The following is a 71,045-nucleotide window of genomic DNA, read 5'->3' as shown; positions in this document are numbered from 1 at the left end:
CAGGTATCATAGCCTAGCCTGTCCTCACAAGTATCTTAAGTGATTACTCGAGACCATCTCACTCATACCCTTTTGTCCCAGACTTTCTTGTGTTCATTCTCACATCTGGTGTTTGTTTTTTTTTTTTAACATCTTTATTGGAGTATAATTGCTTTACAATGTTGTGTTAGTTTCTGCTGTATAACAAAGTGAATCAGCTAAACGTATACATATATCTCCATATCCCCTCCCTCTTGCATCTCCCTCCCACCCTCCCTATCCCACCCCTCTTGGTGGTCACAAAGCACCGCGTTGATCTCCCGGTGCTATGCAGATGCTTCCCGCTAGCTAGCTATTTTTACATTTGGTGGTGTATATATGTCCATGCCACTCTCTCACTTCGTCCCAGCTTACCCTTCCCACTCCCCATGTCCTCAATTTCATTCTCTACATCTGTGTCTTTATTCCTGTCCTGCCCCTAGGTTCATTAGAACCTTTTTTTTTTTTTTTTTTTAGATTCCATATATGTGTGTTAGCATACGGTATTTGTGTTCCTCTTTCTGACTTACTTCACTCTGTATGACAGACTCTAGGTCCATCCACCTCACTACAAATAACTCAATTTCATTTCTTTTTATGGCTGAGTAATATTCCATTGTATATATGTGCCACATCTTCTTTATCCATTCGTCTGCCTGGTTTTGAATATTTTGCAGCATGCTTGCATTAGAAATTTTGACTCAGGTCCTCTTAGATTTAAAAGTCCTCTGTCTGGACTTTCCCACTGTGACATATTTTTTACTTATTTTTAAAAATTTTTGAAAACAATTTTCAAATTTACATAAAAGTTGCAAGTAGTTACAAGAGCTTTCTTTTTCTTGAACCAATTGAGACATAAACCAAGTTGAAGACATGATGCCCATCACTTCTGCCACCCTCCCACCCTTGCCAAATACACCACTGTGTATTTCATACAAACAAGGACATTCTCCTACTTAATCATGATCATCAATAGCCACCCAAATCAGGAAATGAATATTGGTACATGATTACCATCTGCTGCTTTTAGTTGTCATGTCTCTTTTTCTTCAACTCGGAATAATTCCTCAGCATTTTCTTGACTTTCATGACTTTTGACAGTTACTTTGTAGCATACTTCTCTATTTGGGTTTGCCTGATGCTTCCTCATGATTAAATTCAAGTTTTGTGCATCTTTGATAGAAATATCAGGGAAGTGGTGCTCTTTTCTTCTTGTTGTACCTTATTAGGTGGTATGTGACATTTAGACTATTTTCCTATTAACTTATGTTATTCACTTTGATCATTTATTAAGGTAGTGTCTGCCAGGCTCCTCTGGTATAGTTACTGTTTTCTCCTTTGTGATTAATAAATGTTGGGGGAGATTGTACTTTGAAACTGTGTCAATATCCTGTTCCTCATCAAACTTTCAATTTATTTATTGTATCAGTGTAGCCTCAGAGTTTCTCATTTTTTAGTAGGTTATATAATCTGTTATTTTCATTGTTTATCTTCATTCTCAAATTGTCACAGATTTGGCCTTTGGGAGCCCCTTAAAGTGGCTTCTGTGGCCTTTTGACATGTCCCTACCATTCTTTGGGTACTTCCTTGCTTTCTGGCACAAGATATTCTAGTATCATCTCCTATGCTCCCCGTCTTAGCCCTGGGATCAGCCAGTTCTTCAAGGAGCCATTTCTCCAAGGTTCTTTTTAAGGGTAGTACATGATATTTAAAAGCCATGTTCTGGCTAAAATCTACGTGTGCTTGTCACTATTGGGGTGTTGCTATTCTCAGGCTCTTTGAGTGAACAGATCAAGGAACTAGATGAATGTAAATTCACACACACAGATTTACATCTCCATTTTATATTAATATCAAAAACCATGACTAGACACTGTTCCCTCAAGTTTCAATCCAACACCACAAGGTTCCTTCTCGTTTCTTGTCTTCCACGTTTGGAACTCTCATCTCCTAAATGACAAACCTGGATCTGATTTTTCTTAAAATAATTATGTATTTGATAAATCCCTAAAGAGTTCTAGAATGTGTTACAATGGCATGAGGATTATTTTGAGCTGAAGACATTTGGGAATTGACAAACACAGGACGATGCTTTCTCTGAACTCCCCTTATCTGTGAATATACTGAAGACATTTAATTTTTTCATAGGAAGATAGGAATTTGTGTATTGTGTGAAAATATTCAAAACCCGTTTCTTGCTGGTCTTTGACAGGGATTCAGTTGGGGAAGAATGGCGGGTATAGGTGAGAACTTTCTTCTCCCTTTCTGTGTATCTGTGTTTCTGGACTATGGTGTGTGAATGAGTTGTTCTTCAGTTAAACCAAAGGCAATTGGTGAATAGATCCATAAAAGCAACTTCGGCTCTGTGAAAAACATAAAAGTCTTAAGAAAATAGATCTTCTATTGAGATTTTTTTTTTTTTTTTTTTTTTTTTTTTTTGCGGTACGCGGGCCTCTCACTGTTGTGGCCTCTCCCGTTGTGGACGCGCAGGCTCAGCAGCCGTGGCTCACGGGCCTAGCCGCTCCGCGGCATGTGGTATCTTCCCGGACCGAGGCACGAACCCATGTCCCCTGCATCGGCAGGCAGATTCTCAATCACTGCGCCACCAGGGAAGCCCTATTGAGATCTTATATTGCCTTTCTTCCTGGGAAATATTGAGCGGAAGATCTTTAGAAGAAGAAAATACTTTTAAAGAAACAAAACAATGTTTTAACTCAGGGTGATCTTAGAGATCATCTTTCTTCACTCTTTCATTTCTCAGAAAACAATACTAAGGCCCAGAGAGATCACATGACTTGGCCACAGTCACTGCACAGTACAGCGACAGAAGTCCGCTGACCCAGCTGGTGGAGGGGGACAGACTGTCTAGCACCCACACTTTTCCTTACACACGTGTGTACTGAGTGTGGGATACCCTCTCCTGCTCATAGAAAATAACCATAGCCCTGCTGAGGTCTGCTTTGATAGCTGCTTTATGAGAGATAAAATGACTTACAAAGAAAAAAATAAAAAGTTGAGTTTGGGGCAGAACCAGGGAAGCAGAGAGGGATTAAGGATTAGCCTTTCTGGGGAAATGAAACCCATATTCAGGGAATGGGAACTCAGGCCGGATCAGATCGCAATGAGGGAAGGCATCAGGACTGTTTAATTCAAAGCTCAGAGCAGGTCAGCCAGCAGGTCAAGAGGCTGAACTTAGTGACCCCATAAAAGACTCCACTTAAGTAGATGTGAGACTTTTCCCCTAAACTCGATAAAGCTGACTCTTTTCACTTGATATTCCGTAATCAACTTCCCGATCCACGTGGTTTGAATCTTTAAAATCCCCCGCCTGTGGGTAAAGAAGCACCATTGTGCTGGTTGTAACCGTCCAGATGATTACCACCAGGAGGAAAGCAGAAGACGGATGATGTGTGACCCAAGAAATTTCTAAGCAAATGACTTTTCTCAAGACCTTGCTTCCTTGGTGGAACCAGCATGTGATGCCTCTTAAAGAAAGGGAGGGGTACTGTTTGGAGTAGCTGTTTTCCTGGGGGGCCTCTTCCTCCTAAACAGGCTCCCCTGCCTCCTGTCCCTTTACTCCAGCTGCTCCAATGGAAGTGCCCCTGATTGTACCCCAGTATGAGTCTCCAGGCCCCTAACTCCACAGGTGGGGGGAGCAGCAAAGCTACCGCTGTCTTCTCCCACCACAGGGTGCAGCAGGAAGATCTAGAAGGGGGAAATCCAAGGCTAGAAGAAGAAGGGGATTATTTCACAATGAGAAATTGCAACCCTTTGGGTGTCCATCCCGAGGGTGGGTTCCCTGACCCACAGCACACCAGCCAGCCCAGTTTAGTGAGAATGCTGCCCTGGAAGTTGAGGACCTGACACTGGTTTCTGCTTCTGCTGCCAAGACGCAGATCTCTGACCTTGGGTCCACTCGGGCCCTCAGTCTCCTCGGGTGTATAATGGGACGCCTGGAGGAAGGTCCCTTGCTTTGCTTGTGTCCGGTCCCTCCTTGAGTTCAAGGGAACTGTATCTTTTACAAATTGAAGTGTTTTGCATGGCATTCAAGATACTTCTCCCCTGAAAACAAATATCGTATACTAACGCATATACGTGGAACCTAGAAAAATGGTACAGATGAACCGGTTTGCAGGGCAGAAATAGAGACACAGATGTAGAGAACAAACGCATGGACACCAAGGGTGGAAAGCTGAGCGGGGGGAGATGAATTGGGAGATTGGGATTGACATGTATACACTAATATGTATAAAATGGATAACTAATAAGAACCTGCTGTATAAAAAAATTAAATTAAATTTTTAAGAAAGGATATTAAACTTTGATTTTATCATGAAAAAAAAAAAAAGATACTCCTCCCCGGTCTAAATTTTATTTCTGTGCCATCCCCTGCCTCCTCCCAGCCACATGGAGAAACTTGGTAGTTTCTAAACACACAGTACTCCTCCATGTGTCTAACATCACTTTCTGGCCTTTTTTCTGTCTGAATTACTTTTCCCCTCCCCCTAATGGGGAAAACAAAACAAAACAAAACTCTGTATCCTTAAAAGTCTTCCCTAAGGTAACCTCTGCTCTGAAACCTTCCCTGATTCCCCCTCACTCCACCCCTTTCCTCTTGTTGCTTCCAAATAACTCCATCCTCATCTCTACTGGAACTCTTCTCAGGGTCGGGTTTATGTTACAACTCTAGAGGCTGCTTCTGTTGGAGAGAATTCTCAGCACTTGGATCTTAAACATAGTCCTTGATTTAGTCGCTTAGCTCTTCTCAGGAGAAGAAAAGGTATGTAGCTCTGGTGGAGGCTGCGGTTTTGAGGTTCCCACATCCCTCGGGTGCCCTGCCCTCCTCTCTTTTCAGCTGTTTTCTTTCACACAGGAGTCCTGGTCAACAATTAACGCCACAGTTATAAGCCACCAGAAGAGCTGGCACAAGCGGGCTATCCCTTATGTGAGGGATGAGGGCACTGGGGCTTGCTCTATAAGGGAAGCAGGGGGTGCAGGGACTCTCCTAAAATGGTTGAAACCAAGAGACCACTGACCAACCCAGGCTAAAGGGTAATTAGGTAATTAGGTCTTCTCCAATCAGGAACCCCAGACACCCAAGTCTCTGTCTTTCCTCAGACACCCTGGGCAATATCTGGCCTCCATTTAAGAAGACCCAGGGCTGGTAATCGGGGTGGGAAAGGACATATGGAGAAGGCGCTCTGTCCTTGGGGCTGAGGAACCCTGTGATAGTGTGGGAAGGCTGGGAGGTGGAGGTGGGAGACTGGGGCCTGTCTCTGTGTGTTCTGGAGTCCAGACTTGACTGCACCTGGCGGGCTCACACACAGGTCAGAGCCACCCTCTGGGAAAGGGCAGCCTGTGCTCAGATGTTGGAGCCCCTTTCTTTCCCAGTGTGTGCTGTTGGGTGTATGTGGGTGAGATGGACAGAAGGGGAAATGGAAAGTGTTATAAAATGGGGATAATCAACAGGAACCTGCACAGCCTTGAAAGCTTTTTGCCCTTTTGTAGTTGATTTGTCATGTGAGGTGAAGTGTTGTGGTGTGGGTCTTGCCGAAATCTTGGCTTCTCTGTGCACCGATGCTGAACAGAAATACGGAGACAGAGATTTTGGAGGAAGAGAGAGACGGCTTTATTTTTCTGCCAGGCAGAAGGGAAGACACAGCAGGCTAGCGCCTCAAGACCAGTGCCCCCCCCTCCTTCGGGAATCAGAGAGGATTTTATATGTGGGGCCCCGCAGGGTATATGATAAGGATCAAAATAGTGAAGGTCCTGAATTCTTCTTCTTCCTGCATTATCTCAAAACAGTCACAGCTGGCATCAGGCAGCCTGGTAATTGGGTCCTTTTGTCTCTGGGTTATTGGCCTGTGACTTTTTGTTCTGAAATGCAAATGCTACAAGGGGTGATTTGCTACAAGGGAGTGCAGGATGCAATCCACATAGTGTTAAAGAGTAATAGGTTAGCTTTGTGAAGTACAAATCTAGTTACAGACACTACAGATTAGTAACAGTTAAAAAACAAACAAACAAACAAACTAGGAGTGATTAACTCTTTCAGGCCAGTTTATGTTTCTTCTCTAGGCTGCTCCCTTTATTTTCCTTGTTCTCAGGAGAGGGAAAACTTCATTTCTATTTTTGCTGCAAACTGATTCCCCACTGCTAGATCATTCCCTCCATATCAAAGGAGGAAGGGAAACAGGCGTCGTTCTTGTCTGGCTGAGGACAAAACTTTAGTTTTGCTCCACTTGACAAACACCAGCTGTCCGGCCCAGGGGCCTATCTATCTCCTATTTTAAATTGCCCCCCCACAAGAGACGTGAACCCCAAGAAATCTTTGTTGGGAGGATGAGGGATGACGGCCTGTCCTCTGTAGCTTCTTCAGGCTGGCAAGGGGCTCGTAGACCCAACCTAGTTGGGGTCATGGAGCTCTCACCTTGTCTTATTAAGGGCCCCAGGGTGGGTGACTTCTACTGTTGTTTTGGCAGGATCTGTTCTGAGAAATGGCTGGAATCTTTGCATTATCATTATCTTGATGTGAACCTATTGTAATCTGGTAGAGACAGAATTTAACAAGTAGTTTAAAAAAACAGAGGCCACGGGTTCGTGCCCCGGTCTGGGAAGATCCCACATGCCGCAGAGCGGCTAGGCCCGTGAGCCATGGCTGCTGAGCCTGCGCATCCGGAGCCTGTGCTCTGCAAGGGGAGAGGCCACAACAGTGAGAGGCCCGCCTACCGCAAAAAAAAAAAAAAAAAAAAAAACAGAGGCCAAAGATTAGTAAAAGAATTATTGTAGCTGGGAGCACAAGCATGATTAAGAGCCATGTTACGTTTGGTAGTAGTTGATCCTGGTCCAGACAGAGTCAGTGCTTGGGTTACCCTGTCTAAAGGAATCGAGCCATTTGGTCATATATATAATTTTATGTCCTCTTCTATTAGCCCAGTGTGATTGATGTAGGTGTAACAGACTCTTAGAAGTATTTGGAGGAGTGACAACCTAAACGTTAATAGACAAAACAGATCTCATTTCTTTTTAGGAGAATAAGCCTGAAACCCAGTCTAGGCCTGGCGCTTTGGGGAAACTTGTAGCCAGGTAGCTGGTTATTTAGTTTCATCAAAGTAGGTTTTAACCTTTGATGTGTATTAGCATATAAATAACAGGAGCTGTTGGTCACTACATATGTGTTTTCTCTTTTTGTTAACATATGATCTAAAGCAATGTTATCATCTAAAAGTGTAATAGTTACAAGAGGAGACTTTAAGAAGTAAGGTTGCAGGTACCAGTTGCCAGCAGACATTGTTTTGAGAATGGCTGGTGGCATCCCAAATCTAACACAGCTCAGAAAACTCAAGTTCTTAGCAATAAAAGGACTTGCCTAAAATCACACCATAGTGTCATTGTTAATGATGTCAGTGTTTCTCTAGGTATGAGAAGATGCAAGAATTGGGGCTCATAAAATCTTCTGAAAGTATTTAACTATTTGAAGGCCTGTCCTGTCAGTTTTTCCCAGAGCACAGAGTGCACCATTTAAGATCTCCACCCTGAACTCCTTGTAGGGGGTGTTGAAAGTCAACAGCTACAGCAGCTCATGGTTTAATCCTTGTAGAAGTTGATGGCAAGTGTCAGTTTTCAGTCAGCAGGGCCCCTTTATGGTCATAATTTCAACCATGGTTTGGGGCATTTCATGACCATTTTGTCCCACAGAGCTAGGAATGCTCATTGCCAGGTCTGGTGAAGATTTTGCTGATAAGCCGCTCCATGTACTATTACTGGACTAGGCCTTTACTAGTATCCAGAAGTCTCTGGACCACCTGTCTTCCTAATCTTGTATGGTCCAGGACAGTATTCTCTCTTGTTGCTGCTTCTCACACCTGGAGTTAGACTATTGCAATCATTGATCTCATATGGAACTATATATCATCATTTTATCAGAGGTTCAGTCACACATTTGGTAATGTAAGAAACAATAATTTTTTTTGAAATAGGCAAAATACAAATAGCATAGCTGGCAGTATTAATAAAATCATAAGTAAGAATTAAGCCAAGAACTTCCATTAGGTGTAGCCCAGTATATCCCAGGTCATCTGACTTAGTCTGTTCTGTACCAGTCCCTATTTTTCAGGGAAACTATATATTGGCATTGTCCATAAGGTGCTCAGCCCAGTTTCCAAGTGTTACTAGACTGATTATCTTTAGTATGATTTAATTGTTCCCAGCATAGAGGAACCTTTAACTTTAAATTACCATAGCCTGGTGTTAATTACACAAATCCATCCCATAATTGTGGGAGGTTTTATTCCTTGGCTGAAATTTTGCTTGTTGCTCTGATTGAACTTTGAGTAATAGAGGAAAATTCATATTTATGGTCAGTGTCAGAGCAGGTATTATTAATTGGTCAGATGAGGGGATCTCATCTAGTAATACCAATAGTGGCCTGAACATGACTATAATTTTCCTTTTAAGATAAATTTCCTAAGAGTCAACCAATTAGAGCCTTGGACTGGAGAAATCCACTCAGGTAACCCAGAAGTACTAGACATAGGTAATTGGCCACAAACCCAACGATTGGACTGATTTTTAAAACTAGCATAGGATCATGCCTATGATAGAAAAACATCTGATTCATATGCAAAGGCCCAAGAAGTCAAGAAAACATTCTAAAGGAGAATATGAGTCAGGTCCAGGATCTTGGGTAAGCTATTTCTGATGTTGTCTTTTTCTCATCTTGGTGTGAGTGTAGTTTCCCTTCTGTTTGAGCACTGTTTTAAGGTGATTTTGAGGTCAGCTGTCCTCTCTATAGGCCAGTCCAGTGCAGGGGCCCTTTGTGAGTGGAAATTAATCCAAGAGTTAATTCTCATTAATTTTACTGTGTATGAGCCAGTTAAGAATACCTGGTAAGGGTCCTTCCATCCAGTTTGGAGATAGTCCTTTAAATTATGTCTTTTCCAGTATGTATAATCCCCTGGTTGTAGGTCGTGGGGCATCTGATCTTCATCCAAAGACAGATTACTGAGATACGCTTTAGAAACAAACTTAGAGTGGCCTTTAATAATTCAATTAAACTTTTTAGCAATATAACATAATAGCAAGGAACTATCTGGGAAGTGAGTCTTGGTAAACACAGACCTTAATTAACAAAACTAGAATTTAATATTTAGTAAAACATATATTTTTTTCTTTATTGTGAGGGCATTAACCCTGCAGCCAGGGAAGGCTTTATCCCACCAAATAAAATATGAGGTTTGTCAGGGAACTGGAAAAAGCCAAGCAGCTGTCTTGGATTTCCCATAACCCTGTTTGATTGATGGCTATTGTTTACCCATTTTAAATTCCCTGATTTAGGAGTAGACTGTTGTTATGTTTTAAGGACATCAAGATGGCAAAAGTCTGACAATGAGGGGTTAATTTTTGTAGAAGCAGAATGAACTTTATCTATATGTGCCATAATCTTTATAGATCATTGTGAATACTTACTTTACCAAAGTAACAAAAGATTTTAAAAGCAAATGAAAATCACTTAAAGGCAAGGAAATATACATAGTCTGTTATTAAAGCAGCATTCCAAGAAAACTTTGTTCTCTTAACAGAGAGAACCAAATTTCAATCTGGTCTCAATAAACTTGGCCTGATAATTTATATAGGCTTTTTGCTTGCTGAAACTTTTTTAAGGAGTCTCAGACTGAACTTTTAAAAGACCTCTCAGGAAAGTCACACCAAGGGCTTGTCACAGATTTCACTTACCAAATCTAGGTGAATTCCTCCCTTTTCAAGTTCCTGAAAATACCTTGAGATTTCTGTACCTTTTAGTGAGGTAGCCTTCCTAATTTATCTGTTAAAGCTTCTGGGGACCCAAGAGTTTCCAGTCTCTGGAGGAAGCAGATAGAGAGAAAAGTTAAATGTTTTAATTTTACCCATAGGTAAAAATTACCAAATTGTTGTAAACTGTAAGTAGCTTGAGGAGGAGAGCTTTTTTTTTTTTTTAATAAATTTCTTTATTTATTGGCTGTGTTGGGTCTTCATCGTTGCGTGCAGACTTTCTCTAGTTGCAACGAGCAGGGGCTAGTCTTCATTGTGGTGCACGGGCTTCTCACTGTGGTGGCTTCTCTTGTTTCGGAGCACAGGCTCAAAGCACATGGGCTTCAGTAGTTGTGGCACGTGGGCTCAGTAGTTGTGGCTCTACAGCGCAGGCTCAGTAGTTGTGGTGCACAGGCTTAGTTGTGAGATCTCCCCAGACCAGGGCTCGAACCCATGTCCCCTGCCTTGCAGGCAGATTCTTAACCACTGCATCACCAGGGAAGTCCTGAGAAGAGCTTCTTTATATCGAGTTTAGCATTATGGTTTGAAAGTCAGAAACTTGTATTTATCTAAAAGTCCTTTTTATAAAACTTCTTGAAGAGGAAGCATTTTTGCAAAGGCATCAGAGTGAAACCATGTCTATAATGACAAAAGACTTAAGGAAGTTTAAAATCTGATTACAATGTAATTAACAAGGTAACTTGGTTACTGTTGTAACACATGACACTTAAGATAATAACTAGAATTATGACTGATAACATTTTACCAGGACATATCAGAATTTTTTTGAAACTCCATACTATTTCTAGAATATCTATATCAGTAACAATCACCATATAATATAACCTAAGAAGATTTATTACACGTTTGACAATACTTTTTTTTTTTTGACAATACTTTTAACATATGAAATGAACCTAATTAGTGTAATATCTCTCTTTGGGATATTTCAGTTATACAACAGAAACTAACACAACGTTGTAAAGCAATTATACTCCAGTAAAGATGTTAAATAAATCAAAAAAAATGTCAGGAGAGTTTTTTGTTTTTGTGGGGTTTTTTTGTTTGTCTTTCTGATTCCTTAGGCTTTTTAAAATTAATTAATTAATTTATTTATTTGGCTGCATTGGGTCTTTGTTGATGCGCACAGGCTTTCTCTAGTTGTGGCGAGTGGGGGCTACTCTTCATTGTGGTGCACAGGCTTCTCATCACGGTGGCTTCTCTTGTTGAGGAGCACGGGCTCTAGGCACACAGGCTTCAGTAGCTGTGGCTTGCGGGCTCAGTAGTTGTGGCTCGTGGGCTCTAGAGCTCAGGCTCAGTAGTTGTGGCGCACGGGCTTAGTTGCTCCGCGGCATGTGGGATCTTTCCGGACCAACCCAGGTCCCCTGCGTTGGCAGGCAGATTCTTAACCACAGCGCCACCAGGGAAGTCCCTGATTCCTTAAGCTTTTGATTATGGAGCCACCTAGAGCCGGATTATAATAAAAGGGGCATAAAGTCCTGAACATAAGGGAACCTCGTCCATTTTCCCCATCCTGTGGCAATAAAGATCTACTTGTAGGAGACCCATTTCAGGCCATTTTTTTTTTTTGTCTTTGGATCATAGCTATAGGTCGACCAGTCTTTTAAAATTTTCCCTAAGGGTTCCCAGGTGGGGGAAAAATTATTTTCTATAGAAAATAATAATAAGAAGAATTATAAGCAAGCAGATTTAGAAAACAAACAAGAAATGGATAGGAGTTTTGGTCCAACATCTTGGATAGAAGCAGTCCACTATCTGTGATCCACAGGTCTTAGGCTAGCTCTCTGCTTCTGAAGATCAGCAGTTTCTGAAGGATCTCTGAGAATCCTCAGTTTGAGATCTTGTATTGAAATAGCCTTCCAATTACCTGGAATTCTGAATTGCGTCTTCAGTTGTAAACTATGAACCCAATGATTGATTTCTTGGAGTTTTACTGCTGTATTTGTTGTTAACAGTATTTTGATAAGGTCCCTTCCAATGAGGTTCAAGAACAGTTTTTCTCTGATGTCTCTTCCAATAGATAAAATCCCCTGGTTGACAATAATGAAGAAATTGTTTAGAAAGACGTTGTGGGGGGATGGCCTTAACCTGTTGGTGATGGGGCTGGGTATAGCACATGAGTCCCTCTCAGTATTTTATCTTGTCTATGTGTGGTCGGGACGAGTCTAGAATTGGAGGTGAAATTCCAAATGCACGTGCCTTCCAGTTATCAATTCATAGGGGGATAACCTATGTATTCCTGAGAGAGTGGCCTGTAGAGCCATAGGATAGTGGGTGGGAGCAGCTGTGACAAGAGAGCTCAAGCGTTTCTGAAAATATTGCTAATTTTTTTTTTTGGCTGCATCACGCCACTTGCAGGGTCTCAGTTCCCCAATCAGGGATTGAACAAGCTCCACCTCAGTGAAAGCGCTGAATCCTAACCCCTGGACCGCCAGGGAATTCCCAATATTGCTGATTTTATTTATTTATTTTAAAACAATTTTTATTGGAGTAGAGCTGATTTACAGTGTTGTGTTAGTGTCAGGTGTGCAGCAAAGTGAGTCAGTTATACATATATCCACTCTTTTTTAGATTCTTTTCCCATATAGGCCATTACAGAATATTGAGTAGGGTTCCCTATGTTATACGGTAGGTCCTTGTTAGTTATCTATTTTATATAGAGTAGTGTGTATATGTCATTCCAATCTTCCAATTTATCTGTCCCCCACCTTACTCCCTGATAACCTTTCTAAGTCTGTAAGTCTGTTACTGTTTTGTAAATAAGTTCCTTTTTTCTTTTTTTTTGGCTGCATCGTGTCTTGTTGCGACATGGGGGATCTTTCATTGCGCCACGCGGGCTTCACTCTAGTTGGGGGGCGCAGGCTGCAGAGAGCATGGGCTCTGTAGTTTGATGCACGCAGGCTCTCTAGTTGAGCCACATGGGTAGCCTGAGGGCTTAGTTGCCCCATGGCATGTGGGATCTTAGTTCCCTGGCCAGGGATCAAACCCGCATTCCCTGCATTGGGAGGCGGATTCTTAACCACTGGACCACCAGGGAAGTCCCTGTATGTACCCTTTTTTAGATTCCACATATAAGTGATATCATATGATATTTGTCTTTTGCTATCTGACTTATTTCACTCAGTATGACAATCTCTAGGTCCATCCAACAATATTGCTAATTTTAATTTAAGGATGCTATTAGTCCTTTCAGCATTTCCAGAGGATTGTGAGTGGAAAGGACAGCTTTCCTTTGTTTTTTTGAGGGTTTTTTTTTTTTTGCTGTTATTTGTTTGTTTGCTTTAATTGCCTGCAGTTTTTGAGTAAGAAGTAATGCTATAGAGAGTTCTTTTATAATGGCTACCATAAAGCTTGTGCCTCAATCACTTGATATAAAAGTTGGGATGCCCCAGGTGGAAGACACAAATCAGCAGCTTTTTAGTGACTGTAAAGGCTGTAGCTCTTTGGCAAAGAAATGCTACAACTCATCCTGAAAATTGATATACAATAACTAAAACATATTTAAATTCCATGGAGGGTGGAAGCTAGGTAAGTGTCTAAAGGTATCCAAGAGGCTCTTGAGGCTTTGGTTCATGGCCATGTCCCACCTTTACAATTTTTCCAGAATTGTGTTGTTGACACATAATAGGTGACCCTGTTAGGGCTCAGGGCAGGCCGGTGCGAAATAGGCCGAAGTGGCATATTGATTATTTTGAATTAAATTTACTTAAGAAACAGCCAGTGCAAAAAGGACGCTCTGATCCTCCCCCTTTGTCTCCCTGAAAGCAGTAAATAAATTTCCCATGTGAAAGGTACCCTCTCTGTACTAGGAGGTAGAAAGAGACACCTTTATCATCAGAGATTGGGAAATCAGGGCCAAGAAGGCTGTATAGACTAAACTTGTTATTTCTTTACTAATTTACTACCCCAACCCCAAACTCTGTTTAGATTCTTCGCCGATTAAGCACCCAAGACTAAGCTTCTTTGCTCTGTCAATTCCTCAGCAATTTATTGTTTCTGTGTCTAAAAAGCATAAAAGCTACCTGCCTTGGACACTTCTTAGGTCCCACTTCTATGAGACCTCTGTATACACGAATTAAATTTGTTTTTTCCCCCTCCTGTTAAGGATGTCCCCATCCCTGACATCCCTAACAGTTGGCATAGTTAGCATGATGCTGCCTGGACCCCTCTTTCCCCCAAGGCTGCTGCAGCTGAGAGATTCTGGGACATCTGGTAGGCTAGCAGAAGGTGAGCTTTCTTACCACATCAGCCTCCTGGATATCTGCTGGCAGGATTCAGTGGAAGGGAAAGTTGTGAGAGTCCCTTTTCTCTCTTTCTAAATTTAAATTAGAAGGAAAAAATGTTTTCAGAATTAGTTTCCTGGACTTAGTGACTCTGGTATGGCTCCTTTTCCTCTCAGAGATGGTCACTGTATTTCTTTGTCTTTGTCATTTGTCATAAGGAGGGAAACCCATGGGGCAGAACACAGGCGTAGACCCTATAAACCTGCTGTTCAAGCTGGCCTCACAGACTGGTGAGTTAATGGTTCTCACCAGAATGGCATCTGTTTGGGCAAACTTTGCTGTGGGTCCTCTATGTAAAGACTAGATGAGGTTTTTCCTTTTGTCTTGTTCTATATCCTGATAGCTTGGCTTTGTAACCAACGAGAATATTCACTTTGGTCTCCGCTATCCAGAGGGTGCACTTACCCAGGTGCAACTTGGTGGCCAGTCTAATAACCAGCTAGCTCTCAGGGGAATTTGTCAGAAGGAGTCTCAGTTCCTAAGGGGCCTTTGTCATCTCAATTTTTGTTGCTTTTTCAGTGTTCAAAAAATTCCATTCCAGTAGCACCTACCTGGTGTCACAGATTAGCGGGTCTGTAACTGGAGGCATCCCACGTTCTCCTGGGAAACTGGAGACACCATTTTCACTACACCATTCTTACCGCCTATAGCAATGAAGGCTTTTACTTTCATAGACTAACGCTAGGTGTGAACTTTCTGGATCTTGTGAAGGCTGCATACTCTTTTTTGAGATGACTCATGTCTTTGGTAAGCCATGGAAAGACTTATTGGTTTGAGTCGCTATTTGAGATGAATATAAGATCCTACTCCCTGATGGCCAGGTGATGGATGCTTTGAATTGGCTATATTTAAGAGAAAACATTTTTAGCAAACTCTTATTCAAAAACAAAATTTAAAAAGTAGATGAAGCAAACAAACAAAAAAAATGTATACAGGCACATCTTGAAGATATGATGGCTTTGGTTCCAGATTACTGCAATAAAGTGAACATCACAATAAACCCAGTCACATGATTTTTTTTTGTTTCCCAGTGCACATAAGAGTTATGTTTACACTATACTGTAGTCTACTAAGTGTGTGAAGCATTATTTCTAAAAACATGTATATACATTAATAAAAATACTTTATTGCTAAAAGATGCTAACCATCATTTGAGCCTTTAGCAAGTCATAATCTTCTTGCTGGTGGAGGGTCTTGCCTTGATGTTGATAGCTGATTAGGGTGGTGGTTGCTGAAGGCTGGGATGGCTGTGGCAGTTTGTTAAAATAAGACAACAGTGAAGTTTGCTGCATCAGTTAACTCGTCCTTTTACGAACAATTTCTCTAGCATGCAGTGCTGTTTGATAGCACTTTACCCACAGTAGAACTTCTTTCAAAATTGGAGTCAATCCTCTCAAACTGCTACTTTCTCAACTAAGTTTATGTCATAGTCTAAATCCTTTGTTGTCATTTTAATAATCTTCACAGTACCCTCACCAGGAGTAGATTCCATCTCAAGAAACCACTTCCTTTGCTCACCCATCAGAAGTAACCCCTCATTTGTTCAAGTTTTCTCATGAGACTGCAACAATTAAGTTACATCTTCAGGCTCTGCTTCTAATTCTGGTTCTGCTCTCAGGTGGCCTCAGCCGGCAGCAGCTTGAAGCAAGATCTCAGTTCCCTCACCAGAGATGGAAGCCAGGCCACAGCAGTGAGAGCACTGAATCCTAACCATTAGACCATGAGGGTCAGTGGCTAGTGACAAGGCCCTGGCTTGTCTGCTTTGTAGAAATGAATTTCAACAAAGAGACATAAAGTAGTGAAACAAGTAAAGTGTTTATTAGAAGGGGAAAAATAAATTACTTGTGAATAGACACACAGGGGCGGGCTCAGAGAGAGAGTCGTGCCCTAGTGGTAGCTTGAATCACTTATATGGGGCATTTCTTCCGGGTTCCCTCTGGCCAATCATCTTGCTTTGCCTGGCTCTGAGTCTGTATTTGTTATAACTCAGAGTCTCCCCTGTGTGTGCACGCATCTCTTAGCCAAGGTGGATTCCAGCGAAGAGGACTGTGGGAAGGTTGACACCGCCTATTATGGGGTGGTGTCCTTTTCCTTTTTGGCCCCTGAGGAGCCTGTCTGCACATGTGTAGTTGAGAAGGTCTCCTTGACCTCGAGAATGAGAAATATGTGGTCTCTTTATCTCTTATCTGGGCAGGACTCAGCTTCTCCTTGTTCCTGCCATTATCTTTATCTGTCCACAGGGGACATATTTCAGCTGCTTAGCCTGGGCCCCATCTATCTCCTGACTCAGTTCTTTTGCTATTTCCACCACATCTGCAGTGACTTCCTCCACTGAAGTCTTGATTCCCTTAAAGTCATCCATGAAGATTGAAATCAACTTCCAAACTCCTATTAATTTGATATTTTGACCTCTTTCCATGAATCATAAATGTTCTTAATGGTGGCTCATTTCCAGAAGGTTTTCAATTTTCTTTGCCCAGATCCATCAGAGGGATCACTATCTATGGCAGTTATAGCCTCACAAAATGTATTTCTTGAATAATGAGACTTGAAATTAAAAATTACTCCTTGATCCATAGGCTGCGGAATGGATGTTGTGTTAGCAGGCATGAAAACAACATGAGTCCCATTGTACATCTCCATCAGAGCTCTTGGGTGACCAGGTACATTTCAAAGACCAGTAATATTTTGAAAGGAATCTCCTTTTCTGAGAAGTTGATCTCAACAGTGGACTTAAAATATTTAGTAAACCATGTTGTAAGCCGATGTGTTTACAACAGGGTTTGTTGCTCCATTTATAGAGCACAGGCAGAGTAGATTTAGCATAATTCTTAAGGGCCCTAGGATTTTCAGAATGGGAATGAGCACTGGCTTCAACTTAAAGTCACCAGCTGCATTAACCTCTTAACAAGAGTCAGCCTGTCCTTTGAAGCTTTGAAGCCAAGTATTGACTTCTCCTCTCTAGCTAAGAAAGTCACCAAGCAGCTGTCTTGAGAGCATCAGGGATTATTTAAGTGAAGAGTACAACCAGAATTTTTTCATTCTTCTTTTTCAAAAATCAGGGGCTAAATTTTTTTTTTTTTTTTTTTTTTTTTTGCGGTACACAGGCCTCTCACTGTTGTGGCCTCTCCCGTTGCGGAGCACAGGCTCCAGACGCGCAGGCTCAGCGGCCATGGCTCACGGGCCCAGCCACTCCGCTGGCATGTGGGATCTTCCCGGACCGGGGCACGAACCCGTGTCCCCTTCATCGGCAGGTGGACTCTCAACCACTGCACCACCAGGGAAGCCTCCAGGGGCTAAATTTTGATATTGTATAAGGACCTTGTTGAATCCTTCCAGAGATTTATTCTTTGAGGGTTTAGATAAAATCATAATCTTGGTTAAAGCAGCTTCTTTTTTTTTTTTTTTTTTTTCCGTGGTACGCGGGCCTCTCACTGTTGTGGCCTCTCCCATTGCGGAGCACAGGCTCCGGATGCGCAGGCTCAGCGGCCATGGCTCACGGGCCCAGCCGCTCCGCAGCATATGGGATCCTCCCAGACCGGGGCACGAACCCACGTCCCCTGCATCGGCAGGCGGACTCTCAACCACTGCGCCACCAGGGAAGCCCTAAAGCAGCTTCTTTGGCATAATGATCTGCTAGAGCAATCCTTTACCCTCCATATCATCTCCTGTAATGTGGGCCTCAATCTTTAGAATAACCACCCTCTAAGAAGTAGGAATGCATCTAAAATTTCCTTAACTTGTTGTCCATTTTGATGCTTGTTTCTAAAGCATCCCCAAATCATATACTACTCCAAAAGCATACCTGCTGTCTGTATGTTTACTCGCTGGTCACTGGCTAGTTGACAAGCTCTATTTTGAAGAGTTTAGGTGAGTGATAGTATATCCTGCTTGATAACCTCCAGTTTCAGTTTTGAGGTATGATTCATCAACAAATAAAATTAGGTCAGGGCTCTCAATAGGAGTCTATAATAAATCTGAGTGAGATACAGAAAGTTCCCTACCAACGTAAGATGATCATGAGGCTCCCCCCTCTTCTGGTAGCAGGAGGAGAATGGCAGGATTCAGGGTGCTTCCGTGGTGAACAGTATGTGAGATGGAGAGAGTAATAGAATCTTAAACAAGGAGTGAGTGGACTGGCTGGAAAGTGTTGTGTGTTCTCAGTCAGTAGTAATGTCTTACTGCATGAGGAACCATGAATCAAACAGGGCGCGTAGAGCTAGTTTAGCAGGAGCATCAACTTTTGCCCTAAGGCAAGAAGGCCAAGGGTAAGGCTATAGCAAGGATGGGTTTTTGATTGTTTCCATGAAGTTGAATTAAAACCCCAAGGTTGGGAATTCCCTGGCAGTTCAGTGGTTAGGACTTGATGCTTTCACTGCGGGGGGGGGAGCGGGGGGGGGAGCGGGGGGGGCCGGGGGGGGCCCAGGTGTGAGCTTGGGGAACTGGGATCCCCCAAGCCACACGGCACAGTCCAAAGAAACAAACAAACAAACAAAAACAACCCCAAGGGTTTGTCCAGATTGCCATGCACAAACAGGCAAAAATGACTTCTTATAGTTTGGGATGCTCTGGGGTAGGCTATTGAAGAAACTTATTTGGGTTACAGAAAACTTATTCATAGTTGAACTGTGACTCTGAAATCTTCTTGTTGGACCAACTCCCTGGAATTCTTCTGGCACTGGAAAGGTGCCAAATGAATGACTGGTTTCGTGCAGCCATGCCCGACACCTTGGTGGGACTCACCTGATGAATACAAACTATCCTATCAGGTACCTCTAGGGCAGGCCCTGTAACTTATTTCTGTATTCCCACTGTTGAATGAATAAATGAACAAATTCTAAATTTGTTACTGTGGGTACCTCTGAGATCTGCAGAGTTAATATGAAGGTTGTTTTAAACTGAAGATATTTGAAACCCAGCAGATGCAGAAAGAAGCTTTTTTGGAGCTTCCCTCATCTGAATAAAGGCAGAGTCTTCTGAGAGTAAAGCTGCTATAAATCCCCTTAGGGGAGTTTTGCAGCCAGGACGAAGACACACTACTCACACTTGAAAAGACAAACATTATCACAAATTATTTTACATCCCATTTATTCCCCCCAAAGCTCATTTATCTTTCCTTTAAAAAAAACCCATTTATTTCCTTAAGAGTCCCTATTTGCTCCCCTCCCCCCCATTAAGTTGATGTATAAACCTTTATCCCTAGCTGTTCAGGGAACTACTTCTTTTGTGCTCCTCCATATGCAGATGAATAAACCTGGTCAATTCTTCTGTTAATCTGTCTTTTGTCAGTTAATTCACAGGCCTCCAGAGCAGAACATAAATGGGTAGAGGAAAAGTTTTCCTTCCAACACCACTCAAGATGGTATGAGTATGATCCAAAGACTAAGAAGCGGGCTTCCCTGGTGGCGCAGTGGTTGAGAGTCCGCCTGCCGATGCAGGGGACATGGTGTTCGTGCCCCGGTCTGGGAGGATCCCACATGCCGCGGAGCGGCTGGGCCTGTGAGCCATGGCCGCTGAGCCTGCGCGTCCGGAGCCTGTGCTCCGCAATGGGAGAGGCCACAACAGTGAGAGGCCCTAGTACCGCAAAAAAAAAAAAAAAAAAAAAGACTAAGAAACAAAGAAAACCTGGGTGGTAGGTAAACTACAAAAACATGAGACTAAAAGCTCATGCCTCACCACGTCCTCCTTGACCCCACTTCCACTTCCCAATTTATACACACTAGAAAATAATGCTGATTTTACCAAAAATTTCTTGGATTTCATGTGGCGAAACAATTTAAAAATTTCCCCTTAAAGAATTCTGTTCTTCCCGTCAAGTTCCCCTTCCTCTCTCTTCCCCCCCTCCCTTTCACTCCCCAGGGCTTTGAAACTGCCTGCTATTTTCAGCTCTGGATTTTAGCAAAACAGAAGTTTTGCCAGGCAGTTACTTGGCTCCGCCTCCTGTGGAAAGCAAATCCAAGATCACCCAGTATTGTTTAAACAGACTCCTTGTGGGAGGTCTTAACCCCCCCACCCCCACGTGAACCATAATTGGCTTTCTACGCACTGTTCTAAACCCTCTGCATCTTACCTTATTTTGTCTGAATGGCAAATCTAAAAGGAACATGTTATTATCATCCCCATTTTAGAGATGAGGAAACTTGCCCAGGGCTTAAGGTGCTAAACCAGAATTTGGACTAAGATGGTGTAAACCTAGAGCATGGAGAGATATTTTGATAATTCTCACTCCAAAGGGATTAAAATTGTCCTCCATTTTATCTGGCGGAATCAATTTGCTGTACACCTAAAACTAACACAGTACTGCAAATCAACTATACTTTAAAAATAAATAAAGGGCTTCCCTGGTGGCGCAGTGTTTGAGAGTCCGCCTGCCGATGCAGGGGACACGGGTTCGTGCCCCGGTCCGGGAAGATCCCACATGCCGCGGAGCATCTGGGCCCGTGAGCCATGGCCGATGGGCCTGCTCGTCCGCAGCCTGTGCTCCGCAACGGGAGAGGCGGAGGCAGTGAGAGGCCCGCGTACCGCAAAAAAAAAAAAAAAAATTAAAATTAAATAAATAAAAATAAAATTGTCTTCCAGCAAATACACATCTCTTTCGAGACTGAAATTTTACTGCGAAGAAATATGATGTTCTCTATTTCTTCTCTAAAGGGGATTTTGCAGTTTGGCTCATCCCTAATTCCTCGCCTCCACTCTGGCCTATGGGATGAGAGGTCACTATAGATAGGAATGGCCACACACCCTCCTTCAATAGCCCAGGAGTGTTGAAGTGGCCACAACTGGGTGAGGTGACGCCGAACGAAGCTGCTTTCTACTCCTCCGTGTTCAGGTACTCTCCCCCTTCTTCTCCAGATCCGGGAAGCCTTCCAGCTGGGGGCAGCTGGCCACTTCTCCCTGCTCCCCCAGCAGAGGAGCTGGTGGGAGATGTGGAATTCTGGCCAAAGCAACTCCAGGACTCCCAGGGCAAGAGAGGACCTCCCTTTCCCTCCCCTTCCCGTGATCCCATGTTATGTGCATTTTGCTAACCTCCAAGGGCTATTTGGTGGAAATGGCTTGCAAGGAGATAACGAGGACTTGGCTGAGGTTCGAGCATCAGTGCTCTAGTGGCTTTCTCTGCTTCTTATAGAAAGAAAGGTTCTTATAGGCAAAGGCTCACACTCCCCAGCAGCCCTCCCCAGGCCAAAAGGGTGGCCTGGGCAATTCCCCACCCTTTCCTCACATGACCTTGTTTTCCTGTGGACCGAGACCAAGATGCTCCTCCTACCCGTCTCTTCCTGGAAGCCAAGCCTCCTTTTAATCTGTATAAAGTCCACACCCCTGGGATAGAGTGATTGCAGAAACTGCCTTTTCTCTCTCAGAGACCAAGCTAGAGACCCAGGTAAGCAGCCCAAGAGGCACACAGGAGCTGTTTCTGCCTGAGGGTTGGAGAGGGGGGAGCCAGGGTGGGTGAGGCTAGCCTGAGAATCGGGCCAGGCAGATGTGGGCAGGGGGCAGAGCTGGGGTCAGGAATGGAGCACGTAGGCTGCAGAGAGCCCATGGGGCTGGAGAAGGAGCAGCCCCCAGGTTGGGGGAGGAGAGCATCTCTCTTTGGAACACAATGGCATCCTTTTATGGTGCCAGTGTAAAACACTGGGGCTGAGTTTCCCTTGTGTTGTAGGACAACAGGGCTCTCTGTCCACCGTGATCCTGGATGAATACTCGGTGGTTATCTCAGGGATACAATTTGGCTTATTCAAAATTTGGATCATTTATTTAATGGTTTATTCAAAAGCATCTTCTAATGAGCCGTGTGAGCGCTGGGTACGGAGGTGTTTTATGTTTCAAAGGTATTTTGTATCAAAAATATTTCTGTATTCAAAGACAGGGCTGCTAGGATTTTAGGTCATTTCTGGGGTCACCACCCAGAGGGGAGGACAGCCTCTCTGTAGGGAGTGGGAATCAAATGTTTGTGGAGAAGAGTATATGTGATTGTCTCGTTACTTGGAAAAGCTCGCAGGAAGAGGGACATCTTTCTGGTTGACCTGGAGACTGTAAGCCAGGGAGGCTACAGGTGGGAGCTGGGGTTCTCTTTCTAAGGCAGTGTTATTCCTCCTCTCCCCCTTTTCCCAGGCAGGCTCCTCCAGGGCAGTGAGACCACCATGGCTCGGAAGTCCCCGGTCCTGCTGCCATGGCTGGTCCTGGTGCTGCTGGTGCTGGGGTTGGTCCAGCCTTCCCTGGGCAAGGAATCGCCGGCCATGAGGTTCCAGCGGCAGCACATGGACTCCGGCAGCTCCCCAAGCAACAACTCCAACTACTGCAACCAAATGATGATGCGCCGAAAAATGACCCAGGGACGGTGCAAGCCGGTGAACACCTTTGTGCACGAGTCCCTGGAAGATGTCAAGGCCGTCTGCTCCCAGAAAAACATCCCCTGCAAGAATGGGCGGCCCAACTGCTATGAGAGCAACTCCACCATGCACATCACAGACTGCCGCCAGACAGGCAGCTCCAAGTACCCCAACTGTGCCTACAAGACCAGCCAGAAGGAGAAACACATCATCGTGGCCTGTGAGGGGGACCCGTACGTGCCAGTCCACTTTGACGGTTCTGTGTAGGTCTCTACCTGAAGCCAGAGATGCCCCACCTTATCGCCTCTCCCCCTCTCGCTTCCTTGCCCTGCAGGCAAGAACTCAGTTAGGGCTCTTATCTACCCACCTCCTCCATGTGCTTGTGTGCGCGCACACACACACACACACACGCACACACACACACACATAAACACATGCTTCCCTGGCTTGAGGGCAATAACTCAAGTTAATTAGGGCTCTTATCCAACATACACACACACACACACACACACACACAAACACATGCTTCCCTGGCTTGAGGGCAATAACTCAAGTTAATTAGGGCTCTTATCCAACACACACACACACACACACACACACACACACACAAGCACATTCTTCCCTGGCTTGAGGGCAAAAACTCAATTAGGGCTCTTATCCAACACACACACACACACACACACACACACACACACACACACGTGTGCTCCCCTGGCCTGAGGCTGGCCTCTGCGTGGCTTGGGGGGTGAAGAGTGGGTTGTGAGATGGGGCCTATGTTGACCACTTCACTGCTTCTTTCAATAAAACACAGTTGCAACCACTTGAATTCCTGATGCTGTTTGTGTGCTCGCTCTCCTGACAGGGGTGAGACCCGTGAGTCTGGTTAGCTTTGGTGAGTGGCGAATGGAATCCTTAGATGTCACCTCTTTTGACTTTTGATTTTCACTGACCTGAGATAATTCCTCTCTTTGTAGGTTCCTTGATGCCCAATATAGTTTTAAAGTGTGGGCTATTTTAGATAAAAAGGAGCTACGGTCTGGGACAGTGTCATGCTGGGCGAGGTGACAGAGGGCGAAGCCCAGGTACAAAAATCTCTGGCACAGAAGGAAGGACAGCGTGATCCTGGGAAGACCCTGCTCGGCCTCAGGTGGGGAGGAGAAATGTATGAAATTATGACCCTACATTTCCATTTTCCTTTTTTTGAGGGAGCTATTGCTAAATCAGAAAGCTGGTCCTCTCTTCCTTACAAAGTTGGAACCCTCCATTCAGGAGCTAGGAAGGACATCAGCAATCATCAAGTGGGGGGAGGATAAGTAGATTTCAGCTTGTGGACCAACTCTAATTGGAAGTGCCTGCCTAGAATGCTGTAGAAAAATATCTAAACAGTGAAGTGATGGAACAGTGGCCTCTACCGAAGGCTCGAGAGAGGTGAGGGTGTGTGTGCCACCCACTGGCCATCCCGGACCTAATGTAACCCCCGCCTTTTACAGAGGGGCAACCTGAATCTCAGAAAGGTTAAGTGACCTGCTTATGGCAGCTGCTAGTTAGTGTCTGACTGAGACTAGACCTTGGGTCTCCTGGCTTCCCTGTCGTTGCTCTCTCTGCTATTGGAGTCTCCTCAAGAAGGCAATTCCCCAGTCTCCCTCCTTCACTGAGTGCTGTGGAGTCACGGCTTTCTCTACCTGAGCTTGCTGGGGGCTCTCACAGGTTCCCAGGGCACTTGGCCTATGAGTCTGCTCACTTCTTGGCAACCCTCTCTTACATCCATTGAAAAGCCTAAACATGGCTTCTGTCATCACTTAATCATTTCATATGACCCCCTGTTTACACCTGCATCAAGCTCTAGACAAGGTCATAGAACTAGAGAAAGGTCCTACTGCCAACCAGTTTGACCAGTTCTGTCATTGTCTTTGCGTACTACATTTATAAATGTTGGAAGTGATTTTGTGTTTTTTAGGTAAAGTGAATGCTTAGCTCTGGGGCCTCTGTAAGAGGAAGAAGGCCTGTGGGTCAGAGGGGTGGCCAGCTATTTTGGTGGTAGTGGGGATCTCACTCCTTACAAACAGTGAGGATGGAGGAGGGGAAAAAAGGGAAACTTTAAGTTTCTAGTTCTGTTTTCTTTAGATAGCATTTTTCTTAACTTCATCTCACTCTTGTTTCCAAACCCAAAGCTCCTCATTTTCCCTCCTGCTAGTGCTAAGAGAACACTTTAGTACATCTCTTTTGAACACTCACTTGGAGCTTTGCTGCAGCTATTCTGCACAATCACCAGCTCTGACTACTGGTTCCATGCACCTTCCTGGCCATGGGACCACTGTGAGTCTCCACCCGGGGAATAAAGTGATAGGTGCTAGCGGATGGTCCGGGTGCAGACCTGCACAGCCAGGGAAACGGGGGTGAGGTGGGGCGGAAAGTGCTCTGAATAGGAGGACTCTGGGAGGGGGAAGATCAAGTCTTGTCCTAGAGCCACCAGGCAGAGTCAAGGAGAGAAACACCAGTGGTCGGGAGACAAATCAGAGGTCTCTGTTCTGTGGGGCGACTATTGCTATCCCAAAAATAAAGGAGTATTAACCTCTTCTAGGAGACTGACCCAGGCAGATTAATCTTAAAATTGAGGTGCTAACATGTGAAGATGGGTACCTGCTTAAAGACAGAAATGACCATATCCAGTGATTCTTCTAAGAAGGATAATGTTAATTTTCAGAAGAGTCTTCAAACCAAACAAGCTTCAGGAATTCTGCATTCTCAGTGGACAGGTAAATGCATCCCGGCGTCCACCTTACTCCTGCAATTTTACCTGTACTGACAAAATCATAGTGTCTTCTGCCGCTTCTGACATGTTGATTTTCTCCTGTCTCTCTGGGAAATTCCCCTTCAATTCCAGCAGCCAATAGTCTTCCAGCCTGAAACAGATCGGTCACCCATACCTTCAATGAACAGAGTAAAGGGCCATCACGTCAGGTTCTTTCTTTCCAAGTGCTGCCTCACCAGTATTTGCACTTTGCGCTTTCTGTCTAACTGGAAAGTGAAAGGCTGCTCCCAATCGCCACTCTTGCCTCCTGAGACTGATTCAGCCCTCACAGAGCAAGCGGGAGCGCTAAAGGGCTTTGAATCTACCTGCCCGTGGCAGAAGGCGCCTCAATATTGGTTTGGGAAGTTGATCACGAATGTGGGGCAGTCCTCCATGTGCATGATTCATGATGCATGATGGAGGTCCTGCATAGAAGTTTCAGAATGAAAGTGTACCTCCTGAAGACTAAACCGTGGCATACCTGGAAGCATCTCAAAACTGTCTCCCAGGAGCCACTTTCTAGGGCACTAATCTCAAACACCTCTGCAAATCATTCAGTAAATTCCCATGTATTTTGTAGGTTTCTCTGTGGCTTGCAGCAAGTGTAGGTGGGATGGTTTCATCTCAGCTTTCTCCCTCCGCGCTTATCTCCCTTCCGACTCCCTTATTGTCTTCTTACTTAACAATGGAGAAGGAGTTGTTCATCTGAATGGACAGAGTCTCACTAGGCCTGTTTTACTAGCCAGTGTGGTGACTGTACTTTAAAGCTCATCACTACTGTATGTCATCCTCTGGTTTCTTCTTGCTACAAGTCTGAGCAGGGCCTGTATTCAGGGTCAGTTTCCTTCCTTTTCCACCTTCCCTCAGTCTGCAGCTGGGTGGATAATTGGGCCAGGGCACCTAATGTAGTCCTTGCTCTAAAATCAGCTCCCTGTGCTGTGCCCCTAAGGCACTCTGTAGCCCTCTCTGGACCACAGTTGTCTAATCTGTAAAACCCAGGGCTTGGGTTTTGTCATCTTAAAGTCCCCTTACAGGGCTTCCCTGGTGGCGCAGTGGTTGAGAGTCCGCCTGTCAATGCAGGGGACACGGGTTTGTGCCCCGGTCCGGGAAGATCCCACATGCCGTGGAGCGGCTAGGCCTGTGAGCCATGGCCGCTGAGCCTGCGTGTCTGGAGCCTGTGCTTCGCAACGGGAGAGGGCACAACAGGGAGAGGCCCGTGTACCGCAAAAGAAAAAAGAAAAAAAAAAAGTCCCCTTACGCTTAGGGCCTTCTACTCCCTATCTATTTTTTTTTTTTGGCAGTTAGTTCCCCGACCAGGGATTGAACCCGTGCCCCCTGCAGTGGAAGCAGAGAGTCTTAACCACTGGACCACCAGGGAAGCACTTAGGACCTTCTAGATGAACATCCATGTCTAGCAGTGAGTGCTGAGCCCTGGCATGCAGTTTCTGGCTCTTCGCGGGTAGGCATCTCTAGAAGAGTCACATCATTGAGATCTGGTTTGGTTCAGAGCTCTTCTCGGTACAAAGCCATGTTCAGAGGTCTAGGTCATCCCAGTGGACTTTAAACATGCTTCTAGCACAGAGTTTCCTCTCAGGCAACTTTAGGCAGCCTCTGAGAGTCAAGGCTGGCAGCTAGCCTCTGCTAGGCCTTGTTAGGCTTCCTGGGACCTGAGAGCCCATGGAAGTTTTTAGCTTGGCTCAGATCCGCAGACGGGAGAGAGTAATGTGGAGTCGAGATCAAGGCAACAACAAGAGAATGTGGGAGTGGGACCAGGAATTTCCTGAGCTTCTTGGAAACATTCCTCATAGAGGCTGAGAGCTGGCCCTGCTTCAGGCCAACATGTTTGGCAGCTTCTCTTCGCCACCTCCCTCAAGCTCCCCCTTCCTCTCCCATAAATACTGGCAGACAATTATTTAACGGAAGGGCTCTGGGATAAGGAGAGCTTGGGCTGTTGTAACATAGAGACAAAATCTGTTTGCATGGGACCATGAGTGTGTGTGCACACGCTGAATATGAATGTGATCATGTTTGTAGATCTGTGGAATTAAGGAACATCAGGGCAGGGAAGGTCTTTTGTAATCTGGCTCTAAAACTTTCACCTTAAAAGCAAAGAGGGACTTCCCTGGTGGTCCCGTGGGTAAGACTTTATGCTTCCAATGCAGGGGGCCGGGGTTTGATCCCTGGTGAGGGAACTAGATCCCACATGCCGCAACTAAAAGCCTTCATGCTGCAACTAAGACCCGGTGGAGCCAAAATAAATAATAAAATAAATAAATAAATATTTAAAAAAAAAGAGAAACTGAGGCATGAAGCCAAGTATGGAATGATGAAAACCAGGTCTGCTGACTCCCAGAGTGTGTGCTTTTATGCCTTGCTTCCACATTTTCTTTCTTTTTCTGTCTTTATTTTTTCTTTTTAAAAAAATATCATATGGGAAAATTGATCTTTTTGGTATACAATTCTATGAATTTTTAACTCGTATAAATGAATTGCACACTACCAGGACACAGAACAGTTCCATCACCCCCCAAATCCCCTTGTGCTATCTCTTTATAGTCATACACTCCCCTCACCCCAACACCTGCCAACCACTGATCTATTCTCTGTCACTATAGTTTTGTCTTTTCAAAATATCATACAAATAGGATTGCACAGTATGTAACCTTCCAAGACTGGCTTCTTTTACTCACTATAATGCCTATGAAATTTATCCAAGTTGTGTGGATCAGTGGTTCGTTCCTTTTTATTGTTGAGTAGCCTTTTATTGCGTGGATGTTCCATGGCTTATTTATCCATTCACCTGTTGAAGGACGTTTGCATTGTTTCCATTCCGGGTGATTATGAAGATAGCTGCTTTAAACATCTGTGTACATATTTTTGTGTGAATTGGTGGAAGAATAGACACACTGATCAACGGAGCTGCATAGAGAGCCCAGAACATACCCACACAAATACTGTCAAATGATTTTTGACAGAAGTGCAAAGCGATTCTAGGAAGAAAGGATAATCTTTTCAACAAATTGTGATTGAACATCCACATGCAAACACAAACACAAACAAAAGCCCCCTAACTTCAAAACCCTAAACCTTCCTCCCTCTGCCCTCTCTTTTCCAGAGAGGAAGCTCTGTATTGGTGGAGAGACCTATGATATGCTTCTCAGTCCTGGAATTACCAACAGGATCTGTTCTCAGTCAGACCCTGGGTAGGTGGGAGCCTTGAGGCTGGGACAGAACAGGCAATGAAGAAGGCACAGGAGATTAGAAGGAGTCAGACAGAGGGATTATAAATATGGTGTCAGGAAGTAAGTATGGATGAGACTTAGAGGTAAAAAGGGATGAGAAAACAAGACCAGAAGGGTTGGCATAGTTGGTTCTGTTGACTACCTGGAAGGTTATAACTAATCAGGTCACTTAGGAGTAGGAGGAAAATCTGTTTTTCTTTTTGCTTTTTTTCTCACAGGAAATGTAGCTCTGCATTCCCAGCATTCCACCTTCTTTTCTTGGGCTTTTGGGAATGGTGTGGGCCCCCTCTATGGCAAGCCTTGCTATTTTACTTAAGCTCAGTAGTGTGATGCCCAGTACTTACTGCTTTTACAGCCTCCATGTACTCTTGCAAGTCCTTCAGTCAACCAAGACAATGGGAGATATAAAAAAAATCAGTTCTTTCCTCAGTACCTTTCTTTACAAGCTGCTGTCTGTGAAATCCCCACAACCACTGGTAGGCACCAAATAACAGTTGTCATAAGAGCAGGGAACAGCTCTTATCCTTATTGTTTCCTCTCCTCGGAAAAGTTGCCAAACTACAATTAAAGACCTAAATGTAGGATGCCTCACACCATCGCTTAGGGCCTTGCAGCTCTTATGAAACTTCTCTTTATAATCACTGTTATAAGCTGAATTGTGTTCTCCCAAAACTTATATGTTCAAACTTTAACTTCTCAGAAATGTAAGATGTAAGTCAGAATGTATTTGAAGCTAAGGCCTTTAAAGAAGTGATTAAGTTAAAATGAGGCCTTAGGTGGGCCCTAATCCAGTCCGACTGGTGTCCTTATAAGAAGAGGAAATTTGAACACAGAGAGACACCAGGGGTGCCATCACTGTCCCAGGGGGAAAGACAGGAAGTTGGGAGCTGGCTAGAAAGAGGACTATTTGAGAATGTCTTTTTTTTTTTTTTTTTTTGCGGTACGCGGGCCTCTCACTGTTGTGACCTCTCCCCTTGCGGAGCACAGGCTCCGGACGCGCAGACTCAGCGGCCATGGCTCACGGACCCAGCCGCTCCACGGCATGTGGGATCTTCCCGGACCAGGGCACGAACCCGTGTCCCCTGCATCGGCAGGCGGACTCTCAACCACTGCGCCACCAGGGAAGCCCGAGGATGTCTTTTTTAGAGAGCTAAAAATACTTTCCTTGAAGCTTGTAATCATCCAAAGGGGAGATGGAACTACTTGTATGAGGTACCAGGAATTTCATTAAGCCCCTTTTATATGTATGTTTAAATCTATATTAGGTCATTCAGGTCTTGAAACCACCCTGAGAACTAACACTAATCACTCTTTGTTAAACATTCCAGTTTTCTTGGTTGTTTTTCCCACTCAGCTGAAAGCTACTAGTGACCCGGTCTTTTTCATTTTTCTGTGGCTGGTGATTTGCAAGGTGCCAAAGTAGAGTTTGGTAGATTCTATAAATGAAAGTGAGTAGGTAAAATATCTTATCTTAGTAAATGAGGCAACTGATTATCTGCAAAGATAGGTAATTTGCACAAGTGGTAAATGACCGTGCTGAAAAATTTTTTAAACTTTTAATTTGGAAATAATTTCAGATATACAGAACAGTTGCAAAAATGATGCAAAGAATTCCTGTATATCATTTGTCAATATTCTCTAAACATTAACATTTTTCCTATTTGCTTTATTAGTCACATATTTATGTACAGATACATAAATTTTTTTCTGAATGTGTGAGAGTAAGTTATGGACATGTTGCCCCTTTTCCTAAATACTTCACTATGCATTTCCTAAAAACAAGAACATTCTTTTTACAAGGACTTAAAATAAGTATACTTATCAAAATCAGGAAATTTGCATTGAAACTATACAGTTATCTAATCCACAGACTGTATTCAACTTTCATCAACTGCCTCACTCTAGAGCCCGAGAGCCACAATTACTGAGCCCTTGTGCCACAACTACTGAAGCCTGTGTGCCCTAGAGCCCATGCTCTGCAACAAGAGAATCCACCACAATGAGAAGCCCACGCACCGCAACGAAGAGCAGTAGGGGCTTGCTGCAACTAGAGAAAGCTCACACGCAGCAACAAAGACCCAACGCAGCCAAAACTAACTAACTAAATAAATAAATAAACAAATAAATAAATAAAAGACTTAAAAAGGGAAAAAGAAACCCACTAGTGTCTGGGACTTCCCTGGTGATGCAGTGGTTAAGAATCTGCCTGCCAATGCAGGGGAACCATGTTCAAGCCCTGGTCTGGTAAGATCCCACATGCCAAAGAGTAACTAAGCCCACAAGCCACAAGTACTGAGCCTGCGTGCCACAACTACTGAAGCCTGCACACCTAGAAGCCGTGCTCTGCAACAAAAGAAGCCACCAGAATGAGAAACCCGCCCACTGCAACGAAGAGTAGCCCCCGCTCGCCACAAGAGAGAGCCTGTGCGCAGGAACGAAGACCCAACACAGCCATAAATAAATAATTAATTAAAATAAAAAGAAACCCACTAGTGTCAGGCATTGTACTAGGAACCAAGGATCTAAAGATGCAAATAGCATCTTTTTTTTTTTTTGCCTACATGACAATGTTGTGCTATTTCATACTCATCAGGTTGCCAAAAATGCAGGAGCATGATACTCTCATGTTTTGCCAGAGACAGGACATTGAGATGCAAAAACTCACATACCATAGTTTCTTGCAAAATTATACAATCAATGCTTCAGTTAGTCTATCTGTGTAACAAATTACCCCCAAACTTGGTGGCACCAAACGATAATTTATTATGCTCCCAGTGGGTCAGGAGTTCAGATAGGACACAGTGGGGACAGCTTGTCTCTGTTCCAATGTCTGAGGCTACAGCTGGAAGACTCAGAGGTTGGGAGCTGGAATCATCTGAAGGCTCATTCACACACATGTTGAATGGTTGATGTTGGCTGATACCTTAGCTGGGCCTGTTGGCTGGAATATCTATACAAGGCCTCTCCACATGCCACGTGGCACCATCTTCCTCACAGCATGATGATTGGGTCCAAGTGTGGGTGTCCTACAACAGAGAGGGAAAGCCAGGCAGAAGCTGTATCACCTTTTATGACCTGGCTTTGGAAGTCATACAGTGTGACTTTCACCCCATTCTATTCATTAGAAGGGAGTTTCTAAGACTAACCCATACTCAAGGAAAGGGAACATAGACCCTTCTGATAGGGAAGAGTCAATATCACACTATAAGAAGACAATGTAGAATGGGATATGTTAATATGGACATCTCTGAAAAATACAATCTGCTACAATCAGTTTGTGAACAAAGAAGAACAAAGAACATCACTCATTACCCAGTTATACAAGGACTGAGTTGCAACCCACTGCAGTGGAACACTGACAGGGCACCCTGCAGGGAGCTGAGGATGATAAACAGGATGAGGTACTTTGTGCTTTGGAAAAACAGGTTCCTAGATAGTTAGGTGTGTATCTCAGGAATAATTTCAAAGACCCCTGATTCTTGCACCTTCCCAAACATAAAAGGTTCTAGTCCTCAGTAAGATCAGGAATACAACTTAAACTCGCAATTCTTATGCTGAGTGTCTTTCTTTAAGTTGACAAGTTTCTTTGTACAGAGAAATGTACAAAGATATCATTGCAATGCTGCTTGTTAGGGTGGAAATTTGGGAACATCCCAAATATTCAACAATAGACGACTGGTAAATAAATGATGGTTTATTAATACAAAGGAACAAACAATACACCAGTAAAAATAAAAGAACAACAAAGATACATTTTAATATCGATGAGTCTTAAAAACATTGTTAAGTGAACAAAAAAAGCAAGTTGCAGAATGATTTGTACTATATGGTAGTATTTATATAAATTTCTTTTTAAATTGCACATGGAAACCCTATGTTTTGTTTATGAAGATATTATACATGAAGTATAAGTATAAAAATAGGACTGGAAACACTTTAAATTTATAATTTCATTTGAGAAAAGTTAAGAGGAATGGGAATGGAGAGAGGAATAAAATGGACGCCAATGTTTTTATGTATATATATATATTTTAGATAGTAAGTAAATGAAAAACAATATTTATTTATTTTGAGTGCTATGTATTGGTTTGTATTTATCTACATTGTCTAATTTTTTTAAAATATTTATTTATTTATTTGGTTGCGCCAGGTCTTAGTTGTAGTAGGTGGTCTCCTTAGTTGTGTTCCCAGGGTTCCTTAGTTGCACCTCCAGGGCTCCTTAGTTGCAGCTCACCAGCTCCTTAGTTGCAGCATGCAAACTCTTAGTTGCGGCATGTACGTGGGATTTAGTTCCCTGACCAGGGATTGAACCCAGGCCGCCTGCATTGGAAGAGCAAAGTCCTAGCCACTGCGCCACCAGGGAAGTCCTTACATTGTTTAATTTTTGAAAAGTAATTCATCACGTTAAAAATGAAATTAGCCCATGAGAGAAGGCAAGGGAAGGACTTTATAAAATCCATCAAGGGACTTCCCTGGCAGTCCAGTGGTTAAGACTCTGTGTTTCCAATGCAGGGGGTTAAGTGTTTGATCAGGAAACTAAGATCCCACATGCTGTGTGGTGTGGTCAAAATAAGTAAATAAATAAAATAAAATCCATCAAGAAGTGTGAAGAGGGACTTCCCTGGTGGTGCAGTGGTTAAGAATCTGGCTGCCAACGCAGGGACATGGGTTTGAGCCCTGGTCCGGGAAGATCCCACATACTGCAGAACAACTAAGCCAGTGTGCCACAACTACTGAGCCTGGGCTCTATAGCCTGTGAACCACAACTACTGAAGCCCACTCGCCTAGAGCCCGTTCTCCGCAACAAGAGAAGCCACTGAAATGAGAAGCCGGCACACTGCAATGAAGAGTAGCCCCCATCACTGCAACTAAAAAAAAAAAAAAAAAAAAATGTGTGAAGAGCTCCAGAAGAATTCCCCTTCTCATGAGCGTATGCTTCCCCCTTTCTGTGAGGCTGTTTGGCCTTGCTTTTGCCACCCCATATGTGGGCTTTCCTCTGTAGGCTTGCCTCATACATGGACATCACGTTTTCTGTTTCTATTAGCCCTGTCTAGATAGTATGGCATCTTCAGAAAAAAACAAAAAAGCCAAACAGAAAAGAAATATAAGAATAATAAAAGAGAGAAAAAGGAAAAAAAAAAAAGAAAAACACAAACCGTTATAAATTAAAAAGGTGACTTAAAGAATATTCACAGTATTGAATTTATCAATGAAACAGTTCTCGATTGTATACTTTTTTACCCCAATGGAGCTAGTTAAAGCATCCATCTAAGGCAGTAAGTAAAGCAGTAAGAGGGGCATAATATTTTACTGGCTCCACATCCTCTAGTCAATATAAATTTTTTTAAAAAGTACAGTGTCCTCTGACCTGATACTCAAATTCTATTTCCACACCCTGTGAGTAAGAGATATGTATTGAATTGTCTACTTATCTCATTTTCCCTGGGAACTTTGGCATCTCTAAGCCAGGGCTAATCCTCCTGGCACCAGGCTTGGCCCCAGGATGCCATTATAAACATGGACCCTGACGCTCCTCAGGGCTTCCTGTGTCTTTTGAGTCTCATATCTTTGTAGCCCTCCCATATGTACATATGTAACTAAAATTGTTTTTTTCCTGTTGATCTATCTTTTTCTTACGGGGGTGTCTCAGCCAAAAACCTAGAAGGGTTTATGAAAAATTATTTTTCCTCCCCTACACATAGGACCTAAATTCTTAATCCCAGTCCTTCGATCTCTAAATCAGATGCCTCTTCCAAAGCCCCAATGTTTCTGTGATATTTCACTATTTGAGTAGGGCAAGAATGTTTTTAGTGTCCCAGTACTTTTTTTTTTTAACCCCCTTGATCTATGCTTTCTCTTTGTCCATTCCAATAGATAATGGGAGAATTGACTCTAAGGCTACAGTGGATTATTATCCCTACTACTATTTATATTTAAAACTATCTGATTAATTATAGAGGCAAATAGTTAAGATCTAGGATGCTTCAGTTACCAGCGTTAGAATCTGTGAAAATACCATCAACACTGAGTATCAGTGCCACCTCCAAACAACCATAGACAATGGTTTCAAGGGAAATATGTAAAGCCATGAGCAGAGTTTGAAGGGATGGAGAACTTTCTTGCTCCAAAGTCCCAGAGACGCAGGGGTGAGGGAGTGTCAGAGGCCCCAGGTTGCCAAATGACTTCAAAGGTTGCCTAGGGGCAAAATCGTTCTCCTTGGAATGCTGGCAAATGCAGGCCTAGATAGCTCCAGGCTGGCAATGATGTGAAAGGGATCACACTTCCAAACACACTTATACACACACTCGTTAGAATGCAGCAGAACATGGTTTTATTTCTGTGAACACAATACAACAAAAGTTGGCCGAAGTTCTAAGGCTGAAAATATGGAGGCCTGGACCCTTCTTTGCCCTCTCCCCTACTATCTTCCTTCAAAACCTAGAGCTCCAAAGCAGAAAAGAATCCTACATATTTTTTGTCCCAACTCTGGTCTATCCTCATCCCTCTAATTTTTCCAATACCCTCCTTTTTCCTTCTATGGGAACCAGGAAAATCAACAAAAGAAAAGAAAAATCAGAAGAGGTCGTAAGAGAATTTGTGCCAGGTGAGAGGGAAAATGATGGAAACTTTAAACAATCTTGTCTAAGTGTACAGGAACCAAATGATAGGGAGGGTCGCTCTTCTGAGGGGGGTCACAGGCGACAATGAAGAGCTTGTATTGGGTGTCATCTCGGTAGCGGCAATCAGGATACTTCCCCGCAGTGAAATTGCACTGAGTCAGGTTAACAGGCTTTGGACTCTGGTGGCAGTTGTGCAGCCCATTCTTACAGACGATGTGGGGCAAATCACAGACAGCAGCCACGTCCTGGAAGGAGTTGTGCAGAAAGGTGTTTTGAGGCTTACAGTGCCGGGTATAATTATTGACACCCTTCATTGCCTTGTTGCACTGGAGAAGCCTTGGCTGTATATGCTGAATTTCAAACCATTGAGCCTTGGTGAGATGCTTAGGCAAAGCACAAAGTGGACACACTGACCACCATAGTCCCAGCAGCAATAGGAGGAGAGGAAAGCATCCCTGAAGACCTGGCCCCAACATTTCTGTGTCAGGAGAGAGAAAATAACGGTAGTAGTAAAAACAGTAAGAGCAAAATTATCACTCATAACCATTTAGATTTTTATTCTGCCTTTTAAGATTTCATAGCTCTTTTTTGTTTGTTTGCTTTTAACCATCTTCTTTCTCACTTGAGTCTCACAATTCTAAAGAAACTAAAGCCCAGTGAGGAGGAATTTGAGGTAAGACGATCTTTTCTCTGACTGGTAGATCTCGTTCTTCTCTTTGTCCTGCACTCATGCGTTTGATGGTCCCCATGTCAAAAACCTTGTCTCTTCCCTCCTGAAATATTTACCCTCCGTCTATTTGACCTGGATCTCCCAGCCATCTTCACTGGCCACTCTCCCCAGCCCTGGGGGCTTCTGCTCTTACCAGGTCTCCCCGCTGGGGCTCCCGCTGAGAACAGCAGCAGTAGTTAGTCCCAGGCTCAGAGGCTTTTGTCTGTTGTTCTTCTCCCAGGTGTGCAAGGCTGCCTGCGTGTGGAAGGGGAAGGGTTCTGAACTCTAGGAAAGAGAAGACTAGGGCTTGGAAGATGAACTTCCTGTTGACAGTGTGGATGAGACTCTTAGACTTTCAAACTTGCTGTTTAATTAGTATCAATAACACTGTAAATGCAGGGAGAGTAAGCTTACTTAAAGAAACAGTGAGACTCAAGACACAGTTTTGAGGAACTGATCACTTCCTGATATGAGTTGGTGCTTCCTTCCTGATTTGAAGCTTCAGTTTTTTGAAGTTTTACGGTTTCATTTCCTTAGGAGAAAATATACATGAAAATCTGATATAATAACTGCCATGTACTTGGTATGTGAGCTTCAACCATAGACTTGAATGAATTATTCCTCTATGTGTATGTTTATTGGGCCAGATACTGGGCTACTCTGATTTGGGAGCTTGTGATCTAATGAAAGAGACAGTCAGGTAAATGGACCAATGCACAATATATTAACAAATATAAATAGCACTTAACAGCTGTGATCAAGGAAACTACAGGTAACTGTGTGGATACAGCAGAGAGGAGGTATTTTTGGAGGGCACAACACCGGCACTGAGTTTTTTTTTTTTTTTTTTTTTTTTTTTGCGGTACGTGGGCCTCTCACTGCTGTGGCCTCTCCCGCTGCGGAGCACAGGCTCCGGACGCACAGGCTCAGCGGCCACGGCTCACGGGCCCAGCCGCTCCGCGGCATGTGGGATCTTCTCAGACCAGGGCACGAACCTGTGTCCCCTGCATCGGCAGGCGGACTCTCAACCACTGTGCCACCAGGGAAGCCCCCGGCACTGAGTTTTGAAGATTAATTAGAAATTAGGTGAAGAAGATGGTAAGGGCAGCCCAAAGAGGAAACTGTGTGAAGAGACCCATACATATGAAGGAGAAAGGCACATTTAGGGTATTTGCCTCTTAAATCTGTTCTTGCTTTTCCATTGGTGCTGCAATATCCTTATTCAGAACCTTATTGTCTCATAGAGGACTCACATAAAGGTTTCCTACATGGACTCCCTGCCTCTAGTCTCTTTTCCTTCCAATCCATTCTACATATTAATACTTCCAGATTAGTATTTCTTGAGCATAAATATAACAGAGAAACACTCTTGCCCAGTACTTTTAATGGCTCCAATAATCTTTAGGATAAAAATGATTTCTGTTTAGAGCAAAATTGCAAGATACAAGGTTAATATACAAAAATTGCTTTCTTATATACCAGCAATGAACAATTGGAATTTGAAATTTAAAAAAAAACAACTAACATTTATATTAACACCAAAGAAAAATGAAATACTTAGGTATAAATCTAATAAAATATGTACGAGATCAATATTAGGAAAATTATAAAACTCTGATGAAATAAATCAAAAGAAGATCCAAATAAACGGAGAGATATTCCAGGTTCATGCTGAAGGAAATCAGAATATGTAACCCCCAAAAATGGCTCTTTGACATAAAAATTATTTTGCACTGAAGGCAATTAAGAATCATGAAGTGCAGAAAAAGCTGCCCCCTTTTTGTCCAGAGCCAGAAAATAAATTCTCTTTTTACTGGTGATAGACCTTCAACCTCCCAGAGAGGACACCAGAGGAATCTGCAAAAGAATCTTGAAACTAACCCTTATCTTTCTAGTTACTTCTCCACCACTTACTAACCATAGACCAAACCCCTTTGTCTTGCCAATTCTTTACAAATATCTTGTTTCTTGGGCTAAAAGGTATAAAAGCTTCCTGCTCTTTTCACTTACTTGGATTTTTCATTCTCTTGTGAATGCTCCCATGTATATGTAAATATTTAATAAAATTTGTATGATTTTCTCCTATTGATCTGTCTTTGTCAGTTGAATTTTCAGACCCAGCCAGAGACCCTAAGAGTGTTGAGGAAAACTTTCTTCCCATACAATGACATTATGCACTTGTCAAAACGTATACAACATGAAGAACGAATCCTAGTGTAAATTGTGGACTTTATTAATACTGGTTCATCAAATATAACAAAAGTACCACAGTAAAATAAGATGTTAATAATAAGAAAATTGTGAACAGTGTGGTTAGGAGAGGAGGGAGGGAAGAGAGGCATATGGGAACTCTTTGTACTTTCTACTCAATTTTTCTGTAAATCTAAAATTGCTCTGAACAAATAAGTCCATCACTTGAAGAAAAAAAATTTTAAGATGTCTGCTCACAACATTGTAAAGCAACAATACTCCAATAAAAATTAATAAAAAAAGAGTAAAAAAAAAGTCTGTTTGCCTAGTGCTCATATATCTTATTCCACATCCTATGTATTAGCACAGTCCTCCTTCTCTCTGCAGTTGCACAACTTGATTGTGCACCAAACCCACTACAAAGCAAGACAATACCGAGTTACCCATGTCCTTAAGTAGGGGTCTCCTAACCCTGGCCTCACATCAGAATTGCCTATGAAAAGTTTTAAAATGCCAAGATCCTAGGCCTACTGAATCAGAATCTTGGGGATGGACATCTTTGCATATCTATATTTGATTAACTCCACAGTGATTCTGTTACCCATTCTTTGTAGAGAACCATTTCTCTTGACTGACATTGATTTTCACCCAATGTCCAAGTTCTTAAGACTGGTCTTAAGCTTGATTCCTGAGATAAAGTCCTCCTGAGTCCTACTTCCTCCTCAAGGGATATACATAACAACATATCTTTGAATTCTTCTACAGGAACTAAGGCCCCCACCCAGGTGGAGGATGGTAACTTCAAGCTGAGCACGAGTTCTGGAGCACCACCCGGTTGCCTCACCACCAACCAATCAGAAGAAAGTCCCACACCCTGCAGCCCTCAGCCTAAATTTTGCCTTTAAAAACTCCTCCCTGAAAACCATCAGAGATTTCAAGTCTTTTGAGCATGAGTCACCCCTTTCTCCTTGCTTGGCCCTGCAATAAACCTTTCTCTGCTCCAAACTTTGATGTTTCAGGTTGTTTGACATTACAGTGTATCAGGCACAACAACTTGGGTTTGACAACATGCTGGGCTAAAGAAAGTGAGTATTTCCTGTAGGATAGGCACCTAGTATGCATGGCAGATCCCCAAATTTGGAAAGCATGATGAGGATCACAAACGTTGCAGATAGAGTTTATCTTTTAGGTTTATTTTGTTTGCAAGCAACACAAATTTGAGCTAATTTGAGAGGGAAATTTTTAAGTGGTAGTGAAACTGCACAACCCAGGTTGGGACTTGAACCCACTGTTTTTTGTTGTTGTTGTTGTTGTTTTTAATTTATTTATTTTGGCTGCCCTGGGTCTTAGTTGTGGCATGTAGGATCTTTGTCGTGGCATGCGGACTCTTAGTTGCAGCATGCATGGAGGATCTAGGTCCTCTACCAGGGATTGAATCCGGGCCCCCTGCACTGGGAACACAGATGGGGTCTTTCCCACTGGACCACAAGGGAAGTCCCATGAACCCACTGTCTTTTAATTGAGATCACACACTTGGTCTCAGGACTTAATGAAGCTCAGGTTCTTTATGACTCAAGGCAGAAAGAATTCAGTGAGAAAAAAAGAGATAGGTAAGAAGTGGATTTATTTAGAGAGATACACATTCCATAGACAGAACGTGGTCTGTCTCAAAAGGCGGGAACAGCCTTGGGAGAAACACACTCCACAGACAGAGTGTGGGCCATCTCAGAAGAGGGCAAGAGGCCCCAAAATATGGGGTGGTTAGTTTTTATGGGTTGGGAAATTTCACAGGCTAATGAGTGGGAGGATTATGCCAACCATTTTGGAGAAGAGGTGGAGATTTCTAGGAACTGGGCCACCACCCACTTTTTTTTTTTTTTGCTGTACGCGGGCCTCTCACTGTTGTGGTCTCTCCCGTTGCAGAGCACAGGCTCCGGACACGCAGGCTCAGTGGCCATGGCTCAGTGGCCATGGCTCACAGGTTTAGCTCTCCGCGGCATGTGGGATCTTCCTGGACCGGGGCACAAACCCGTGTCCCCTGCATCGGCAGGCAGACTCTCAACCACTGCGCCACCAGGGAAGCCCCCACCACCCACTTTTTGACCTTTTATGGTTAGCCTTGGAACTGTCATGGCACCTGTAGGTGTGTCATTTAGATGCTAATGTATTACAGTGAGTGTATAATGAGGCTCAAGGTCCACTGGAAGTCAAATCTTCCACTCTCTTGGATCTAGTTGGTTCTAACCAGTTTATGTCATATCCTCAAGGACTATGTCATTCTTTTACAGGTTGTGCCCTGTCCGCTTCCCTCCTGTTTCAGTAGTAGTGGGAATAGGGTGGGGATTTATTGGAAGAATCTGGGAGAGATTACAATATGAAAAAATATAGCAGAAGGATCAGTCTTTGGAAATAGCTGGAACCCAAGAAGCTTGGGTGAGCTGCAGAGCAGTGCCAAATGGGCATGAATCCACTTCAAATTTTTAAAAAATCCTTGTATCACTACTTGAGATTTAGCCTCTGAGGACAGTGTAGAGAATGAAAAAAATACCTTTTCCTTTTTTCCTTCTCAGTTCTCAGCTAGGGCCTCTATAACAAAAGACAGATTAACAAGAGAAAAACAAACAGAAGTTTATTAGTATGAACATACCACATATACATGGGAGAAGCTCAGGGATGAGTAACTCAAGGAGGTGGCTAGAACTTGGGTTTACTTTCCATCTTCAGCTAAAACAAAGAAGGAAGAGTGTGGAAGAGGCAAATTATGGGAAGGTGACCAGGAAAAGTACAGTAAACAAGGGTAGGGTTTGTTATGCAGATTTAAGTCTGTGGCTTCTCCATTGATGAGAGTTTCTTGTGATTTAGAGTCATCTATTTCTTCCTGTACAGAGAGGGAAACGCCCTTACAAATGGAGATTTCCTTGGTAATTGTAAATTTCCCTTACATAAGGGTAATTTATGCTCTGTTTTCAAAGTTTCTCCTTTATCTACTGTTTCTCAAAATAATCCTATGTTCAAGAGGTACATTCTGGTCTCCTATAAGAGAGAGTCCAGTTAGCCTACCTTGGGTCTCATTACTATTGTTTGGCTCAGTAGAGGAGATTGGGAACCTTACAGGACAGCCCCACCAATGTGCACACAAAAAGGGGAAAGATAGTTCCTTAAGGGAAATGAATATGCATCTTTCCAAACAAGGGAAGTGGATGTGAGAAAGTCTAAGCAAAAACACAAGGCTATTATTCTATGTAGACCTGAAACAAATAGACTGCCAGATGTTTCTCCAGCAAAGATAGGTTTATTCAGGATCAGCAGAGAATTGTAATTTGGGGTCTGCAACCATGGCAAGCCATGTGCAAGTCCCTGCACAGCACGGGAAAGAGACTGCTTTAACAGAGAGAAGAAGAAAGTTGGGAGGGCTATAGTAAACAAAGAGTGCATGGCTTTTCATTGGCTGAGTCCTTGCCAGGAAAGAAGACAACTCTTTCTTCTTCCAGCTGGGCTCAGCTATTGTCACAGGGTGTGAGAGCTCCTCCTTCTGGTCTTCCAACTCTATTTAATTAAGGTTTCTGTTTATTAATTTTTTATAACGAATTGTGCTTAAATTCATTTTCCTCCTATACTGTTTTGAACCATCATCTTATAACCTTTTAATAAAAGCAATTTTTAAAAAATTTTAATTAATTTATTTTCGGTTGCATTGGGTCTTCGTTGCTGCGTGCAGCTTTCTCTAGTTGCAGCAAGCAGGGGCTACTCTTTGTTGTGGTGCACAGGTTTCTCATTGTGGTGGCTTCTCTTGGTGCGGAGCATGAGCTCTAGGTGCGTGGGCTTCAGTAGTTGTGGCACATGGGCTCAGTAGTTGTAGCTCGCGGGCTCTAGAGGGCAGGCTCAGTAGTTGTGGCATATGAGTTTAGTTGCTCCACGGCATGTGGGATCTTCCCGGAGCAGGGCTTGAACCTGTGTCCCCTGAATTGGCAGGCAGATTCTTAACCACTGCGCCACCAGGGAAGTCCCTTAAAGCAAATCTTAAAGAGTTTTTAAAATGAGGTATTTGTGAAAACTTACTGTAGGAGAGCTGAAGAGATAACCCTAAAATACGACTCTAGGAGACCAGAATATGCCAGTACATTTTGAAGCAGCATTTATCAAGTGAGAAAAACAATCAGTATTTTCCACATGTAAAATGATTGTTGATGAAGAACTATTACCCCAAAACTGAGTTTGTCTCAATGGATGTGGAGCCAAAAGATACAACCAAGCCAAAGATCAGGAGAAGGAAGGGTTTATTATTACTTGCAGCAGGTAAGGAGAACACTGGGAATCTTTCCCAAAGCAGTCTCCCTGGAACAGCAAAACTGGGGAAGTTTTAAGCTAAGGGTATATGCATATTCATGAAGGGGTTTGAGCAGAGGAGAATTCAGCATAGAACTGGGGAAAGGTTGACAGAGTCCAAGCTTTAGCTGACTGAAGTCAGGAAGGTCAACAGCATCATTCTGTCCTCCACCTGGGTGGGGACCTTAGTTCCTACAGAACTCAAAGACTTTATCAGATTGTAATGTATGTCCCTTGAGGAGGAACTAAGATTCTGTTTTATTGCTGAACTACTGTTTCTTGACTGCTTTTCCTTTGTTCCTGCATTCCCTTACTTCCCTGACGATCTTGTGGCCAGGCTTAGACCACAAAATGGCTTAGGCTAAAATGGCTTCTCTTATGTCAAGAAAACCCTTCCTGGTTCTCTTTCTCCAGGGACCCCCTACCCTACCTGCTTACAGAACTGCTGTTTAACACTAATCTCTTGTGAGTTTGGTTGGTATAGGTCATCATCTCCCAGGTATCTGCTCATTCCCAAGTACACTGAAAAATGGCAAAGCTGAGGAGCTATGCTTGGAGCACGATGACCAATCTAGATTCACTGGCTACTCGTTGAGGCCCGAGCTCCAGGAAGGTGTTGTTGGGGAAGAATTTTTTTCCTTTTTTCCCTTCTAGGATATTTGGCTCGTCTCATAATTCAATGATATAAGACAAACTGACAGGAGAAAACAAACAAAAGTTTAATAACACGTATAATACATGGAGGAGACCCAGGTAAACTGAGTAACTTGCCAAAATGGCTGAGGCCATCACCGTAAATATCATCTTCGGCTAAAGACAAAAGAAGATGTTGGGGAGGGAAATCTATGGGAGAGGACCAGGAAAACACAGGAAACAAGGATAACGTTGTTTTGCAGACTTATCATTGTCTTGTCCACCACTAAGAGTTTCTAGAGAATGAGTCCCACCCCCACCCCCGCTTCCTGGTACAGCAGGAAGACACCTACAAATGGAGATTTCTCTTTTACCTGTAAATGTCTCTTACAAAAGAGTGACTTCTATTTGGTTTTCAGAGCTCCTCTCATATCTGCTGATTCTTAAAAAATAACCAGGCTAAAATAATCCTTATGCCAAAGAGACATATTTTAGGGTGGAAAATTCTGCTCCCTTATAGTGTGCAGCTTAATTTAGAGTGTCATCTAATTTAAAATGTTTATACCCTGGTCTTTTTTCTAATTGTTGCAAGGCTTGAGTCATTCAGTGATGCAGGAGGCTGAAGAACACAGGGTCCTTTAATGTTCAGTATTATTCCTTCGCATACCTGCCCCAGGCAAAATTATACGAAGCGAACATTTCTCTTACTCTGTACCTCTATCTCTCATTTAGCAAACAGAATTTCTATGGACCTTACTTACTTGTGTCTTCAACATTTCCTTCTCCAATCTACTTCCTCTTTCCTCCAACAAAATGCAAGTCTTAAGCCCCACTCTTTTTTTTTTTTTTTTTTAATTTTTGGCTGCGTTGGGTCTTCGTTGCTGTGCTCAAGCTTTCTCTAGTTGTGGCGGCGAGCGGGGGCTACTCTTCGTTGCAGTGCGCGGGCTTCTCATTGCGGTGGCTTCTCTTGTTGCGGAGCACGGGCTCTAGGTGCGTGGGCTTCAGTAGTTGCAGCTCCCGGGCTCAGTAGTTGTGGCGTGCAGACCCTAGAGGGCACGAGCTTCAGTAGTTGTGGCTCATGGGCTTAGTGGCTCTGAGGCATGTGAGATCTTCCTGGACCAGGAATCGAACCCGTGTGCCCTGCATTGGCAGGCAGATTCTTAACCACTGTGCCCAGGGAAGTCCCTAAGCCCCACTCTTGAATAGAGTTTCATTTTAAAGTCCTCTAGCCCTACCCTATATCTCTGCCAAGTGAAAATGGTTTTTATCAGATAAACTCATTTGTGCTCATATCTTCTACTTAATGTATTATTCATCAGGAAACATATACTACTACCGTAACTCATCTAAAATGCAATAGCCTCCTTACAGACATTCTTAAAGAAATCCAGGGAGAGGAGACAATTGATGGGCACTCATCATGTTTGTTTTGTCAAAGTCAAAATTAAAATACCAAGTCAAAGGATGAGAAAGGAAGAAAATCAGTGTTGACTGAACACCTGCTATGTGCCAGGAACATGCTACATATTTTGTATCTAATCAGCTCTGGCCACACCCACCAATCTGAGTGGGTATGGGAACTCAGCATGTCCCCACCATCAATGCCTAGGTCACAAATTTTCCCCAGCTTAACACATAAACAGTTATACTTTCATCATACACACAAGTCTATTACACACATTAGACACACACATACAATACACTTTAAACCTACATACAGCACAAATCACATTCAAGCATAAGCTATATAACTCACAGCTATAACACCTGTGCTAATCACACGACACATAAATAAATTTCACACATTGGAATGATAAAATTTATTTAGGGATGGGAAGATCATTCCACTTGCAAAGTTATAATAAGAGTCAATATCAGGAAAATTCCTGGGTTAGTCAAAAAGAGATTCCATATGAGCTGAACCTTTTCAAAAATGTAGAATAAATCAGGTAAGTAAGGACAGAAGGGTATACCAGGCAGAGAAACAACATAGGCAAAGTTACGATAGTAAGAAACCACGTGAAACATAACTCTCAATAGTTGGAAAACATTGGCAAATAAATGCAAGGGCTCTTGATGCAGGGAGGGGCCACCCCTTGGGAAGCACTGAATGCTAAAACCCGTGGGTGTGGGTCAACTTTCTAGTTGCTGATATCCTCTAACAACTGCATGTCCACTATGCCATCAACAAACCCGTTCATGCCACGATGGAATTCAATGTAGCTGTAGCTCTTGTAATCTTTGTAGCTGTTTTTGCTGTTCTCCTGGCAGCATTTGAGTGTTTTGAAGGGTATGGGGCTCATATATATACATTTCTGTAGTGATCGCTCCAGTTCCTGATGCATATATGCTCAATTTTGTACCATACGGTATAGACGAAGATATGACAGTTCTTGTCTTTTGAAACCTCTTTCCCTCGTCGGATCGCTGCATTTGTACTTGCTGAATTCCCAGTTTGTGCTAGGGTGGTGCCGTCTCACGAATTCCCTCCAGGAAATGTTCTGGCCGTGTACGAGGAGCCCACATAGAGGGAACGATAGGGCCAAGAGAGGGCCTAGGACCTTTAGAGAGGATTCCATCTCAGTCACCAGGGCCACATCTGGGTGTACAGAGAAGAGAGAGGAAACACTGCTGAGCTCTACCTTAAAATTCCTTTCGGGCTTCCCTGGTGGCGCAGTGGTTGAGAGTCCGCCTGCCGATGCAGGGGACACGGGTTCGTGCCCCGGTCCGGGAAGATCCCACATGCCGCGGAGCGGCTGGGCCCGTGAGCCATGGCCGCTGAGCCTGCGCGTCCGGAGCCTGTGCTCCGCCACGGGAGAGGCCACAACAGTGAGAGGCCCGCGTACCGCAAAAAAAAAAAACCCAAAAAAAAAAAAAAAAAAAAAAAATTCCTTTCTCTGACAACGTAGGCCCTTCAACAAAATTTTATCATTTGATTCCCAGGCTAGAAGGTGATAACTCTCATTAGATAATAAAGTTTATAAGAACTGGAAATATGCTACAGCCTGAGTGAGATAAGCACAAAGTTGTAAAAAACTGATGAAGTTTATTTTGAGAATTCCAAGTACGTCCTGTCTGCCCTCTCTGCCACCTGAACTGAGGAACCAATCACCCTCTAGCTAGATGTTTTGCAGTCCAGATCAATTCTTTTTTTTTTTTTTTTAATATTTATTTATTTATTTTGGCTGCACCGGGTCTTAGTTGCTGCACGCGGGATCTTTTAGTTGCAGCATGCGGACATCTTAGTTGCAGCATGCATGTGGGATATAGTTCCCCGACCAGGGATCAAACCCGAGCCCCCTACGTTGGGAGCTCAGAGTCCTACACACTGGACCACCAGGGAGTCCCCAAATCAATTCTCAAAAGAGCATGTGTCCTAAAGAAAATGGTATTTTAAGCTCTATGTCTGTGAGGTGGAAAGTGTTGTTGCCTTTTAAGGGGATACAGAAGATGAATAGAGACTTGGGAGATATTTTTGAAGAAGGAAGGCTTTGGTTCCTTGAAATCTGAGGCTGCAACTACGCTGACTCTGCAAGATGGTGCTTACCAGGATCTTGACTTCTTTATAACACTTCCCCGAAGCCTGTGTGAAACATGTTATCACTTGTGACTACCCACAACCTTTCTCAGAGGCCATTTCCCTAATTATCATCATTATAAACGATCTTGATTTATTGTTAAGAATGTCATCATAAAGGAACTCCAGTTTTGAAATATTGTTCTAATCAATCAAGTACCAAAATTGAAACTGCCCTCACAAGAGCCACTCTGGTCAAAATTAGAGCAGAGAGTTGCTTGAAAAAGTCTTCCCTTTAAACTAGCTCTCTGTCGTCATTTACCATGAGGAGTATACCTGGCCCCGTGGAATTTCTAACCTGATTCTCAACTCTCTGAATGTGATGTCCTCAGATGGGCTTAATAATAACTCCCTCACAAACCTGTAAGAGGCTAATGAGATACGTGTACTGAGAGCATATCTGAGAATGTCAAGTACTCCATCAAACAGAGCACGAGGGGTAGGCACGTTCTCATTTGTGGCACCCTACCCCTGGCTCAAAAGCCTAAATAGGATGAAGAGAAGACCAGGATTCAAGCTGCTTCAATGTCCAGTTGGCCCTCTGTACCTATTTGTTCTGCACCCAGGAATTCAACCAACCACACCATGGATTAAAAGTAGTCCCCTCCCCGAAAAAAATCCAGAAAGTTCTAAAAAGTAAAACTTGAATTTGCTGTGTGCTGGCAACTATTTACATAGCATTTACATTGTATTTACAGCTATTTACATAAAATTTACATTGTATTAGGTATTAAAAGTAATGTAGAGATGATTAAAGTATATAGGAGCATGTGCGTATGTTAGATGCAAATACTACGTACGCCACTTTATATAAGGGACTTGAGCAAGCTTGGATTTTGGTATCCTGGGCATGGGGGGGTCCTGGACCAATTCGCCCCCCCATGGATACCAAGGGACAATGGTATTATGCTCAGGAAGATTGGGGAGGAAGTGGAGAGGAAGTGGGGAGGGGTGGAAGAGTGGAGAGAGGCTCCAAGAACTGTATCAGTGAGATTAACGCTGAGTTGAATCCAGGTCTTTGGTTCTTACAAGTTGGGTCACTGTCTATTCTTAATTCCACCATCTAGAAGTCCAATCAAGCCCCTTCCAGTGTTCCTGGGCCTTTCCCTCTAAGCATCCTCAGCACCAACCCTTCCAAACGTAACTCACCCTATTTAGATCCAACACTCCTGTCACTGTTTGTATTAGGGATAAGTTTATGGATCTGAAGGGCAGAGATTCTGTGTCTTTCCCCTTTTCTTAGAACCAGGAAGTCTGCAGCAGTGAAGGAAGGAAGGAATAGCAGTGGGAGGTACGGTGTTCCAACTGATTGGCAGTGGGGTGGGGGTGAGGGACAGCCTCACTAAGAGAACCAGTTCCTATAGCTTCTCATCTAGAATACTTGGGCTCACTGTGAGAATAGCCTGGAGCAAAGGTGTCAAACACCAAAGACTGACTTGTGGGCATAAAGGAATTACAAGGCCTTGGGTAACACCAGAGAGGGGTTATCTAGAGTTATCAGGAGACAACCAGAGATCTGGCTCCTAAACTCATTTCCCAACAAACTTCTAGGGGAAATTCCCTGGATGGCTATGTTCCATGGGAACTTCAGTGAGGAAAACCACATCTGGAGTTGTAAACTGTGGGACTTACATTGAGAGGTGAAAAGTATCTTGTCAAAGGCACAGTTTGCGGATAAAGTGAGATCCTTGAATGTGTTTTCTATCAACATATTTCTTCAAGGGCTGTTCCTAGCTAAGCCTCCTTGGTTGAATTTCTCACTGGGCCACCTTGTTATCAGAATGCCATAAAGGGTAGCAGAATATGCCACCCCAAAATATGCCTCTGAGGGGAGCAACATTTGCCTCCCTAAAGTGTGTCACTTTGGCACGTGGATTATTTTGAGCTGAAAACAGTCATGGCATACAAGACTCAGGAAGAACCATTGACCTCCCCTCTAACTACCTAAAAGAATTATGGACAAAGAATATCACCTGCCATTTCAGTAAACAAAGGATATTGAAGCCATCAGGCCAGCAACCACTGCAGCCACCCAGAACGGTGCCCCCTGAGGGGAACTCAGGATGGAGATAAATAGGATACTGGCCCTAGATAGCCAAGGTGCATCTCAAAGGAAAGATTTCAATGAGCCCAGACTCTTGCATCTTCTTATACATAGAAAAGTGCTAAATTCATTAAACTTAAGATGCCTGGTTTTTCTTTAATTAACAGTAATCTTTTGATGTTCCAGCTACCTGTTTTTTTTTTTTTTTGAAAAACTCCTATATATCCTGGCTCCTCCCTAACCTCTTCAAAACAGCCCCTCAAAGCTATCTGAGAGGCTGTGTCCCAAACTTAGGTCCTCAGTAAGTCCACCAAATAAAACATAATTCTCATCTTTTAGGTTGTGCATTTTTTTCAGTCGACAGAATGTAGGTAGGGGACTTGTTCCAGGAAGATAGTTACACCATCGATAATTATAGTATAATATGAACTAGGTGTGTAGACAGGGAGGAAACTAGCAAAGTCTGTTTGTTAAAATTTCTCTCTGTCCCACTGTCTCTGCAAGGCTCAACAAATATTTGTTTACCACCATTTGCTCCTTTCAACTTCTGGTGAATTGCCTTCCTTCCCATAATACTATCCCCAACATCCTCTTTTGTCTTTAGCTGAAATGGTATTTGAGGTATCAGCTTGGGCCACTGGGGGGAGTTTTAGTCAGCTTTCTTGGGTATCTCCCAAGAATACAGGAAATATACATTTTGTTAGGCTTCTGTTTGTTTTTTGTAAAAAATAATAATAATAATAATAAATAGAAATCTCAATTAAGTAGAGTCAGGAGACCAGAAGGGGGAGCTCTCATGCTCTATGAGGATAGCAGAGCCAACAGGAAGAAGAAAGATTTCCTCTTCTTTCCTACCCAGACATTAAGAGACTGTCACAACTCAGCCAACAAAAAGCCATGCTCTCTCTGTTTACCATAGCCCTCCCAACTTCCTTTTCCCCTCTATAAAATTCTCCTCTCCATTTTTGCTGGAGACTTGCATGTGGCTCGCCATGGTTGTAGACCTCAAATTGCAATTCTTTGCTGATCCCAGATAAACCTATTTTTTGCTGGAGAAATAACTGGCAGTCTGTTTGGTTTAGGTCAACATTTTCTCTTGTTAATCTATCTCTTACTACAGGGGGATCTCAGCCAGGTCTCAGAACCTAGAAGGATAGAGGGAAAATTCTTTTTCCTGTCCTATAGGCAGAATGTTTAGTTTATACCCAGAACTTGTCTTCAAAGCATGTTAGTAGCAATGCCATCCTGTTTCTTCTCTTTGAATGGGAAATATGTCATCAGGATTAGATGCGGACATGTTGGTGTTTACAGAAACTCGTCAAGTATTCCTTGAATAACGGGGAATCATGTGCTGATAGTCTAGACGGGGATTGTCTCAAGGGACGCTGTAAATCCAACTACTCTAGTTCTTTGGGTGAAGAGGGGAGGTAAAAAGGCAGGAATTCTGGGCATCTGGGTATGGAGGACTTGAGAGATGACCCTAAGAAAAGATAAGATGGCCATCATGTGCCCATACATCTCGAGCCCTTCCCAGCAACTTAGTGTTATCTACTGAAGACCTAAATCAAGTAGTGACTCAAGGAATGTAGAGGCAGGAGGGAGACACTCCTAGGGCTCATGTGTGAAGTGGCAAGCTAAGAAAGAGATCCATTTTATGTCTGCTAATAACTCTTTTTCTGGGAAAAATCCCCAGTTTAAATTCTTCTAGTAACCTAAGTGAGGGGCAGTATTTTCTCTTGAGTTAACAGGGTCTCCACTGCCATTAGCTCAAAATAATCCACATGCCAAAGTAGCACATCTTGGGGAGGCCTCTTCTGAACCCCTAAGTTTTTTAACAGGTGGCAATACAGTACTGTATACTTAAAATGTGCTAACAGGGTAAATCCTATGGATTCTGATCATACACACACACGTAAGGGTAACCATGTGAAATGACAGATATGTTTGTTAGCTTGATTATAGTGATTATCTCAGAATGTGTATGTATACCAAATGAAGTTGTACATCTTAAATATAAATAATATATGTCTGCCATAATTCAAATGCTTTCAGTTCAGCCCTTTCTCACACACACACACACACACACACACACACACACATACACACACACACACTTTCCTTCTTTAGCAGTTAATGTCTTTATACATCTCTGTCCACCAATTTGCTCCTAAATATTTAAAGGGAGAAGGAAGGGGTATGAGAATTGTCTTGAGAGGAATCATTCTCTCTGGAGCAAATGAGACAAAGTTTTTTGTGTCATGGTCATTGATCTGATGAGCTTTAGTCTTGAGCCAGAGTTTATGAGGATATTAAAGTGTGCACACGTTTATAAACTAGAGAAGAATTAAAAGAGGATAGGAGGGAAAAAAAAATCTCACACACAAGACCATAGTCTTCTCAAATACCTGGAGTTGAAGGTATCTTATTTCCTTTATTATAAGGAAGACTTGAAAAATCTTTCAGTCAGGAAGAGTCTTAATGATCTAGTACATTTTAATACTCTGACTTACTAGGGCGACTCAAAAGTTTGGGAAGAGGAAAAGAAAATCCCTTGTATCATTTCTTGATCTTATTAGATCCAAACACAGCAAGGTTGCCACATTATACAGATAGATCTCTCATGTTGCCAGTGTCTATTTCCAATTTTTTAATGCTTCCCCCAACAGCTGACATTTGGGAATAACAGAAACCAGATATTTTCAAAACATTCCTTGTGATGAAGTGGAAAAAGCCCTGGATTAGTAACCGTGTAAACTAGACTTTTGTCTCAGCTTTCCTACTAACATTTTGGTCTTAGCAAATCTCTTAACTTTGGGCTTTTGTATATTGAAACACTAGCAGCAGCATCCCAAGGGTGCTACGGTATTAGAATGAGATAACTTAGATGAAAGCACCTTGAAATTCTTGAAGTGCTAAGTAATGACTAAATAAATTCCAGAGGATAAGATTAGAGAGAGAAAAGCTGACCAATATTATAGAAGGAAGCTTATTACAGAAAAGCTCAGATTCATTATAAGTTTATGTCTCATCTTTCTCTTTCATGCAATGTATTTAACAGAATTGGTTATATAATGAACAAAAAAAAAAAAAAGGAAGGAAAGAAATAAGCAGTGGAGACGGAGCCTGGGACAGCTCAAATGCATTACTCATTGTTATTTAAGGAGTAAGTTAAAGATCAGCAGCTGGGCCATAACTCCTGCTGGGTGGCATCTATTTATCAAAGTGCACAGGCACCTCTGGGTTACCTTCACAGGCAATGACAACACGTCTGGTTCTGGCCTTGGCCCGGTATCTGCAATTGGGAGCCCTGGAACTTCCTGTCTCCCTGCAGTCTGTGACCTTCACTACACCCTCACGGCAGTTCATCTGGCCATTCTTGCACTGAATATTGGCGGTTCTGCAGATACTATGAATGCTCCGAAGGTCTTCATGAATGAAAGTGTTGAAACGCTTGCACTGATGTGAAGTCATCTTCCGTCTCTGCGTCACCAAGTTGCAGTAGCCATCATTGCCCCCTGTGACATCAGGGTCCACATGTTGCCTCAGGAATCATTGGTACATGCGATCCTGGCCATAGGAGGGCTGTACCAGCCCCAGCCCCAGCAGGGTCAGCAGCAAGAACAGAAGTAATGCATGGGTCCTCTGGAGAGCCATCACTACCTTGGAGATGCCTAGAGAGAAACCAAGGGTCAGGCAAAATCATCCCTGATTCAACAGGAAGTGAGCAACCCAAAGCAGGAAGGACAATTTTTGGAGCGTCAGACAGGTCCATTTTCTACACATGCAGTCCAAGGGTTAGCCCCAGCTGAACTCCTAGTTTGATATGTATGGTTACTACTGTCATTTGTTTCAAAGAGGCTGCTTCATGATGGTGGATCACACCATGCGAGTGATTAAACGGCTGACGAGGGACCTGCACTTGATTCCACCTACAGCCTATCCTTAACGATAATGATTAGGATCAAACATAACTATCATTCTTTTAAATGCCAGCTTCTAAGTTCACAACCACCTTTTGCCTGTGCACAGAAAGATACGAAGCTCTATGTCATATTCCTGTGTCTGATGCCGCAGATATGTGATATGGAGTTGGGAAGTGAGGGAAGTGAAGGAGTTGTGGGAAGCAGGATGGCAGGAAGAAACGATGTTTGATTTACCCCTCAACCCCAGGACCACTGGATACAACTTCTGAAGATACACTTGGCACTTGGGTAAGAGCTTCATCACAGCAATGTACTTTGGGTTGCTTTTCCCAAGTCCAATTTTGCACAGTTCTGTCTACTTTCTCTCATCCTGCTTCTTTGTGACCAACAACATGGTTTAGCAAGATGACTAGCTACAGAGTAGATTCAACTATTCATACAAGAGCAAACCCATGACCTCAGCCACAGTAACCAAGTGATTTAACGAGACATGGAAAAACATTATGAACAGAAGTCCAATGTAGACATCAATGGGCACATCTCAAGGTTCTACCTACAACAGAAAATAAAATGATCCCCAAATCCTCCCAACACATACTTTTGTTTAGAGTTTGCCTCAAAGGCTTTCTCGACCGCACACAGCAAATCTCAGTAAGAACTTCTTTTGATACTGTGATCCCAAAGACCTAGTTCTGCCACCCTAACTGTGTGACCTTGGGGAAATTGCTTAACCTCTCTCAGTATATTTCCTCACAAGTAGAATAAGCATAATAGCAATACCTACTTCTTAGGAATGTTGTGAAGAATAAATGATAAGATCAATGTAAAGTGCTTATCACAATGCCTAGCCTATGGTTAAGTGTTCAGTAAATGTCAGCAATGGCCATTTTTACAATTTCCATTTTTCTTGGTTTCCTTTCTTCCCTCAATCTGATATAATAACAACTAAACTGAATGGCACATATTATTGACACCCTCTCTCTTATTTTGTAGAGAACCTGTATTCCCAAGAGATTAGAAGGCTGTTTTTAAGCCAAAATATCTCAGCTACTAGAATTTATGCTATGTCCCTAGACAAATGTTTCCTCTCCAAAGTGCATGGAGTTTTCTTTCTTTCATGTCACCATTCTTCAAAGGACTTGACATTTGGGGGTTCTTCTTCTCTTTTCCTTGCAAAGCCAACAAAACATAGTGGATTAGGATTTCAATTCTTCAAATGATTGGCCTGAGATAAAATGATTTGCCTGTGACTCAATATTTCATTCTAAACAAACTTTCGTTGTGAGAGAACAAAAGATCAAGAGCAAAAACTACTAGCGTTGGCTACTCAGCTGCTAGCTCCAACAGCAGGTCAGGAAGAACCCTATCCCACTGCCACATGATTTCCTGGGAAAGTGTCATTTGTCCTAACACCAGGGCAGGGTACGCAATAATAATGCTCTAAGTAGATGTTTGGAGATGTGAGTTTTCACAACTATGATGTGATCAATGTAATAATGGTCCATGCCTTTGACTTTCCCCATCAAGACCGTGATGGGCAAGAGTCTGTTTGGAAGCCTCTTTGCCTAATATTAGGGAGATAGTCCTGGTTGGAGAACCAGAAAAAAAATCCAAATAGTCTACCACACTCTGGAAATTTCTCGCTTCCTAAGGGTTTTTTGATTTTACAGTAAGATAAATTTTCTTTCTTTCTTTCTTTTTTTAACACTATACATTTCCAGAACTTTTTTTTTTCCGTGTTGAGTCTTCATTGCTGCGCGCAGGCTTTCTCTAGTTACAGTAAGTGGGGGGCTACTCTTCATTGCAGTGTGTGGGCTTCTCATTGCGGTGGCTTCTCTTGTTACGGAGCACGGGCTCTAGGTGCACAGGCTTCAGTAGTTGCAGCACGCAGGCTCAGTAGTTGCACCTCGTGGGCTCTAGAGCTCAGGCTCAGTAGTTGTGGCACACGGGCTTCGTTGTTCTGAGGAATGCGGGATCTTCCCAGACCAGAGATTGAATCCGTGTTCCCTGAATTGGCAGGTGCAGTCTTAACCACTGCACCACCAGGGAAGTCCCAAGACAAATTTTCTAATAAAGGAGGTTTGGAAAACCCTTCTCCCTACTTCAGAAAGAAATGACAATGTTTTCAATTTTGAAATAGATGAATTCAAGGCAGATATATTCATGTGTTGAGTGTATACCCATAACCTTTCATCCTTTCCTCCATAAATTGAGTAATTTTTCATCCTTTTCTCCATAAATTGAGTACTTTCAGTGAGGGTGGGCTCTCTGTGGCACCAGGACACTGACCTATAACCCAGGTATTGAGGAACCAGGGCTTTTGGTCCATATCAGGGCATGTAGGCAGCAGGGGAGGCCACACCATGGGGGATACTGTGACCACTATAGTCATTCATAAGATGGTAAAACTAGTGATGCATAACTAATTTATTAACTACTTTCTAAATAAAATATCCAGGCATCTGTTGATGAGATTAGGTAACAGGAAGTTAACCACTGAACCTGTGGATTAATTAGCATATTTTACAGAGACTGTTAACCTAAGTTTGTATTTACTTGAAAACATATCAAGTTGAAGAAGAATAAAGGATAAGCTTGGAATCTTTCTATGACCTCCCCAAGACCTCAGAGTTGCCAGACGTCAGTTGATAAAGTAAAAGATTAAAGAGAAAATAATGTAGTAATCAATTTTTTGATCTTTATATAAAATAATCATGAGAATATCCTGGCAGTGTTCCATTCAAAGCAATATCAAATTACTTCCTGCTTAAGGTAAGAGTGGCTACCCTGAATGGATTTTGGTATTCATGCAGGATTACAAATGTATGTGTGTGTGTGTGTGTGTGTGTGTGTGTGTGTGTGTGTGAACGAGAGAGAGAGAGAGAGAGAGAGAGAGAGAGAGAGAGAGAGAGAGAGAGAGAGAGAGAGAGTATAATTAATCTGTTGGTATTTAGTTCTAAACTCTTCTTCCTAAGGCTTAACATTTGTAAAAGTAATACTGGCTTATTAAAGGTGACAGCAAAACAATTTGCTTCTCCTAAAAATTCTGCTTAGTGGCTTTGAGCCCTGGAATTTTCCCAGCAATCTCTGTAAGATGAATTTAACATCCTTACCTTCACAGAAAGGTAAAGTCCACCACCTTAATGCCTGATAAGGAACTGACTGATAAGGGAAAAGGCATTTCTATCCCATCCAACCCTCTCAGGGGACAGCTGAATAGAGAAAATGGGGAAAGATCAATAGACCAAGAATCTGTGAGAAGACTTCGATTCTTACTGCTTTCAGAGACATTTTTTTTTTTTTTTTTTTTTGTAGTACGCGGGCCTCTCACTGTTGTGGCCTCTCCCGTTGCGGAGCACAGGCTCCAGGCGCGCAGGCTCAGCGGCCATGGCTCCCGGGCCCAGCCGCTCCGCAGCATGTGGGATCCTCCCAGACCGGGGCACGAACCCGTATCCCCTGCATCGGCAGGCGGATTCTTAACCACTGCGCCACCAAGGAAGCCCCAGAGACATTTTTATTTATTAAGCATATTGTAAAACAGAAAACAAAAGATCAGCAGCTCATTTTCTGGATTCCTAGCAATGAATGTTGCTACAGTATAAGGGGGAAATGCAAGGAAAGAAGAGCAGAGCCAGCTCTAGGCTACTGCCTTGGAGGGATAAAGGACTCATCAAAGTGGGTGGGCCAGCCATTTTCACAGCCAATAACAATGACTCTGTACCCTCTTGTGGCTCTGTACTTGCATGGAGGCCGGGAGGACCCTCCTTTATGCTTGCAAGTGGTGACTGCAAAGGGAGACTTGCTTATTCTGAGATTGCCTCTGTAAGGTTTTCCATTCTTATCTTCACAGATGGCCTTGATGTCATTCTTGTTGCCATGAATAAAGGTGTTGACGCCTTTGCAGGGATTGGTCAGGTTTCGGCTCTGCATTATGCTTTCACAGTATCTGTCATCCCGGCCCTTTGGTTTGGGATCATAGTGCTGGGACAGGAAGTGTCTGTATCTGTGGTCATCCTGAGCCAAGGTCAGTGGGGTCAGACCCAGATCCAGCATGAAGATGAAAAACAGGAGGCTCAGGACCATCATCATCTCTTTCAACAAAGGCTCCTGCCAAGAGCAAAAGGAGATGCAGTAGGGGCACAGAATAGCATTGCCAAATTAGGTTAAAAGGACAGGGACCTTTCCCTCTGACAGGGCATCATAAATCAGGTATCCTCCGTCACCTAAGCATATCTTTTTCTTTTCCTTTCCTCATTAGTCTCATATGTCTTGTCAATCAATTCCTTTGGAAAGTCTATTTAAAAGTTTCCTGGACCCACCTTCTAGCCCCAACCTCTCTTTCCTATCCCTGAAAATTTACGTTTCTATCAGTTGTAGCATTACAAAATCCATTCACACTCCTTAATTCATATAAACTAATTTAATAACAAACACTACATAAGCCCCTACTGGGTACCAGTCACTGTGCTAGGTCCTGGAACACAAAGACCATTAAGACACACCAAGTCTTGGACTCCCCAGGTGGCACAGTGGTTAAGAATCCACCTGCCAACACAGGGAACACGGGTTAGATCCCATATGCCACGGAGCAACTAAGCCCGTGGGCCACAACTACTGAGCCTGTGCTCTAGAGCCTGTGAGCCACAACTACTGAGCCCATGTGCCACAACTACTGAAGCCCACGTGCCTACAGCCTGTGCTCCACAACAAGAGAAGCCACCGCCATGAGAAGCCCGTGTACCACAACGAAGAGTAGCCTCCACTCGCCACAGCTATAGAAAAGCCTGTGCGCAGCAACAAAGACCCAACACAGCCCAAAATAAATAAATAAATAAATAAATAAATTTATTTTAAAAATAATAAATGGTATAGTGTCATGGATATTAAATTAATACTTTTTATATTGTGCTTTTCTTGTGTGTAAGTCAATAAACATATTTTCATATTAAATACTTTTGTAGTGCTTCCCTGGTGGCGCAGTGGTTGAGAGTCCGCCTGCCGATGCAGAGGACACGGGTTCGTGCCTCAGTCCGGGAAGATCCCACATGCCGCGGAGCGGCTGGGCCCGTGAGCCATGGCCGCTGAGCCTGCGCGCCTGGAGCCTGTGCTCCGCAATGGCAGAGGCCACAACAGTGAAAGGCCCGTGTACTGCAAAAAAAATAATAATAATAAAAAAAAATAAAAATTTTTGTAGCCCTTAAAGAGGCCACAGGTTGTAGCACTGAGCCTGTAGTGATGCTAACCAGCCCTGGGAGTACAACTGTGACTCCAGAAAGACAAGAGGATTCAGGGTTCTGCTGGTTAAACGTGAAGGCATGTGACAGGGTGAGCGAAATGACCTCTCTTTCTTCCTTTTTTTTTTTTTTTTAGTGAAGCAAGTAAAGTGTTTATTAGGAGGAAAAAGAGTACAGTACATGTGGATAGACACACAGAAGGGCTCAGAGAGAGAGAGAGTCATGCCCTCGTGGTAGTTTGAATCACTTTTATGGGGCATTTCACTACCTTGTCTGTTTTATCATAACTGTAGGCAAATTTGGAATACTGCCAAATAATTACCAAATTATACACTAAGAAATTCTTTGGTCATTCCTCAATTCTGAAATAAAGAAATAGTCACTGAAAAGGTTTCCATTAAGCACATAAGAGTATGATCTGTAATAGTAGCAGCAAAAGTGTGTTCTTGGGAGGTTAGCAAGAAAGTGGTACATGATTGGAAGAGTCACACCTAGAAGAATAATAAGTAGTCCTACATGCCCGCTGCTCCGACACAGCTGCTGGGCTGCCATGCTCCCCATGCGCCAAGCTCTTTACATTTACACTGTGCTTTTCAGTCTCCTGGGTGTGTTTTCTCTTTCTAGTTTTTTGGAAGACAAAGTTTTCTTGAATTGTAATCAGTTAAGTCTCTTGCTCTGCAATGGACAAATATTGCCTTCTAATGTCACAGGCAATTGTAGAATGGCAGGCTGTCAAGGTTGGAAGGGTCCTTAAAGGTCACACAGGGAACAGAGGCCAGAATCCCAGAGTCCAAAAATCTGAAAGTAGAACCTGAGCTGGTAGTACCCAAAAGAGTCATTAGGTGGCAGTGGTGGATAGGAATGCTGTCTCCCACGCTGTAGAGAAAACAGTGGGTCCTTGTAGGAGGTGCCGGTATTGTACAGGGGATACTGCTGTTCACCCAAGGGGGTGTGAGCTGGCAGGCCTGTCTACAGTTTCTGTCCAAACACTCTATGCTTTAGATATTAAGCCCAAGGACAGCTCACCAGTGTCAAAGCAAAAGTCACAAAGCTCAGGATATGCCAACAAGGATATCACAAAATAAAGATGTACCTCGTCAGGTTTCATGGGTGCCATTTGCAAACCATTATTCATGGGATCTTGAGCGAAGAATTACCTGTTAACTTCTCAGTGTTTCCTACTGGTGCATAATCTACAGGAGGGCAGGGCTCATATTATGCACCTTGTATCATACTACCTGCCTCACAGTAGACTCTCAATAATAATTTTTTTAAACGAATGACTTCATTTTCTTCTCCAGGCCTAAATTTGTTCATCTATAAAATGAGAGTTGCTAGCTCTAAAAGTTTGAAATTCCCTGGTTTCCTTTAAGCATAAGAGAGCCTTTCTACTTTCACTAGCAAAAGTCCAGTGACCATGGAATTGTAAAGATAAGTTTGTACAAGTTTAGTTGGTGGCACAAGGCACCAGCTGGAAGAAAGAGATGATAGGATGGTCTGCAGCCCAATCTCACTGGTATGCATCATCCCTGAAGGCTCAGTGTGTAAGTCCAGCCCATACCACTTCTAGTTAAGGCACTGGACTGACCCTACCTCAGGGCTTGTCACCCTAAAAAGCCACTTGTTTGTTGGGAGGTTGAAGGTCCTCGTGTCCGAATCTGCGGAGGTAAAGGAATATCTTTGTTTCTGACTTACAAAATTTGCACATTCATTCTACAACAACTCAGCTAAAGTTTGCTCAGGCTTATTGTAATCTTGACTCCCTGAGACATCCAGAAACCATATCCCAGCAAATACACACCACTGGTGATAGTGGCCACCACTATCTAACATCCGCTCCCCCCACTCATACCTTCCACGAGCATATATGCAATTCTCAATTTCCCAGAAAGAGAGGTAAAAGGGAATTGGAAGAAAACAAATAAGAGATTATTTGTGGTACAGAAGTGAATCTGCCTAGGCCAACGGTGCGGAGCCTCACATTTGGTCAAGGGTGGTCAGACTCATTTACACATATCCTTCCAGACCCAAGCACATAAGTGTCAGTGGAATTTGTTCCAAATGTTCTTTAGACTAACTTTATCCTCTGTCTCAAACCAATCCCTTGGTCTTTATAAAAATTAACATTCTCTTCCTCTCCCCACAGGCAATATTTTGTATTCAAGGGATCCACCAAACTTTATGCACCAGGGAATTACCTTGACCTTTAATGATGAGTAACTATGGTCAGTGTACCTTCTTTTGATCTTGGGATGTGTCCCACTTTGCTTTCAAAGAGCACCCAAAACTTTCTTTTTTTTGGCTGCACTGCACGGCCTGTGGGATCTTAGTTCCCTGACCAGGGACTGAATCCACGCCCTCCGCAGTGAAAGCGCAGAGTCCTAACCACTGGACCACTAGGGAATTCCCCCAAAACTTTCTTAAGGAAAGAAATTATCAGGGAACGTTATAAGAAAACAGAGCTGGGACTTCACTGGTGGTCCAGTGGCTGACTCTGCGCTCCCAGAGCAGGGGACCTAGGTTCCATCCCTGGTCAGGGAACTAGATTAGATCCCACATGCCAACTAAGTTTGAAGGCCGCAACTGAAAGATCCTACATGCTGCAACGAAGATCGAAGATCTCATGTGCCGTAACTAAGACCCGGCGCAGTCAAATAAATAAATATCGGAAAAGAAAACAGAGCTCAAAATATACTTTTTGTTTTCTTTTCTTGTTAAGCCACATACAATGCCTATATGGCGGAGGGGGCGGTGAGGGGGGTTCCGGATGCCCTTCAGCAAACAGCTTTCCCAAATCTTTGGGGATTTTATCACAATTTAGGAGTCTCTCCTAAACCTCCAGTTGCTCCTAATCACACTAATTTCCCTTTATCTACATATAGGACAGTGGTCCCCAGCCTTTTTGGCACCAGGAACCGGTTTTGAGGACGACAATTTTTCCACGGATGGGGGTGGGGCAATGGTTCAGGCGGTAAGGCGAGCGATGGGGAGCGGCAGATGGAGCTTTGCGCGGCCGCCGCTCACCTGCTGCTCTGCGGCCCAGTTCCTAACAGGCCTCGGACCGCTACCCGTCCACAGCCCAGGGATTGGGGACCCCTGATATAGGATATCCCCCAAAGAAATCTGTTTTCATTTTAAACTTTGGAATCTAATTCATTTTCTTGTTAATTCATGAGCTTGGGCCCAGAGACTTTAAAAGGGGGAAATAGTTTCACTGAAATGGATGGACAGCTAAAAATAGTATATAAACAAACAAGTAAATAAATAAAACAACGGATTACCTAGATGGAAGAATCTTACAAAAACCTGGAAGTTTCCCTCCAACTGAAGAGAGGTTCCAGCTGTTTGTTCCTGGAGATGGGTTCCAGCTGTGCGAACCTGGAGGCCCCTCTTGGTTCTCATTATATAGTGATCAGATGAACAGGGTAGGGAGACTAGATCTAAAAATCCCCAATTCTGCAGAGACAGGCAAACCAAGGACACTGCTCTTGGACAAACAATGAGAGTCATTCACCTCTTCCCTGGGCATGACCGGCCCAACTATTAATCCACCTGAATAGATTTGTTCCAGAGGCAAAGTTTGATAAACATGGCCTCTTGTCCCAAAGTTGCTTTTCCTGACATCGTGGTTCTTACTTTTGCCCAGGACAGGACCGAGGTTTCATTGTTTCCATGCAATGATCTGGATCCAGAAGATGTCGTTTCTTGGGCCAGCTCTAAGAACTGCCTCAGAAGAAGCCTGCAGAGTGAGATGGGGTCTCTCAGCAGGATGCTGCTCCACTGTGCTTTCTGTTTACCCACATAATTTGGTTTCATGAAAGGGTGCTAAGTAGGTTTCACAGAACCAGGAAAGCACTTCCAGAGAAGGTTATGTGACAGCTGTTAGCACCCTGCCTTTGACCTCAACCTCCCAGCTACTAACCCTTACTAACCCTCGGAAATATCCTTATCATATGTCCTGGGCTTCTCTTTCCTTTCTTCTTTACCTGTCCACAAATGACTAACTGTGAGCACTCAATCTTCTGTTCCTTGTAACACAGTTGTAAAATTGATTATCTCCACCATCAATGCAACACTGACATTGCATCCACTCACGAAGTGCATTCGTTGCCTGCATAGAAAGTGGACTGAAGGTCATCAGGATCACTTATAGATCCTATGGTTTCAAATATCAGGTAGCAGCAGGAGGCCAACTATTTCACAAACCCTCAGCACCCACCTTCACTGATGTCGGATCTAGGACACTGTTATCTTCTTAAAAATCCTCAACCTTCTATTGTCATCCACCCACCTCCAAGTTTTCAGTCTCCCTGTATTTTAGGTGTCAACTGAAGACAGGCTGCCTACCAGTAAAACAAATGCACTTGAAATCATCATAATAATTATAATAATCAGTGTTACCTTTCACTCTATGAAGCGCTCATATACATGACTACATTTAACCATCACCAAGACTGTGTGAGGTGGGTATTATGTAAGCCAGTTTTTCTTATGAGGAAACTCTGAAGTCAAACAGCAGGGGCCCTTGACTGAAACAACCCTTCTTTTTCTTTTGCTAATAACTTTCTTGCCTCATACAGCTTCTGACTATAAAAGCCTTCCATTGAAGAGCTCCTCGGAGCACCTCTTTATCTACTAGATGAGATGCTGTCCCATTCGTGAGTCGTTCAACAAAGTCCATGAGGTCTTCAAATTTACTCGGTTGAATCTTGGTTTTTAACAGAGCAAAGAGCAGTAGCGGGATGTGGGGCTCTACTGGCTCTAACAACGTGCCCAAACACTCACTTTCCTTTTATGGGCAAACACACTGTTTGAGAGGGGCACCTACTGTAAATTAATCACACATCACTTTTTAAACACAAACTGAAGAATTGAGTTTTAAAAAGTTATCAGCCGTTACAAACCACACAGCTGGGTTTTGCTTTGTGATTCAATCTGAAGATCTTTTTCTTTTAGTAATGAGTTCAGATTTATTAATACAAATAATATGATTTTTAAAAAAGTTATCAGGACTCCCCTGGCAGTCCAGTGGTTAAGACTCCTCTTTCCAATGCAGGGGGCGAGGGTTCTATCCCTGGTTGGGGAAATAAGATCTTACATGATGCTTCATGCGGCCAAAAAAAAAAGAGTTATCAAACCAGTCACTTGTTGCGGAGAAGGCTGCCATACCCATTGCTGACACCCTGATTGCCTCAGCAGTCCTGGACCAGGAAGCAGCAGGCAACTCCCACAGTCTGTGGGGATCAAGATTACTTGATCAACATAACCCCACCCGCATCTGATAAATCGCCTAAAAGTGGAGATTAGATACTCCACTCCAAAATCGAGCACATACAGTCCTATGGCCTGAAACACCAGTGCAAGCACCAACTCACACAAACAGATCAGCCTCTGATTGTAGAGTTATGCAGTAGTGCTGGCGGGCAGCCTTCAGCCTCTGAACACAGCCGAGTCCTTTCTCTTCCTCTAGGATTTCACTCGACAACCTTTGGAGATTTCACAACCTGTCCATAGAGCTGACAATGCCAAAAGCCAGCTGGTGAATGGTGAATGATTGCATTCATTCTAATTGTTTTTCTTTTCACCTTGGCACAATGAGGTTATGATGAAACAGAATATAAGATTTTGGAAAAAATTAAAAAAGAAAGTTTTACTATTTCATTAAAATGCATCTAAGTGCTTACTCAAAATACTTATAATGAGGAACTACAGTTAAACCCTCCACATCCACAGGTTCCCCATCCTCGGATTCAACCAACTATGGATCGAAGATATTTGAAAAAAAATTCTAGAAACTTCCAAAAAGCAAAAAAAAAATTTTTTTTTCGATACACGGGCCTCTCACTGTTGTGGCCTCTCCCATTGCGGAGCATAGGCTCCGGACGCGCAGGCTCAGCGGCCATGGCTCACCAGCCCAGCCGCTTGGCGGCATGAGGGATCTTGCGGACCGGGGTACGAACCCGTGTCCCCTGCATCAGCAAGCGGGCTCTCAACCACTGCGCCACCAGGGAAGCCCCAAAAAGCAAAATTTTTAAGTTGCTGTGCCCCAGCAACTAGTTGCATAGCATTTACATTGTATTAGGCATTATAAGTAATCTAAAGATGATTTAAAGTATAGGGAGGATGTGCACAGATTATATACAAATACTATGCCGTTTTATATAAGGGACTTGAGCATCGGATTTTGGTACCCTTGGCGAGTCCTGGAACTAATCCCCCTTGGATACTGAGGGGCTACCTATAATCTATGATTAATGAATGTTATATCTTTTTGTCAGTAACTTTAATAGATGTGAAGCAATTGCCAATTGAAAAAAATGCACATATGTTCTGACAGCTTGAACTTAAAGCCATTCCCCATTTCCTGAAATGTTTTTCTCTCTCTCCTTCAAGCCAATAGCTTTCCTGCACATGGACACAGGAAGCATGGGTTCTCCTTCTAAGGCCTTAGTGCTGGTGTACTTTTCCCTTTATGCAGAGTACATATGTTTAATTTTGTCCTTTAGGCTAATTATAAAGTAGCTGATGGCAGGAAGGGATTAATCTCTAAATTCCTTCATAACTCAAAATTTTTTAGGTCTATAAGCATGAAACTTATTTAGTAACAGAAGTAATGGTTAAAAGAGGATGAAGTGGGACTTCCCTGGTGGCGCGGTGGTTGAGAGTCTGCCTGCCGATGCAGGGGACACGGGTTCGTGCCCCGGCGGGGGAGGGTCCCACATGCCGCGAAGCGGCTGGGCCCGGGAGCCATGGCCGCTGAGCCTGCGTGTCCAGAGCCTGTGCTCCACAATGGGAGACACCACAACAGTGAGAGGCCCGCGTACTGCAAAAAAAAAAAAAAAAGAGGATGAAGCTCACATGGAAATAAGGGTCACACCTCTACCTCCAGGAAGTAGGGGACACTATTGATTGAGGGAGGATGGGGACAAAGTCCAGCTGACCCACCTATATTTCCAAACAAAGACAAACATTAAACATTCCATTTTCAACAAACTCTTGTTCTGTGCCCATTCGCTCTTTCCCAGGTATTTCAATGTGTTTGGAGAATAGCTGTTTACAGAGATTGTTCTTTGCTCAAATAAAGATTAAATAAAAACTAAAGAGAGGTTTCACTGGCCTGCTGTGGTCCACTTTCTTGGCCATCTACTTTAATTTATGAATCACACTGGCAAATGCTTACAACAGTAACTCGGCAAACCCCTTAGTTTTGACTGCTTATAAGCTCACATCTGCTCTTTCAACAATAGGCAGAGCCATTCTTCTTTTCCTAGAATGATTTTCCCCAGCCTCTCTGCCAAACTATAGTCTTTCTCCATATTACTAGAGTACCTTCTTTCATATAAGAGTCATGTTACCAACATCCTACAGTCGGAATTAGAAGAGGGACCTCAGAGACTATCTATCAACCCCTCATTTTACAGATGAGGAACCAGGAACGAAAAAAGAACATGTATCGCCCAGTGAATACATGCAGTTCCAGGGACTAGAAGCTTCCCACTGCACCACACAGCATTCATAGTCCACACTAGTAATTTCTAGGAAATCAAAGGTAATTTTAAAGGTGAAAATGAAAAGTTGCTGTTTAAGAGAAAACTACTTTGGATATTTCCATATATTCCCAAAATATTTTACTCCCCCATTATCTGTTAAAAAGTTGCTTGAAATAAAGTGTCTTATCCTTCTGCACTAACTAGTTAATAGCTGTGTAGTTCAGTGGCTCTTTGAATATCTCTGGCTGCTTCTGGGAAGTTAGCCGTGTGCTATTCAGATAATTATGTCACTTGGGTCTCTAGTGATTACATTTATGACTTAATTGTGAGGTTCCAATAACACAGGAAAGGTCTTGGCTCTGTTGGGGAAGAGGACATTTTCTTCCACCCTTCCAGGTTCTTCTGGCTGGTCTAAGAATCAAATTGACATGAGACAGATTAACAGGAGAAAATCAAACAGACGTTTAAAATCATGGACACATTAGAGAGACCCAGGAAAACTGAGTAACTCGCCAAAATGGCAGAAGCCCTCTCTTTAAATACCATCCTCCCCTCAAGGCAAAAAAGGATGTTGAGTGTGGGGAGAGTCAGTTATGTTAGGGTACCAGGAAAAGCGCAGTAAACAAAAGTAGGGTAGTGATGCAAACTTAAGTCCTTGCCTTATCCAGCAGGCAAGAATTTGCAGGTATTTGGTCATCCTCTTCCAGGTACAGCGAGGGAGACACTCTTACAAATGGAGATTTCCCTTATAAATGTAAATGTTTCTTATTACAAAAAGTTAACTCCTACTAGGCTTTCAGGATTTTCCCCTTGTCTGCTGTTTCTTAGGAAATAACCAGGTTAAAATAATATGCTACAGAGATATTTTGGGGTGGCAAATTCTGCTCCCCTACAGCTCACTTGAGATTTCCCCAGGCCCCAGAATGCTGCTGAAAACTGTTTTTATCATCCTGCCTAAATAAGCCCTGTGTTGTTACCATTTGATGTGCTGTCACAGAGTAAGAAAGCTGAGGATCCCAAGGTTCCACTAAGAAAGCTTAGAGAAGAGGTTGGTGGCAATGTCACAAAGAACTTCTCAACTCTGGCTGAAGGTGGGTTAAGGGTGAGGAGACAGAGGAGTAAACAGAAAACGAAAACACGAGCTCCCACATGTCAGTTACGGTCGCAAAAACTGGACAAGACCTCTTTCATAAATCTGGCGATCATCCTGGGTACCAAGCAAAAGAATCCTTAGTTTTGAGGAAGTGTAGGCCTCCCCGGATTTCCTTCGGTTCACCAATTCTGGGGTCCCCCTTAGAGCCTACGTTCGAGGCAACAGGCATTTCACGCTGGCATCTCCACTCAGCTGCGGAAAATAATTATCGGAGTAGGAATGGGGAATCTCTGACTCTACAAGAACTGGACTTTTACCTTCCTTCCCATTCCTCAGCTCCTCCAGTCCGGTGCCGCAAACGCCTCCCCACCGAGCCCCACACTGCCTCCGCTAAGAGGCGACTCCCGCGACCTAAACGCCCTTGATGAAACTACTAAAAAGGAGGCGGGGGGGGGGGAGCTGGAGGAAAAGGAGCTGGAGGAGGAGGAGTGTGAACCCACCTTGGCCTCAGAACAAGTCTGCAGAAGCAGGTAGAACGGTGGAAAGAGAAGTGTTTGCTTCTCACCCGCTTCTTCCTCCCTGTGAGGACGATGGGGAGCCGGTAGAAAGGCAAAGAGGAGAGGAGCGTCGGGGTGCGAGCCTTTTTATAGTTGAGGCCCCGCTCGGTTTCTCCGAGAAGGCGCCTTCCTCCAGGACCCGCCTCCGACGCAGGCATCAGAGCAGCCCCCGCCCCAGGCGGAGGGGTGGGTCCCCACCTGGGCTGGGAGCGAGCCTGGAGATCCGAGCCCGACGCTCACGCCCTTCGGGGGCTGCAGACGACGGGACCCTGGCCCCTGCTCCCGGGAGCGAGGCTGCCCCTCCCAGGCGTCCTCTGGAGAGAGTCCAGGAAGCCAGGCAAATTGGCCCCGCTGGCGAGAGTCCAGGAAGCCAGGCAGTTTGGCCCCGCACAGATAAACTTTTTTTGTAGAACAGTTCTCTTTTGTAGAACAGTTCGGAAAGGTGGAAAGTTTGTATAGAACTGGGTTTTTTTCAGCGGTTGGAAGGGGGAAAGAAAAAGCTGCAACCACTCGGGCTCGTCCGGGATTTGAACCCGGGACCTCTCGCACCCAAAGCGAGAATCATACCCCTAGACCAACGAGCCACGCTGACAACTCTTTCTTTAATTTTCCTCTCAATCTTACTTCTCCGTCAGCAACTGGCTGCCAGGCTGCTCCGAAGTTTTATCTTCTGTTCTGACATGTACCTTTCGCTTTGCTTAGCTCTTCCGTCTTCAAGAAGTCTCACGTCTGACTCTAGCCTCGCTAATTCTCCTCGATCCTTGTCCTGGACGCCTCCAGACGCCGGATGGGGTGAGAAGAGGCAGATTTTCAGACGTCAGGCCACCTGTCTGTGCTCCCGCAAGCCCTGCCGGGAGGAGTCTAGCCTTGAGCTCCAGCCTGGAGGGAGCCTGGAAAGAACCGAGCTGGAGCTTGAGGGCCCGAGCTGGGGTCGACTGCAACACTGTAGGGTCCTGAGCCCCAGGACAGACGCACAGGATGTGCATCTGCCGGGCTGCTACTGCTTCGCGCGAGTATAAAATCCTAGGGGCAGGACTGATGGGCATCAACATACGGGGAGCCAGTATTTTGATCTGTTGGAGGTGAACCAGTCTGGGGCGTGTTCGTAAAGTCCAGATCCCTGCAGTTTCCCAGAATGAGAATCAAATGTTCCATCTCTCCACCTCTGCTTAAATTGTTTCCTCAGTCTGGAATTCTCTCTCCCAGTCTCATCCCAATTCACGTCAAATCCTGTTCCTCCTTCCTGCTCCAGCTCAAAATGTTTTTTGTGGAACTATAAAAATCTATAAACAGCTGAATAAATTAAAAGGGCCTCCCCCTGAATGAATGTATGTGTATAGAGTGAATGAAGGTCTCAGGGGTTTGTCCCGCAAATTAAGAGTCCCATATATATATATATATATATGGAATCTTGGAATCTCCAAACTTTGGACTTCAGGCAGCAACCTAAGCTCAGCTAGAACATCAAACCCAGAACTTCCTTAGTTGGTCGGAAGAGTTAGTGCACCCTCCCTTTTTTACTGAGAACCGTGCCCAACAAGTCCAACTTTTCAAGTGGTGATTCTCGAAGTTCATACAACCATGGTGAGTTTATCTTTGGGACGGGGTAAGGTCTGGAGAAAATGACTCCAGAAGAGAGAAAACGACGTAAGAAACAGGAGAGCAGCGGCTCGCTCGTTGGGTGGTTGCAACCCCCAAAACGCCAACTTTTCCTTCGAGCCGGAATTGAGCCAGCGACTTAAGGATAACCGTATTGTTCGCATACTACAGTTCTCCGCTCTACCAGCTGAGCTATCGAAGGAAGCACAGAAAAAGGTGGGCCTACTATTCTATATTGAGGACATTGATAAGCAGAGGTTCGTGCATAATGGCCCATTAGTTGCCGGTGCATGGACACCACGTAGCAGCCAGCTTAGGAGAAAGTCCTACATCTGCGGTTCTGCGGTCAACCCCTCTAGAGCTGGATTCTCTTGCTTCAGGTACGGGTTTCCAAGCAGGACCAGCCAGTGGGCTCTTCACCGGCGCACCTAGAGCCTGTGCATCCCGAGGCCGCCCCGGACCGTGGCTATCTGCTCGCCCCCGGGCTGTTCTCTTCACGTAGTGCGCTGCCCGGGGCCTTCCTGGCATGATGTGTGTCTAAAGTGGGAGCGGACACCCGGGCATCCGAGAACTAAGGGCTGAGGTGATGGAACATACAATTCTGATCGTGCAACTGCGAGCCAGGGAGAAGGGCGGGCCTCGGAGCTCTGGCCTGGGCCTTTCTTTTCCACACTTCCTGCGCTCGCCTCCAAATCCAGGAGCGTTTGCACATGCGAGCTGCTTCTCTCTTCCGCTTACACGTCCACAGAGTAGGGGAGGGAGGGGTATATAATACGTATGGCTAAACCCAATGTTGCTATGAGAATTGACTTGGAGAAACTATTTTAAGGTTTTTCAAAGAGGAAGCCACAGTTTCTTTGAGTCAATAACAAATTTAGTGACCCAAGTCCCGACGCTAATTTTCTCGCTGAGATACTTAAATGTTCGAAAATGCACTGAAACATGAAAACTTGTCGGACTCCCAAATCTGGACAGCTGACTCCGGCTCTTCCCCTGTGGGGAGGGGACCTTGCTCTGGGCTCTAAATCTGCTCAGAGCGGGTGCTGAGGGCTCGATACCGTCTCTTCCCCCACCGCCCTTAAGCTCCGCTCCGGCTCCGGCCGCCCTCAGGGCTCTTGCTGCGGGTCCGCACAGCCAGGGCGTCCGCGGAGGCTGGCAGCGCACCCCGCAGTTTGTAATGGACTCCGCCACAATCTAGGCAGCGAAGCAGCACTTGCGCACTAGTACTGGAAACTGAGAGGAAGCGGTTCCGCTCGGGTGTTTATTGGCACATCTGGGCACTGGCGAGAAGATACGAGCGGAATTTTCGCATAGATTAAGGTTACGAGAGACAGGAGGGTGGCTGGTGAGGAAGATTTGAAAATAATAAATACATACCAGGCCCCAGCGAGATTTGAACTCGCGACCCCTGGTTTACAAGACCAGTGCTCTAACCCCTGAGCTATAGGGCCTTCACATACGACCTGTTTCTCTCGTTCCCTGCTGGGCCTTTATTAGAGTGTCTTTACGTACCGGGCGACCAAAACCTTAACGTCGTTTCGATCTATTTCCCAACTACTGGAACTCAGTTTGTAGACTCTTTTGCTGGGGACAGAGCAATATGGGGGACGGTGACAGGAACTACCACTATTTTAAATTGCAGAAGTCTGCCCAACCCAACACAGTCTGATGTAGTGAAAGCTTCCCCCCCTCTGCCCTCTGCAGATTGTGAAAATTAAGATCTCTCACATGAAACCCAGACATCCGCACTTGGTTTTCTCCTTGATTTGGACATCCACCGACCGGCAACCGTCTGCCTCAAGTTCGTTAGACTAGGGACCTCTTTACAGCTCGAGTCGCAGCGCCAGAGCAGGCATTCGTTAATTCTCTGTTTAATTCTTCCCTTCATTCAATAAACACTGAGCTCCAATTCTGTGTTAGGCTCTGCACTTAGGAACGAGGCATCCAGATATGGTCTCTACTTTGAAGTCACTGGCATAGTCTTGTGGTATAAAAGAAAGTTAGTTTTCATGAAAGAGAACAATGAAAAGTAGCTGTGCCGGGTGTGAGGGGCGGTGGACAGTGTCAAGGTTCACAAACCTACAGAGTGAGCCATCACAGAGGCAGGCCTGCAGGAGGGAATGGGACTTGAGCTATGCTTTGAAGAAAGGTTAAGACATGCAAGTTTGGGGGCGGAGTGATCCCTGGTAGAGAAAAATTTATGAGCAAAGTTGGAGAGAAAGACCTAGGCATTTAAAGGGCCAAGGCAGACACTGGGGCAGATGCCGGCCTGGTGGAAGTGAGGGAATGTAAGACAAGTTAGCAGGAGACTGTGAAATTTCTGGAATGAAGTTACACCTTTTTAAAAATTGAACATGGAAACTCACAAGGCTTGGAGATGCAGAATGAATTGAAGGGAAGAGAAACCAGAGTCAAGGGGACACCAGAGATTGGCCATGGTGCAGATCCTCAAACATAAAATGCAGGAGAGTTATAGTTACGGGACTGGAAAGGAAGGAATGGATGAGAGAGACACAGGCAAGGGAGATTCTGCTGAAGTTAGATATGAATGAAGAAGAAAGGAGACAACAAAGAGGAAA

At 43.8% G+C, this 71,045-nt stretch overlaps 4 protein-coding genes across 6 annotated transcripts; 1 reads left to right on the top strand and 3 right to left on the bottom strand.

Moving 5' to 3' along the window:
* The first annotated feature begins 21,364 nt into the window (after window positions 1-21,364).
* Window positions 21,365-23,258, top strand: RNASE1 (ribonuclease A family member 1, pancreatic). The gene is made up of 2 exons (XM_081227871.1): window positions 21,365-21,489; window positions 22,225-23,258. The coding sequence occupies exon 2, from the start codon at window positions 22,250-22,252 to the stop codon at window positions 22,703-22,705; it is 456 nt and encodes a 151-aa protein (XP_081083997.1). The 5' UTR covers window positions 21,365-21,489; window positions 22,225-22,249; the 3' UTR covers window positions 22,706-23,258.
* An 11,527-nt stretch (window positions 23,259-34,785) lies between these two features.
* On the bottom strand, window positions 34,786-36,181 carry RNASE6 (ribonuclease A family member 6). Its single transcript, XM_081228930.1, has 2 exons — window positions 35,955-36,181; window positions 34,786-35,569 (listed from the first exon to the last, which is right to left on the bottom strand). The coding sequence occupies exon 2, from the start codon at window positions 35,565-35,567 to the stop codon at window positions 35,100-35,102; it is 468 nt and encodes a 155-aa protein (XP_081085056.1). The 5' UTR covers window positions 35,568-35,569; window positions 35,955-36,181; the 3' UTR covers window positions 34,786-35,099.
* A 14,799-nt stretch (window positions 36,182-50,980) lies between these two features.
* On the bottom strand, window positions 50,981-61,237 carry RNASE4 (ribonuclease A family member 4; the record flags this gene model as incomplete). Its single annotated transcript, XM_081230212.1, is given in 3 exon segments — window positions 50,981-52,119; window positions 52,123-52,241; window positions 61,009-61,237. Coding segments are annotated over 3 exon segments (687 nt in total). The 3' UTR covers window positions 50,981-51,780.
* Window positions 56,000-68,044, bottom strand: ANG (angiogenin). Of its 3 annotated transcripts, XM_081230209.1 has the most exons (3): window positions 66,811-68,044; window positions 61,364-61,466; window positions 56,000-56,600 (listed from the first exon to the last, which is right to left on the bottom strand). In XM_081230209.1, the coding sequence occupies exons 1-3, from the start codon at window positions 67,023-67,025 to the stop codon at window positions 56,136-56,138; spliced, it is 783 nt and encodes a 260-aa protein (XP_081086335.1). In that variant the 5' UTR covers window positions 67,026-68,044; the 3' UTR covers window positions 56,000-56,135. The 3 variants fall into 3 exon arrangements, with proteins under 3 accessions (XP_081086335.1, XP_081086336.1, XP_081086337.1); XM_081230210.1 differs by lacking the exon at window positions 61,364-61,466 and having other exon boundaries at window positions 66,811-66,910; XM_081230211.1 differs by lacking the exons at window positions 61,364-61,466; window positions 66,811-68,044 and adding an exon at window positions 61,009-61,094.
* Between the last annotated feature and the right edge of the window lie 3,001 nt (window positions 68,045-71,045).

The sequence above is a fragment of the Mesoplodon bidens genome, assembly GCF_964165515.1.
Source record: "Mesoplodon bidens genome assembly, chromosome: 3".
Taxonomy (NCBI): domain Eukaryota; kingdom Metazoa; phylum Chordata; class Mammalia; order Artiodactyla; family Ziphiidae; genus Mesoplodon; species Mesoplodon bidens.
Note: the sequence above shows the minus strand (reverse complement) of the source record. Positions and strands in the feature narration are given on the sequence as shown.

What these genes read in the sequence shown, in the direction of transcription:
- RNASE1 (XM_081227871.1), top strand. Translation starts at nt 22,250, where the DNA reads ATGGCTCGGAAGTCCCCGGTCCTGCTGCCATGGCTGGTCCTGGTGCTG.
- ANG (XM_081230209.1), bottom strand. Translation starts at nt 67,025, where the DNA reads ATGCCTGCGTCGGAGGCGGGTCCTGGAGGAAGGCGCCTTCTCGGAGAA. An exon ending in AGACTTGTTCTGAGGCCAAG is followed by an intron (nt 61,467 to 66,810) that starts GTGGGTTCACAC and finishes CTCACTCTGCAG; the next exon opens with GCTTCTTCTGAGGCAGTTCT. An exon ending in CGGTCCTGTCCTGGGCAAAA is followed by an intron (nt 56,601 to 61,363) that starts GTAAGAACCACG and finishes TGCTCTTGGCAG; the next exon opens with GAGCCTTTGTTGAAAGAGAT.
- RNASE6 (XM_081228930.1), bottom strand. Translation starts at nt 35,567, where the DNA reads ATGTTGGGGCCAGGTCTTCAGGGATGCTTTCCTCTCCTCCTATTGCTG.